Source organism: Pelmatolapia mariae, linkage group LG1, assembly GCF_036321145.2.
Source record: "Pelmatolapia mariae isolate MD_Pm_ZW linkage group LG1, Pm_UMD_F_2, whole genome shotgun sequence".
Lineage (NCBI taxonomy): Eukaryota > Metazoa > Chordata > Actinopteri > Cichliformes > Cichlidae > Pelmatolapia > Pelmatolapia mariae.
This window is the reverse complement of record NC_086227.1, coordinates 14717001-14789089: the sequence shown is the minus strand read 5'-3', so window position 1 is coordinate 14789089 and position 72089 is coordinate 14717001. Positions and strand designations below refer to the sequence as shown.

At 39.7% G+C, this 72089-nt stretch overlaps 3 protein-coding genes across 6 annotated transcripts in view; all 3 read right to left on the bottom strand.

Moving 5' to 3' along the window:
- ildr1a (immunoglobulin-like domain containing receptor 1a) overlaps positions 1-3997 on the bottom strand; it is a 5244-nt gene extending 1247 nt beyond the window's left edge. The window contains exons 1-7 of the mRNA XM_063488078.1: positions 3952-3997; positions 3165-3335; positions 2136-2285; positions 1647-1766; positions 1349-1495; positions 889-1011; positions 593-774 (exon numbers count right to left, since the gene is read on the bottom strand). Coding sequence (XP_063344148.1) covers positions 593-774; positions 889-1011; positions 1349-1495; positions 1647-1766; positions 2136-2285; positions 3165-3335; positions 3952-3997 — 939 coding nt within the window. The remainder of the gene's footprint in view (positions 1-592; positions 775-888; positions 1012-1348; positions 1496-1646; positions 1767-2135; positions 2286-3164; positions 3336-3951) is intronic.
- Positions 3998-35103: 31106 nt separating this feature from the next.
- LOC134637495 (coiled-coil domain-containing protein 42 homolog) lies at positions 35104-38370 on the bottom strand. Its single transcript, XM_063487977.1, has 7 exons — positions 38222-38370; positions 38010-38115; positions 36867-36959; positions 36597-36788; positions 35580-35801; positions 35319-35477; positions 35104-35223 (listed from the first exon to the last, which is right to left on the bottom strand). Exons 1-7 carry the CDS (start codon positions 38257-38259, stop codon positions 35104-35106), a joined length of 930 nt encoding a protein of 309 aa, XP_063344047.1. The 5' UTR covers positions 38260-38370.
- Positions 38371-38882: 512 nt separating this feature from the next.
- LOC134627386 (immunoglobulin-like domain-containing receptor 2) lies at positions 38883-60044 on the bottom strand. 4 transcript variants are annotated; one of them, XM_063473429.1, is made up of 11 exons: positions 59925-60044; positions 56346-56732; positions 51967-52086; positions 47995-48051; positions 45988-46134; positions 45706-45873; positions 45351-45479; positions 44641-44986; positions 43840-44563; positions 42831-42863; positions 38883-42496 (listed from the first exon to the last, which is right to left on the bottom strand). In XM_063473429.1, the coding sequence occupies exons 1-10, from the start codon at positions 59968-59970 to the stop codon at positions 42831-42833; spliced, it is 2157 nt and encodes a 718-aa protein (XP_063329499.1). In that variant the 5' UTR covers positions 59971-60044; the 3' UTR covers positions 38883-42496. The 4 variants fall into 4 exon arrangements, with proteins under 4 accessions (XP_063329499.1, XP_063329489.1, XP_063329514.1 ...); XM_063473419.1 differs by lacking the exon at positions 42831-42863; XM_063473444.1 differs by lacking the exons at positions 42831-42863; positions 45351-45479.
- Positions 60045-72089: the final 12045 nt, after the last annotated feature.

Below are 72089 nucleotides of genomic sequence, written 5' to 3'. Positions count from 1 at the left end.
GATGTGTTTAAAACTAAGCAAAAAGCTCTCTCTTCACTGTGGGTTTGATGAGCCCGTCTGAAACGGTCACACTTTAATTCTCTGATGACATCAGTCAGACATAAGTCATAAAAAGTAGTCGCAACTGACTTGTGTTAGCTCAAAAAACGATACAGAAAGCAAAAGTATTCAAACAAGTGTAACGCCCATGACGTAGTAGGCCATGAAGCATAGGAGCCATTACAATTCACAGATTGTTGCCTGTAAACCAACAAATAGGACCTTTGCCTCAAGCATATTTTAAGTAGAGGTCCACTATCTCAGGGTTGGGGAATTAATTCCCCCCCCTCCCACCCAAGGGGCCACATGAGTAACCGGGACTGCTGTGGAGGAATGTAACAATAAGCAATACAGTTATTTCAATATCAATTCTCCTTCCTCAACAGCTTATTAGTGCCACTTGGGGAAAATTAATTGCCCATCCCTGCATTAGATGATCACCATGTGTAGGCTTTAGAAATTGAAACTGGTAGCAGAGAATTTTCAGATGTTCACAAAATAAAGAATAGATTTGAATGTGTTTTTGTTTACATTAAAAGTCGTGAGAACATACCTGTAGAAGAGGACTGGTCATGTCCAACCCCCTCACTTGGTTCTCCAGGTAGTCGAGCATGTGATTGTTATTGGCTGGTGTGCGGTTACCTTGGACACTGGGAGGGGGCATGCTGTAAGCTGAAGACTGAGGAGGAGGGAGAGGCATAGTCTTTAAAGGGATGCTGCTCCCTGCAACAGACCCTGAAGACAAAAAAAGAAAAGAAAAAAAAAGTATTTAGAAAAGTCAGGAAACAGCCAATTAAAACCTATTTAAGTCTGTCACTTTAATATGTGAGGATTAATGTGTGCATGTACCAGCGTAGAGCATTGGGTTCATCTGGGTGGAGGCGTGGCTCAGTGGTGCATATATTGGTTGTCCTCCTAACCAAGGATTCATGGCCTTCTGAGCCTGCTTCACCATACGATGCTGCATCACAGCTAAAACGTGAGAACAACAATTTCTAGTATGTGCAGATTCAGTGAGGTTATCTCAAAGTATATGGGCTTTTTATTTGCAGCATGATAAGGTCACATGTTTGATTTCACTAAGGCTATTAGCATTAGGTACTTTCAAACACAAATGAAGGCCCGCAGAAAGGATCTGTTAATGACCAAACTGAGTGGAGCAATGGAAACAGCAATCAAACATTCAATAGATATACAGGCAATGAAATATTCTTCCTTCATGGGATCTGCTGGTTTTTTTTCCTCCTCAACTCCCAAGCTGCCTTATTCCATGACTGCTGTTGTTAAAGCACCCTTAAATGAAAGCTACCTTTCTCAGGACAGCAGCACCTCTGTGGGCAGCAGGGACAGCGGACATAGCAGCAGCATATCTGAGGGCAGCACTGGCAGCAGCAGATGCATAAGAGCAGGATGAGAAGGAGGGCACCGATGACGATGAGCAACACAGTTAACCAGTCTGTAGGAAGACGAAGAAAAAGGGAGACGCTCTGTGTTCTGTGTCTTAAGAAGCAGACTATATTACAGCACTAATGACATTAACAGAAGCTGCAGTGCACGCGATTACAGTATGTGTGTTTAATCGTATACAATCATATTCTCTTTCTTACTGTAGACAATGAGTTTGACTTCTTTGTAAGAGATCCCACTGGTGTCTCCAGGAGCATTAACATTGCAGACGTACACCCCGTTGTCCCACCACATCACCTCATTGATCACCAAGTCTGCCTCTGTCCAGACAATGCAAACATACATGATTAAGTTGAATTCAACTTCCTCTGTTGTGCCCTGTTTTCAGAAGCTCAAAGAACTGGACAGCATTCAGTCAATTCACTTCCATTCTAACAAATTAAAAGGCCATCAGGATAACATACAATTAATCTTTTATTTCTGCAAAAATTATCACATAATGAAAATGAAGGAAGAACAAAAAAAAAAAGTTCTCACAGTTGTTTTATCAAAACTACCAATTCACATTCTATCAAGCAACTATTTTAAAGATTTATACTGCAAGACCACAGATGAGGTGCTTCAGCTCAAAAAAAAAAAAAAAAAAAAAAAAAAAAATCACATTTAGGCTCATCTTGGGGTGAACTCACGGTTCTGGATGGTAATCTTTCGTTGCTGGTACTCTGCTCCCAGTATAGGCTGATTGCTTCCTGTCTTTTGGAGCACAGTGCGTATTGTCCGTTCACGGTCTGGACAATCGTTTGATGGATCTTGCCCTAACTGTAGTTGAGCCTGGTATGCTGCAAAACCAGATGTAAAAGCTTAATAATGCAAAGACTGACAACTGGCCACAACATGTTACTGGCTGTTTGGGATAAAACTGGTGGTTTACAAAAGACAAGATCATCAGGCACAACCCACAAATGATCATAGATGAAATTATTATTCTTGTTTTGGGCAGAAGACGCGTTGCAGCTTTGGGAAGAGCAATGTTGGTTAGTCGACCATTAATGTCAGTGCATCTCACAGATCTGCTTTACCAGCTTTTATGTTATTACTTTAAACTATAGCACAAGCACACACTCCAGTGCAGCAAATTTTTATTGTGATGAGAAATGTGTGCAGTAGGAAGCACCACGCCAACTGAGGTGAGAGTAAAAAAAATTTAAAAAAAATAAAGAACTGATTGGAAAAAACAAGAATTAGCTCAAATGAACACAGAGGGTAGAAATCCAAAGAAATGTATATGAATTTAAATCTACATGTAGGATTTCCATCTCTGTCACCAATATGGGCAGTTTTTTTGGTACTTCTATATAAAAGGGGTTTTTTTTAATATTAAAACAAAACAGCAAACTACTGTATAGGTCTGGAGAGCATTCATTATGGCTGTCTTCTTTTTCCCCACTCTCTAACTTGAAGCTGAAAACAGTATTTTATGCACTTTTTTTCTTTATTCACTTCCCCCCCTACTCTTCTCCGCTGTTCATAATTGGCATGGAGGCAGTTTTAGGCTGACCACATTTTGGAATTTATTGAAAAATAACCACGCTTTAGTTGCCTGCTCCATTTCATGTCAACAGCATAGTTCGGGGAGAGATATTTGTGTTACAATGCAAATGCAGCACCCTCTCTGTGACATTAAACAACTACACCTCAGGTGAGAGTTGCTTTTGTACCTGTGGAGTAATACTGCAGTACAGGGTCCATGCAGAAGGACTTGAAAGTCCATGTGAGAATAACGTTTTGGAGGTCCGCAGAGGTGGAGTAGTCGCAGCGGAGGACCACTTTGGCAAACATAAGCGTGCTGTACTGCGTGTAGGGAACGTTCACCTGAACGCATACTGACACTGCAGAAAGACAACAGACAGAGCGTTAACCATATATAGTACTATACAATGATCCATTAGGTTACATTATTTATCAGCAAAAGTCCAGGAAGAAAACAATGAGTGAGAGCTACTGTGAGCCAAGGAGTTAATGTCAAAGTAGCAGAACCAGAAAAACAGGTGGCACAGACAAAGACACAGGAAGTGGCCTACTGTGAAACTACCAAACAAACACAGAAAAGGTGGAATGAAACCCGATGAGTTCATCTAAGTGTGGGCATAGCGCAGTGACTCTTTCCAGAGTGGAAATAAAGAAAATCGTTGGTTTAACTTTAAAGAGTGAATCAATGGTCAGGGTCCCAAGTATCTCTAAAGTGACCCAAATATTAATAATCTCCGATAGACAAATGTTTTAATCGGTTATAAAGACGAGTAACACATAATTTGCTTAACCAACTATGAAACAAGACGGTCATGTTTGATTGCTTCATATAAACACCTGTGTCATGTGACCGATACTTAAACTTATGTTCATTTTTGTAAGTGTTTTTTTTTTTTTACATTTAATTGATAAACTGGTTTAGTCCACTTGTTTTTACACAAACATGAAGCTAACATGTAAAAAATTAAAAATTACCTTTCAGAAGCGACAGCAGTACGACTGCGACAGGAAGTCTCTGCATGATTACCGAAGGCTACAAAAAAACCCCAAAAAACCCCCCCAAACCTTCGGCTCCAAATACAAACAGAGAGGCAACACTCCCAAGATAAAAAAAAAAAAAAAAATAACCACAAAAAACTCTACAAAACACGAGTTTCTATCTTCACTTTGGCCTAACGAAAACTGCTCATTGTTTCCGCCTACGAGTGCCACTGAAGAGTAGCCAATGTTTGTAGCTGATCCCTGAGACTGAGCTCATCTGTGGCTCCACCCCGAAACAGGTGAGCTTTCCTGTGACGCAGGCAGGTGTAAAGCAGGAAAATGCCACGATCATTTGCAAGCGCATAAACAGATACTACCTGTAACATCTCACTGGTCTTATCTGATTTTCTCTGGCTGTAGGAGTATTTTGTTTGTATGACACTGTGACACGAAGAAAAGTCTAATCCCCGAGCCCTTGAAGAGGTCTAAAGTCTGGTTGCTAAAATTGGATTCCCTGGAATCATTTATTTGAAAGAAAGAAGTCAAAGTCTAGCATTTGAATTCCAAATGGAGGAATATTGTTCTGAAGAGGGGAAATCTAAGTTGTAGTATCTTCGCCGAGAGCAAAGCATCCCAGTTTATGAAAAAGAAAGCCCAAAGATGGTGTTCTTATATTAAAATGTTTTCTAGGTCAGGGGTGTCAAACTCAATTGCACAGGGGGCCAAAACTCAAGGCACACTTAAGGTCGCGGGCCAAACAATATCAACATTTATTGAACACACTAAAACAATGTTTTTTAAACATAAATATGAATAAAAACAGACAGGAATATTATTCCAGATTAAATAAATTTAAAAAAACAACAACTTTAACTTTAAATATTTTGCTCTTCATAAAAATATATCCTGTCAAAATTATGCAAGTTAGAAATATGAACATGCAGCCAAAAACCCCAGAAAAAATAAATGAAAACATATACAAGGTTCCAGCCGCACGTAGACGGAGCTGGGCATTGCTTCAGGAATGGAACTAATAAACTGTGCGGCCCATTCAGTGTCGTACTTTCCCTTGAGTGTATCATTACACTGCAGCTCCATCTGAATCTGCACAGGTGCAGTTCAGCAAAGTCCGCTGACTTGGTTCAACATTACTTGGCAACAGGGAAAGTGAGACAGGTTGCACTGGTGCATTTGTGACAGCTTCACTTGAAATGCCTTCACCGCATCATACCATGTCCATGAACTGACAGATTTCCTTGCTGAGCTCAAAAACTCTATTGAGAATTTTTATCCCAACTCAGCCAACGGACCTCTGTATGATAAGGAATGTCGGCAAACTCTGAATCTATTTCCCACATAAAAGACTGAAATTGACGGTGGTTTAAACTTTTAGCTCAGATAAAATTTACGGTTTGCGTTACGGTGATCATTACATGCTCCATTTTTAGGACTTTACCACACAGCCTTTCCTGGTGTATGATGCAGTGATATGCTGTTAACTCACCGGTACAGTTCTCCTGCATCTTTACTCGCATCCTGCTGACTAGTCCGCTTTTTTCACCGCACAACACCGGTGCTCCATCTGTTGTAAGTCCAACAAGTTTGTCCCAGGGCAGTTTCATGTCGGTTACACTTTGACATAAGTTTTAAAAAATGTCTTTTCCTGTCGTTGTCCCGTGCATCGATTTAATGTTCAATATTTCCTCTCCATGGATGAAGACGGCCAGCTGTGCACTGAAAAAAGGGGACTGGCCATCTCTTGGATTTATGCAAGCATCTTGCATGAATTTAACACAATTGCCTCATGTTTTAAGGTTAAATGTAACTATATAGTGTAAAAACTACATGATATGCAGAGAGGGTGTATTCAATTGTTCATATCATGTTCAGTTGAAGTAAGTCAATAATATAGCAACGTTAAATCTCGTGAAACCACGCGTGATTTCATCTCGCGGGCTTTGGATCGTGGTTTAAAAAAGGCATCCAGCTCTGTCAAGTCGAGCAGTCAACTCTACCTTTTTTGGTATGTCTTGATTTTTTGAATTAATATTTACCATATTTCAGCCAAATATAGTTAAACGTCTAGAGTGTCGCCATGTAACATGCTAAAAAAGAGCCGTTAGCTTATTTGCTGTTTTATCTGTTGTCAAAGAATTGGCGCTTTTTCATTTGAATTTGTCTTTGGCACAGGAGCCGTAATATCACATTAAACCTAATTACGAGGCGCTCACAACATAATTTGGTTTTCTTTGTGAATAGATTTGCCAACTTATTCTTCAGTTACATTGTGTATTTACTGCACCGCGGTCTTAGTGATCTTTAGCTAACATCATCAGCGGCATTATGCTAGCTTGCATCCCTACCCCTCCTCCTGCCCTCACTTGCTGTCCTTTTGTGTTTTTTTTTGCTGCACATTGAGAGACGACCTCTATTCTGCATTTCACCAGGAGTCAGCTGATGGATTGTGGGTTCAAGGTGTTAGGGTGAGAAAGTATATTCTATTTTTGCTTAAGGTTTCTGTAATTTAATTATAATATATTTTTTTTAATAATTGGGTGCATGCATACTCAAACAGACCACCCTATAAATACAACTGAGAAAACCAAAATCTGCCATAGGTTTAACTTATACCTCTATGTATTGTAAGAAAGGTGATTACTGGACTCACATTAATGCACACTTGAACTAAAATGAGGTTGGAACTTGTGGGTTGTTGGGTTGCAAATCAGAAACAAACAGCTTTGGATTTTTTTAATCGCATAAGAGCTAGAAACACAGGTTTTATTCAACAAAACATTACTGTTTAACCAAGCACAGTGCCTGCTGTTATTTCAAAAATAATTTTATGTCATTTCAGATAAAATGCAGCATTCCAGTGCATCCCAACCATGCCTTTACAGTCAAGGTTTCTGAGCTGAGTTTCTCTCTGACAGTCTGCTGAAAGTGTTTGCAAAGTGATCGGGGCAACAGGGCACAAAGCTAAAGGATGTAGCTGCCATGATGACAGTAAGAACTTTAAAATTCTTTAACTACAAAGTGTATATGTATTGCATTAGGTCAGTAAAAGATTTTTGTACTGCATCCATTGAAACAGTCAACTATTACCTGTGAGCACTGATTCCACTGAAAGGATGCCATAATTTTCATCATGCATTTACTGCCCCACTGAGAAAAAATTATCTTTTTTAAAAAATATATGTTCTGGAAACTATACATCCATAAAGTTGATGTCAAACAGGAACTTTTGATATTGCTTTGTAGATGCTGGTGTTGCATGTTGACTGGTTTAAAAAGTCAAGAGTTTTTGTCTGGCATCATTTTCTTCTGTGCTACTGAAAACTTTGAGTTCACAAATCTGTTTTCTTTGTTATAATAGTTAAGGATGACATTAATGCTCGAAGGGAGTCCCTCATCAAAGTGCTCCGCATCTGAGTGAAAGACAATTGCAACATCTTGGTGCAGGAGTTCATGGTGAGTGTTTTATAAGTAGATTGTGGCTTTGCAACATTTAAAAATGCATTTAGTTATCCACTTGATCCTCATTGGACTGGTTAGGACCAGTAGTCCTCTTTAATCATTTGAAGTTCACATGAGGCCTGGTAGTGAACTTGGCCGCCGCCCCTTGAGGGCCCCACCCCTGTATTAGGGGTCACATCAGTGTGAAAAAATGTAAATTTGTCATTCTAGTGAACAAAGGAAAATCCCACCAATATTTACATTAGCTTTTGTTTGGAAAAAAAAAAGACCAACTGACCAACACCTAACCAAATTGTGGGGCTGAAAGTCAAAATTCTAACATCTTCTGAGTGACATAACCTGGATTTCTGATGGGCCGGTGTCTTTCTAACAAAAACTAATGTAAAGCATTTGAAATTATTATGTTTTTCACTCTTTCTTAGAAACTCTGTTAGCCCATGAATGGCAGCATGGCGGCCACTCTTTGGCTATAGCTATTTACTATGTTGCTTGCATTGGTTTAAATTACTCTAACATTAGAACTGGTAGATTAAAAAAGAGATGAGTTTAAAAAGGAATCTTAAAGAAATGTTTTGTGTTTAACCAGGACTTGACTGAGGCCACTGCACAGATTGAGAAAACCACAGTGAACATCTATCTCCAGAGATGCGCCAGGCAATGACTTTTCTGATGTTGGCATCATCATCGAGGGTATAGTAGTTCTTCAAGATCTGGATAACGTGACCTTTGCAGTAGCCATGCTGTTTGGACCTTTTTTATTCCTTCAATATGAGTTACCCATCACAACTCTGCTACACTTTTGAGGTTATTCAAAGGATGGTAATGGAGTTGGATGCAACTCAGCTCTCAAGAAAAGCTCACAACTAAGACAAAACTGCTCCTGCAAGGAAAGCTCACTGTTATGCATGTGAGGTGATCAGCTCTAGGTGAGAGGACATTTAAATCTCACACTTGTTCTGCTGCATTTTGGAAGCTCAATTCCAGGATCAGATCGCAGGGTTTATTTTTATATACTCTGCAAATGCCATGAGGACAGGCCCTTTTTTTTGTTGTTGTTGTTTGTTTTTCCTTTTGCTCTGTACAAGTTCTCTGTTTGGCAGCATTTTTCAATTTCTGTTTGTATTTTTTCTTTCTTTTACTAGTGAACAGATGTAGCGTGAACAGTTATACAGTCTAAATATCCCATATGGGTCATGTGAAATGGTATTTTCAGTTTCATTCAGTTGAAGTAAAGAATGTTGAATATTTCTAAGTGTGCTGTGCTGTTTTGAACCAAGATGTCACAGTATGATCAGTGCTGTAATTTTTGACAGTCACTGTATCAATGTTATTTTTGCATCTCTTGAATAAAGGTTTTGACCTGCAAGTGCTAATTTCTTTAGTTATTGGGGTAAAATGGGTAATGTTAATAGGAAGGTGTTTGCCAATTCAGTAACCTAATTTAATGTTAATGGAAACTAACACTACCTGAAATTGTTTAGTTATAATTGTTGTTTAACTGAATCTTGACGTCAGAGGCCTTAAATAGAATGTTTTGTATTGTTCTTCCACAAGATGGTTACCTGTAACATTTTTCAAAAGAAACAGTCTAATTTCTTTGCTGTGATTGATTCCAGAGAACACGGAAAAACTGACATTATTTAACTGTTGATTTATATAGATTCAGTAGAGGAGTAATGTCAGTTTAATTCTTTACCTACTGTCAATGCAGTGAAATTAGGCATTTTGTTTTGAAAGGTTACTGGTGGATGCCAGCAACCATCTTGGAAGAGAACAATACAATCTGTTATAAGGCCTCCATTTGAAAATTGTGTATTTGATACTAGAATATAATAGCAAAATGTAATTTGAAGATAACATGTAGTATCTAAGTGACCAAGTAGTATTGGGTAAAAGTTACTGAATCGTGTTGGGATAAAGTGAGAAAATTTTGAAGGATTAAAATATTCCAAGAGCTCAAATTACTTCATCAAAACATGTTTAAGTCACATTTTATCAACACAAATTGCACAGGTTTATTGAACAGGAATAAATCGTGTTAATTTAACTCGATTGTTTAAGTTGTTGCCAAAGCAAAACATCTGTGTGCAACAAATGTCCACTATTGAATTAAGTAAATCCAACAACATATTTTTTTCAGTGTGCAATGTCCATCATGTCTATACTTTCATCCACAGCAAGAGAGTATGCAATAAAGTTTTTGCTTCTTTCACACAACTGTGTTCTTAAATCAGTGGCCATCTCACAATCCCGATCAGCAATCGTATTTCTCCTCAGGCTCACATTTGCCAAAATCTGCGTTTTGTCTGGACACAAGACGTCGCACACCTTCATGCAGCTCTTCAGAGTGGTAATGACTGGGCTGATTTGGCTATCTCCTCTGCTACAATAAAACATATATTCAGTCACCCACTGGCGCTGAAAGGCTCTGCTTTCAGAGTCAACTTTTTTCTCCACCATTGTGAGCAGCTAGCTTCGCAATAACAGAAGTTTAACTTGATTGATCCGGGAATGTTCCCAGTTAGCCTAGCGTTCAGCAAAGGGGCTGCAGCGCTGCATTATGGGATCTGTAGTTTGTATATTATTAGCGCCTCATATCGCCGGGCCATGCATAACAATACATATATATAAAATGATCTCGCGGGCCGGATATAAATGTACGCCGGGCCGGATGTGGCCCGCGGGCCTTGACTTTGACACATGTGTTCTAGGTGATTCAAATTGAATTAAAAATACATTTAACCAGAAATAAAAATTTAATTAGAAATGTTTTTTCAAGTAAGTGTTCTGAACTCTATCTGAAGTCCAGTTCACCTGACACTCGGACCGGCGGCCGCCTCGGGTCTCTGCTCCTCCTGCCTCACCCGCTGGCCTCCACCACTTGCTAATGTTACTGAATCTGTGGAAGCTTCGCAATAGCCACCACCAAACAACTGAGTTATTTTTACACATCTCCCAGCATCTGGCCAATCCACCAGCTTTCAGTGTTTATAACGTTACGAAAAAAACAAAAAACAAAAACAAAAAAAACATCGGCCCATAAAAACGAAAAATCACCATCGGCCCACCGGGCAAATGCCCGGTATGCCCGATGGCCAGTCCAGCTATGGTCTAAGGCAGCGGTCCCCAACCCCCGGGCCTCGGACTGGTACCGGTCCGTGAGTCGTTTGGTACCGGGCCGCGAGAGTTGAGGCTCAGGTGTGAAATGTATGGTTTTCAGGGTTTTTATCGGTTTTCAGCGTTATTTTGTTATCGTTTTTATCGTTATCTCGGTTTTCCTGGGTCTTTTCACGTGTGTTATGAATAAATCTTCTTTGTTTCGGTATCGGTACCAGTTTTATTTTGTTGTATTTATCCGCGACACCTTAAAGGCCGGTCCGTGAAAATATTGTCGGGCATAAACCGGTCTGTGGCGCAAAGAAGGTTGGGGACCGCTGGTCTAAGGAGTTCAACGAGATAGCTAGGCGCTGTATTGTTTATGATTTTAAAGGTAAGCAGCAACATTTTAAATTCAATATGGTATTTGACAGGGAGCCAGTGCAAATCATTAGTTAACTTGTAACTTGGAAATAATGACTTGTTTAGTCCCTGATTCCTACTAATAAACATGTCAGTGCACAACTCATGAACCCAGTGGATTTTTCCAGTTTCACTTACTTGGTTAATTAGACCTGTTTCCACTTGGAAGTTGGAATAGAAGAAATTATGATGCTGATCATTCAGAACAGTCAAGCTACAATATTTTTACACAAGCACAGTTGGTAAGTACACTTGAATATGAACATACCAAAGAGGTTGGATCTATGTGTGGTTATATGAGTGTAATTTGTTTTCACTAAAACAGATTATTATTGTTGTGGTTTTTATGAAAGACTTAGAGAAGACTTTGATTAGTCAAGGAAACAAAGGCATGAAAAGCAAAGCCCAACTTCAGTTTTTTCCTCTCCTGTATTATTCATTCATAAGTCACACAGCTGCTTTGAAGGGATTTCGAAAAACATTTCCTAACACCTTGAAGAACAAATACTTGCTTAACAGGAATAAGCTGAACATATTTTTTCTAATCCAGTGATGGTTTCTCTCCAGCCGAGTCAAAAGATTTAATCTATCCTTTTCTTTCCAAGCTCCCTAGACTTTGCTTCTAACACACACAGGCAGAGCAACAGAGAGAGAGACTGGCCACCCACCCTGAGAGTGGTCAGCCCTCTCAGTCAGAAGGAATGGGCACTGAGGGGGCTGAACACACATTTCAACTCCTAAAACTCTGGAAATTACTGCACTGTCTTATGTCCGGTGCGTGCTGACTGCTATCAGGCATCGGCACAGAAACAAAAATAAGTCTGTTTCTGTCAAGCTACTGGACTTATTTTTCTACAAAGACTTGAAGTTTGAGAGTGTTTAAACAAGAGAGAGAAAAGTGTATATAGTGTGTAGTGAGGGGTTTTACAGCCATAAAACATCTATAATAATTGTAAAAAATAAAGCTGGCTACTTCGCGGATTTCACCTATCGCGGGTTAATTTTAGAACGTATAACGCGATAAACGAGAGAAGACTGTACACACAATTTAGATAAGATTTCCTCCTCCGGGTAACAGTATTTTCAATAATAAAAAATTCTAGAAATTCAATAACAGAATAACAACAAAGAGCAATATTTAAAACGATTTTATTTGTTTGTTTGTTTGTTTATTTATTTACAAAGAAGTCAAACAGTTTTAAACAGGCGACTTATGTTGAGTTTAGCGCTATGGGTTTTCCAACATGTTGATCCTGCTCTTTTCTTTCACAGACCAGTGTGTTACGTTATCTATGAAGCAGATAAATACTGTAAACAAGAAATCATATTTAGAACCGCTACAGTGCAGAAGGTTGTGAAATTTTGTGACAACATTCAAAAACAATGAATGCAAACAAGCAGTTTTTGACGATAGAGGGGAAAAATTCTTTACTTCTTTAAACACACACAGAGAGACACTAGCTGTCTAGCCCCCTCAGTCAAATATAAAACAAGTTCAACTCAGACGTCGGCACAGAAACAGAAAGAAGTCTATTTCTGTGATGCTTTGGTCACAATTCGCAAATTATTCTTGTTCTTTGGTGTTTTTTAAATTATTTAGGTTAATTAAAAAAACATTAAGTGGACATAGCTTTAATAAAATAATAGTGCTTTGCAACAGAGAGTTAATTATTCTGAGAGCTGCACATTAACCTCCACTATTTTTTACCCCAAAATCTATATTAAAAGAAACTTTTATATTTGGACGTTTGTTTCAATCATCTTAGCACAGATGCATAAGTTGGAAAAGGTGACAAAAAAGAAAATTTTGTTACTGGCGACTTCTCCAGGGTCCAGAGTGAAAATGGGTACATTGATTAATAACAAGGAAAGATAACTGTGTGTTTTTTAACAATACTTATGTATTGATTTTATTTTGAAAAACAAACAAAAAACAAACAAATAAATAAATAAATAACAAAAAATAAACAGAAAAAAAATAAAACTGTGCAGGTTGTATTGACGCGAACCGGCTGCTCTCCCCAGGCAAGTACAGGTGCCGATGGTGTTGGTCACACACTGCTATCCCTGCAATCCCCATTCTGGATAACCGTCTGCATTACCCCCATCATAACTCTCCTAAAGAATATGACAGCAATCCTCTGTGTCCCAAAGAAGAGCATGCCAATTAGCCCGTCAATCTCGTCGTAGTAGAGATGCAAGTGAAAGGAGCTCAGACGCAGGACACACAGCTGTACCCGAGCGCCACGATCACTGTCTCCATCCATTACTTGAAACCCAGGAGAAGGAGAACAAATCAGAGATGAGTCAAAGATCACTGATATCTTTCATCGAATAAACATTAAAGGGAACTTGAAAAAAAAAAAACCACACACACAAAAACAGAAATGGCACAAGTTCACCAAAAGTATGAACAATGAACTAAAGTCGCTTACCTTTATTAAAAATGCTGAAGATAATGTTCCTCTTCTTATTTTTTCAGTTTCAGCTTTTATAAGAGCCACCGTGGTTAGTCACCTAAAACTGGAGGAAGGGAGGTGATATAAAAAGCCGTTTAAGGGAGCTGGCTCGCAGCCACTTCCAGCGCAATCCTTTGCAGGCCAGCAATCCTTGTAGGCCAGCAAGGATTGCTGGCCTGCAAGGATTGCGCTGGAAGTCAGGAACTAGGTGTAGTAAGATTTTAGTTTCAAATTTTATATATATTATTTTTGAAATAAAATGCAGTCTGTACTGCAACTGAGCTGATTTCTTTAAGTTTTAATTTTTGTTTTAATTTTTAAATCTGTTAACACAATCATTGTGAACAAGTTTTGTTTAAAATACAAATACTGCCTTCAAGTTTTTATATTTTAAATCCAAAGTCTGTACATCTTACCTTTGTTAACAATGCTGAAGATAATGATCCTTTTCTTATTTCTTCTGTTTTCAGCCTTAAGCGCCACCGAGGTTTGTCTCAGCTGGTGATATGTGCAAAAATGGGAGAGCAGCTGGAAGAGAACACCTGAAACTGGAGGAGGGGAGGAAATATGTAAGACCCGATAGGGTAAAAAAAAAGAAAAAGAAAGAAAGAAAAGCTAAAGCACAAGCCTTTCTTGACGGTGTAAGCATATCACCGCCGAGAAAGCTTCAGCATGTGACACAGAAGCCGCGGTAGGGTTTGTGAGGGGAGGACAGAGTGGAGCAGATGTACGGGAAATTCTGGGAGGGATGCGAGAGGAATGTGTCCTCTCACCAGCCAGCACGGTCCACACTCATGTCTTGTACATGGGGCTGCCAGCTCAAATTGTTGGGCTGAACTTCCAGAAAGTTTTTTCCCCCCATACCAGTACAGCAATGTAAAAATGTCTTAAAAATGGTGAGTAGGTCTCAAAAATTAAAAATTATCCACATATTTCACTAAAATATTTTAGTTATAATTCGAGTACCATCTGGAAACGCCAGAATTTTGTTCTATGTGAACAGGATAATCTACTGATAGTTTTGTTGTTGTGGTACAACTTGTCATATTTGCTCAATCCAGCATAAAAGTTGAATGAAAAGGGGACTTTCTTCATTTTTGTTATTAAGAATTTTAAGTTAAAAAGTATTCAACATGATTTATTGTGAAATTAAACTATATACCATTCAGAAATTGTCATTAGTTTTTATAGTTTGCAAAAAGTTGCTTCTATTCATCTGGACGTAGCCTTTTCAGTGGGGAAAAAAGTTTTGATGCTCATCCAAATGACTTCTTCAGGTTGAGTTATTCAAACCAGATGAACAAAATCTACATTCAAAAGCGCACACAGCCGATGATTCAATGCAACGAATACACAATAAAGGGAACTTGGAGAAAAAAAGAAAAAGAAAAAAGAAACGGCAGAAGTTAGCCAAAGGAACAATGAACTAAAGTCGCTTACCTTTATTAAGTTCCTTGTCTTATTTCTTCTATTTCAGCATTTAAAAGGGGGACCGAGGTCTGTGCAAGCCGATGTAGTGTAACAAGTGCGCTGCAGTGAATGGGGAACATGCTCTCATCCCGAGCTCATGCTTGGATTGGGAGGAGTTAGTGAGCCTTGGGCGATAAATGAAGAGAGAAAAAACCCCCCAGAAAAAAATTGTGTGCATGCACGAGGGAAGAGAGTGGAGACAGCCGTCTCTTGTACTCCTTCATGCACATGCTTGTGCACAACCTGGTCTCTCTGCAAGACGGAGAAATGAAGAGCGGCGGGCAGAGTTGAGAGCTATTTATAAGAGAAGTGACTGATGCTGTTCTCGGCCAACAGTAATAAACACAGTTTTATTTTTATGAAGTGCTCAGATTTTCAGGCTCAGCCGCATGGTGGTGCAATGGTTAGCAATGTGGCAAGAAGCAGATAAGTTCTCTCCTTGAAACCATAATCTGACCTTTCTGTGTGGAATTTGCATGTTCTCTCCGGCTTCCTTCCACAGTCCAAAGACGTCCAGTTAGTGGGGTGATGTTATTTGGTGATTCTGAATTGCCCATAGGTGGGAATGTGAGTAGGGGAGACCGGGGATAGTTGTAACATTTTTGACATTTTTGTCTGTAAATTGGAGCTCTTTTAAGGTAGTGGATTCAAAATGTAATGCAAAGTATTTACATGTCTCTGCTATTAAATAGTGCAGCTATTTTCTCTGCAGCACAATTACCCATTGCATGGTATGGTCTCAAACAAAAAGAGTGAAATGTTACAATTAACCCCATAGCCTGGGGTAGTTGTAACATATCCTGGGGTGAAATGTAACATAATGAAATAAGGGTACTGACAAAACATTACCATGTAATCTTTTTTATTCAACACATGAATGCACTTAGAGCCATCTATGTAGCTGTGTGTGTGTGACAGAATGCAGATATCTAGCTATTGAACATATTCCAACCCCCCAAAAAAGACAAATTATGGAATTTTCTGGAACTAAATACAGTGGCTTGCAAAAGTATTCGGCCCCCTTGAACTTTTCCACATTTTGTCACATTACAGCCACAAACATGAATCAATTTTATTGGAATTCCACGTGAAAGACCAATACAAAGTGGTGTACAAGTGAGAAGTGGAACGAAAATCATACATGATTCCAAACATTTTTTACAAATAAATGACTGAAAAGTGGGGTGTGCGTAATTATTCAGCCCCCTGAGTCAATACTTTGTAGAACCACCTTTTGCTGCAATTACAGCTGCCAGTCTTTTAGGGTATGTCTCTACCAGCTTTGCACATCTACAGACTGAAATCCTTGCCCATTCTTCTTTGCAAAACAGCTCCAGCTCAGTCAGATTAGATGGACAGCATTTGTGAACAGCAGTTTTCAGATCTTGACACAGATTCTTGATTGGATTTAGATCTGGACTTTGACTGGGCCATTCTAACACATGGATATGTTTTGTTTTAAACCATTCCATTGTTGCCCTGGCTTTATGTTTAGGGTCGTTGTCCTGCTGGAAGGTGAACCTCCGCCCCAGTCTCAAGTCCTTTGCAGACTCCAAGAGGTTTTCTTCCAAGATTGCCCTGTATTTGGCTCCATCCATCTTCCCATCAACTCTGACCAGCTTCCCTGTCCCTGCTGAAGAGGAGCACCCCCAGAGCATGATGCTGCCACCACCATATTTGACAGTGGGGATGGTGTGTTCAGAGTGATGTGCAGGGTTAGTTTTCCGCCACACATAGCGTTTTGCATTTTGGCCAAAAAGTTCCATTTTGGTCTCACCTGACCAGAGCACCTTCTTCCACATGCTTGCTGTGTCCCCCACATGGCTTGTGGCGAACTGCAAACGGGACTTCTTATGGTTTTCTGTTAACAATGGCTTTCTTCTTGCCACTCTTCCATAAAGGCCAACTTTGTGCAGTGCACGACTAATAGTTGTCCTATGGACAGATTCCCCCACCTGAGCTGTAGATCCCTGCAGCTCGTCCAGAGTCACCATGGGCCTCTTGGCTGCATTTCTGATCAGCGCTCTCCTTGTTCGGCCTGTGAGTTTAGGTGGACGGCCTTGTCTTGGTAGGTTTACAGTTGTGCCATACTCCTTCCATTTCTGAATGATCGCTTGAATAGTGCTCCGTGGGATGTTCAAGGCTTGGGAAATCTTTTTGCAGCCTAAGCCTGCTTTAAATTTCTCAATAACTTTATCCCTGACCTGTCTGGTGTCTAAATCCAATCGAGAATCTGTGGCAAGATCTGAAAACTGCTGTTCACAAACGCTGTCCATCTAATCTGACTGAGCTGGAGCTGTTTTGCAAAGAAGAATGGGCAAGGATTTCAGTCTCTAGATGTGCAAAGCTGGTAGAGACATACCCTAAAAGACTGGCAGCTGTAATTGCAGCAAAAGGTGGTTCTACAAAGTATTGACTCAGGGGGCTGAATAATTACGCACACCCCACTTTTCAGTTATTTATTTGTAAAAAATGTTTGGAATCATGTATGATTTTCGTTCCACTTCTCACGTGTACACCACTTTGTATTGGTCTTTCACGTGGAATTCTAATAAAATTGATTCATGTTTGTGGCTGTAATGTGACAAAATGTGGAAAAGTTCAAGGGGGCCGAATACTTTTGCAAGCCACTGTATTTGATTAATTTTGGTTGGTCTTCCTTGAGTTTGGCCTCATTGGCTCAGTGGGCATTATAACCTACAACTCTTGCAACAACTTTTGAACATAACAATGAAGCTAAAAAATTTTGTTGTGCACCAGCATCGCAATTCCATTACTTTTTGTCATGGCTTACCTTGGTGTGGTTTGCAAAGTGCTTCAGAAAGATGAGGAAATCTGTTTCTTGCACCCATTCTGATTTATTTCCACTACCAATACTTCCTACTGGTCCATCTCTGACACAGTGGTCTGCATAATGTATGCGTGGGAACACAAACAGTGGAGGAACTGTGTTGCCAATGGCATTAGCTGCATATACAAAGGCGACCAGTGAACCTCTCTCTGCTGATGTCGTTGCCCCAACTTAAACCTAACCTTATCCCTAAACCTAACCATAACCTTATTCCTAACCTTAACCAGCACTTTAATGAGGTGAAATAGTGTTTTCTAAAGCGATTTTAAGAGAAAAAGCGAAGATGTGTAGATTGAGTCCAAACGGTTCTCATGTGTCCGCAGTTTTCCGATTTCGTGACGTAGGAACGCCTTGGGTGCCCGAAAACGTAATATGTTGACGATTTGTCACCTAGCGTAAAATGTTACGATTTGGGAGTGAGAACGGGTTGAATAGTGTGGTAAGTTGTAACATCTGCATTATTGTTACAACTAACCCAGACTGTTGCTGTTACAACTAACCCAGACTCCTATAGCCATGAACTAGCTAAGATTACAGCCAACGGCTAAAACATTAGCACTAAAGACCTAAACAGAATATATCCGCATAGGCATACAAATAACATAATTTAAGTTTGATGAGTTTAACTGCAAAGCAGATAATGCTATTAGAAATTGAAATAAAGTAGAAAAACTTACTTTTTGGCATACAAATTACTTTTTTTTTTCGTGTTAAATTGTCTGTGTTTGACAAAATGTGCTGATTTTTCACATGTGATAGCAAAACTGAATTGGGCATGCACAGGATGAATCACATCATTTGAAACTTAGCCCTGATTGGAGAAATTGGAAGTGTTACAACTGACCCGTGTTACAACTATCCCCGGTCTCCCCTACGAATGGTTGTCTGTCTCTGCAAAGACTCGGATGAAAAATGGTGTAAATTGTTAATATTCTGATGTGGGTTAAGAGCAGGTTCTAATCTATGCAGTGCAAATGGAATATTTTACAACACATTTTCTCATCTGTACAAGTACAGCACCACACTCACACTCAAGTCAACACACAGGTCCATCTTTTTGTGATCAGTATAACGAAATTGTGTGTGAGTTTCCATACTAAGAGAGCTGTAGCGATAAAATAATTGGCATCATAGACACATATTTTTGTCCAAAAAATTAAAATGAAAGTAATGTGAAAGTAATATTACCCATTTGAGTTTATTATAAAATTCTATTCAGAAAAATAAGTTTATCCAATGTTTTTGCATTCAGTCTATTGCATTTTTTTGACACCATTTCCCCAGCTTTGGAAAACTCACAGGCACAGATGAAGCTGGGGTACACAGAAACTGGTCAAAAACAGTCTTCCTAGATGACACTGACTCACTGACAGAAGGCCTAGAGTGTGCAAAGCAGTGATCAAAGCAAAGGGTGGCTAATTTGAAGAATCTAAGATATAAAAAATAATTTTGGTTCTTTCATACTTTTTGGTTTATTATAACATCATTTGTGTTAGGGTTAGTGCTCCATATGTGTCCATTCATAGTTTTGATGCCTCGAGTTCTAATCAACAATGAATCTACAAAATAGACAAGGAAATTAAGAAACAACATTAAAATTAAGGTGTGTCCAAACTTTTTACTCTTAGTGTACATCAGATGTACAATATCAATCATGAACATTCTGGGTTACACAACAACAAAAGAAATATTCACAGTTTTGAAGGACTCACTTTTTCATTTGTGTAATTTTACACATGTGGCTTACATCCTTTTACAAGTTTTCTATAATGTTTTGCTCCATGAAGGTTTTTTTTAAAGCATTAACATGTTGTTGAATTTAAAGATTCTTTTAGGAAATATACCTAAAAAAATCTGGTTAAAGGTGTAAAATTTGCTTTGCCATGATCTACAGAGTACTGAAACAAACACTGTCATAGGAACAAAAGTCCTTTTTAAAAAATAAAAAAAATATTATACTTATTTACATTTCTCTGCAACAGGTTCAGTGTATCTTTGAGGTGGTGATACTGGAGGTGGTGCAGGGCTAGCTTGTGAGGCTGTTGCTGGGGCTGGTGTCACAAGTGGAACTGTTGCTTCTATGGTTTGTGCTGTAGATTGCTGGGCTGTAATCTGTGGAGCTGAGGCTTGTGTGGTTGTAGCATTTGGAGCTGTGGTCTGTGAGGCTGGGTCTGCTGTTGTGGTCTGTGAGGCTGGGTCTGCTGTTGTGGTCTGTGAGGCTGAGTCTGCTGTTGTGGTCTGTGAGGCTGAGTCTGCTGCCATTGTGGTCTGTGAGGCTGAGTCTGCTGCCATTGTGGTCTGTGAGGCTGGGTCTGCTGTTGTGGTCTGTGAGGCTGGGTCTGCTGTTGTGGTCTGTGAGGCTGAGTCTGCTGCCATTGTGGTCTGTGAGGCTGGGTCTGCTGTTGTGGTCTGTGAGGCTGGGTCTGCTGCTGTTTGGGATTTTGTTTGTAGAGCTGTAGCGTGTTCTGGTGCTGTAGCACTTGTGGCTGGTTCTGGTGGTTCGTTCTCTTTCTGCGCTGTTGCTCCTGACTCTGGATCTGATACCGTTGTTGCTATACCTTGTGGAACTGGAGATGGATGTTGTGTTTGAACTGGTAGTGATGCAAGTGATGCCATTGGTGCTGTAGCCTGTGTAGCTCTAGGAGGAGGTGGTGGTGGTGCTACCGCCACTGGTGCTGCTGTAGTCTTTGGAGCTAGAGCAGATGCTGGTGCTGCTGCAGCTTGTGGTGCTGCTGGACCTGGTTGTGATGTTAGTAATGTGGCTGCTGTTTTCTTTAAACCCCGGTGTGGCACTCTTGGCATGTTACTTTAGTTGGTCAATATTTACTTTTGGAATGATTGTCCCATTGGAATCCTGAAGATCTGCACTTTTACCTTGGATTGCTGTAATAATGTAAGGGCCTAAAAAGTTTGCTTCAAGTTTTCCCCCTTTCCTCTGCTGGCTTCTTATGTTAGCTCTTAAAAACTTTGTCACCAACTTTGAAGACGACATCTCTCTTCATCATTTTTATTTTGCCCTTTTTTTTTTCCTGAGCTTTGACCACATTGTCCTTCACCAGTTCCAACAGCTTTTGATGCTTTTGAATGTCTTCCGACAGCTCCTCCTGCCCCACAATGTCTTCCACACTCTCATCAACCTTTGAATCAAAAGACATGTCTATCATTACTATAATTTGTGTAAGATACACAGATAATACATAAAAGAACTGAGAAATACAGTGAAAATTTACATTAAGTGTCTTTGGTAAGGTTTTAAGACACAATGTATTTCTGGCAAAGCTTCAGTGTATCTTGGGATTGACTGGACATGAAGAAAACTGTTATTGAGGGTTGGAACAATCCATAAAAATATTCAGTGGTGTAGTGCTTTTATGGTGGTGACGTAGCATCCATTGAAACTGATCTGCCTGCGGCTCAAAAACTAAAAAAGTTTCGTTGTGTGGGATTTTCGTGTAGTTTGTCACAGAGAATGACATACCATGAACTCTTCTGGGATTTCGGAAGGATAGCGAGCCTCTCTGCCAAACATTAGGTAATAAGGTGAGTATTTGGTGGTCACATTACAGCATCCACATACTCATCCCACATTTCTGGATGGTCGCCAACAACTTTGCACAGGGCTCTGACAATGAAAGCACATAGAAGACATTCATATGAAAGATCATTTACATTTACATTTAGAAATAGTTTAATGTCATGTATTAATGTTTTGGTTGAAGGGAACCCCCATAAATGTATAACATGTACTCCAAGAATTTACCTCTGGATGGTGCCACTCATTCTCTCCACCAGGCCATTTGTTTGTGGGTGATAGGGGGAGCAGAGGCTTCTTTTAATTTTTAACAGTCCGCAAACCCTTTTGTTGAGCTGCAAAAGCAAGTAATATACACTGACTATAAGCACATTACAATAAGAATTTAAATAAACAGCTGTCATACTAATATCTCAAAAATAGATTTATAAAGACCAGAAATTGAACCATTTTCAAAAGATTATTCAAATATGAGTTCACATATTTTTGCCAAAGACTAAAGTACTTACAGAATTGACAAATTCTTTGCCTTGGTCAGTAAGAATCCTTTTTGGGGCTTCGAACTGGTGGACAAATTTTATGAGACAGTTTGTCACTTCCCCGGCTGATTTTGACTTTAAAGGGTATGCTTGTGGCCATTTTGTAAAATAATCAATAAAAACACATATGTATTGATGTCCGTTGTTGGTTTCAGTAAGTTTTCCAATAAGCTCCATCCCAACCAGTTCAAATGGCTGAAAGACCTTAAAAACAAAATCATAGTTAAGTTAATAATACTGAAATTACACAGAATGCTAGTCTACTGTTATAATTTTTTCAAGTATATAATCAGTAGGTTTCTAAGCAATGAAAACATTCTGTGACTAAATGTGATTATTTGCTATGGTCGATGACTAACCTTTAGAATAGAATAGAATAGAATAGAATTCAACTTTATTGTCATTGCACATGTCACAGGTACAAGGCAACGAAATGCAGTTATCGGAACGTATTCCGCTGGTTTTTTAATTGTTGCAGCACTTGCCTGGCAAAGTGCACACTGGGAAACCTAATCAAAAATAAAAGCAATTCAATAAGAAACACAAGAGTTGATGATCAAGGTTTACATAACTTATTTTGAGAGATACAGAAACATTGCTGTGTTCCTCTTAAAATAAGTTAGCTGTAGTAGAACTACATAGAGTTTGTTTTGGAGTACCCACCCAATTATTGATGTCCACTGACATCCCTGGCCAGTAGAACTGCTTTGAAATGGCTTCTCTTGTTGTTGTTTGCCCGCAATGGGCCCCAGTAGGACTGGCATGAAAATCTGAAAAAATTGTGTTTGCCTCATCAGCCCCACAGACTACCGTTGTCTTTAAGGTTCTGTCTGTGCCTTTGTAGCGCCAGTAAAACAGCTGCTCCCCTAAACATAAACAAGAAAATAGAAAAGTTTATCATAGCTGTTTAAACCATGACAGGTCTATATGTGGTAAAAGTCATGACAATACAGCTTGAATGTAATGAATCAATTATGTATGTGATATAATTTGGGGGTTACTATTGGACTGGTTCTCTATATTTATGACAGTATGACTACTTCAGAAGCCAAAAAGATTATGCCACACACAAGACTGTATTAGTGATACTAAAAAAAGTGATGGACGTGTAAAGTCATTATAACTAATGGCCTTCAGATATCATGAAGTTATTTTTCGTACAAATATCAATTCAAAGTAGTTTAATTCCGGAATTCGGCAGCAGCAGATTATCCAGTCTCGGGTTCACAAAAAAAACAAAGAACACAGAAACTGTACCTTTGCCTCCCGAGAAACGGGGCGTGAAGAACCAACGGGTTAGAAAAGAGCGATGCTCTCACATACGGCCAGCTGGAGCAGGGTGAACGACCAGAACGTCGTCTGAGTGGCAGGGTAAACACCGCCGACCCCCGAGGTCCTAAACGTCGGGTCCGCGGAATGTATCGAAGCTCCGGCAGTCCACGGGCAATGCGAAGCGAAGCTGTCCAACTCCGAGTTGGACAGCGAGTTTACCTGGTGATATCCTCCTGCGCGACGCGATCGCGAAAACAGCAAACAATTAACACCACGCCGATGTTGTTCACAGGACAGCAAGAGTAAACGATCGGGAGACTCTTGTCGTCGTTATCGTTCCCCTCGCACGTTTTATTTCTCCGGTTTCAGCGCTTTTGCTTCACAACTAAAGCGTGCAGTTTACTTTGTGTGCACTAACATGGACTCGAGTCAACCAGCGCCACCTCTGGCCAAGTGCCACAGCCTACAGCCAGATCAACTTGTGACACACATCTGCACCACGTTTGAATTCGTTTCATGCACAATACATTTGTACCTTTCAATTGTGCTCCAAACCAAAATGGTCTACTTTTTTAGTGCTACGTTTGTGCTGATTTGTGCAGGTAAAATTAGCGTTTGTGTTGCTACACTTTCTGAGATATAACAATTTTAATTCTTACGGCCTACGCTGTATAACACCAGTGTCTGTGGCAGTGAGTTTCAGCAGCTGTGGAGTTTTGCACTTTTATAGAAGACTGTCCACTTTTCTTAGGCTTGCTGCATATTAAGGTTTATTAGTTTACACTTTAGTAACACAATTTAATCAGCGGAAAGGTCGATATTTCTTTTGTTACCAGTGCAGAAACGTACAGAAGGTAGGCTAAAGTTTTTATTTTTTTCTGTGGAAAACTGAGTTTCATGTGAAGTTCTTCACGTATACCTAAATTATTATTATTTTTTACATACCCAGTTGGCCTCTATGATTTTGTTTTGAATTATATATGTTCATTATTATTAATGTAGCTGTCTCAGAAAAAATAAAGTGTTTGCTTTCATAGGTTGCTACCTACTTGTAGAAAACTGAATATTCCACAGCACCTAGGCCAGGGATCTTCAGCCTGCAGCTCTAAAGCACCATGTGGCTCTCCGGCCCCTCCACTGTGGCTCTTATAAGACCAAGTAAGTTATTTTTTTATTATAAAGACAACAAGAAAGGGTTCTGTTAACAGTTTGTTTTTTTAGGAAATATCTGCATTGACTATTCACAGAATGTACAAGGCTTTTAAAAGTGATTTAATGTTTCTTAGCTTCAAATCTGTTTACTGTAATTTTCAAATTGGTTGCCCATCTTTCCTAATTTTCAATTATTATGGAAAGGACTCACTTAGCTGGCTTCATTTTAACAAATACTTCTTTCCGTTATAAAGCTTTGATGATTCATTTTCTTATAAAATCTAAAAATAAACATTTTCATTTACATTTACATAGCTTACACGATACAACAAGTCATTTTCTAGATATTTATAGGCTCTTTCTTTTTTTAGGCTCTAGACAGGTTTTGTAGCAGCAGGGGAAAAAAGGGCCCTTTGAACTGAAAAGGATGCTGACCCCTGACTTAAGCCACAAGGTCAACACAAAACAAATACAGAAAAAATATTGACAGAAAAATGGAACGGTTACCTTCAAGGCTACAGGTGAAGGTGAATGGGTGTGTAAAAGCAAATATGCATCAGACTGACAAAGAAAAGAGTGTTAAAGTTCTAAATTAAAAATCTTTTAACTTTATATCCAAAACTGAATTTACTGATAACACACACTTGCCATATTGAACACATGTAACTGTAAAGAACCAAATAAAACTGAAAAATGCAGGCAGCACTCATTATACGGTGTATAACACAGCATGGGGTTGTATTTTTTTCTTTTCAGATGCTCCTGTCACTCCATTTCCCAGGTCATCATAGAACTCCCACACACATGGAGCTCTCCTGCAGTATGCAGTGTAATGGCCCAAACCATCAGTGGTCATCTTTCCATGGAAAGCAATTAATGCTCTCAAAGTGAACGACTTTCCTTGGAGAACCAGCTTGGAGGGAAATTCATTCAGTGGAAATTCTGTTTGGTTTGCAATGTCAGTATCAATCCACACGATATCTCCAATGTTGTAGCTGTGAGTAACTGTCCCTGCGCAGAGCTCATTTCCTGTGGTGCTGTCTTCTGTTTTGAATTCTGATGGACACAGAGATGGATTGGAGAGTGGCCTGAGGCAGGTAGACTCAGGTAGGCCAAGTCCTGCTTCCACAGCAGTGCCAAGATGAGCCATACCAGACTCTTTGAGGACAGAGATGGCAGGAGAAACAAATGGTACTTCCCTTGTCATCCCTTTGCTGAGGTAGCAGTGCTGTGAAGAACAGTGTTTGGTAAAATAAACACTTGAGATATTCCTCATTGTCTTAGCAATTACAGCGGAGATATTGCACTGAGCATCGATTTGGATCGCACCAGACCTCAACGAGACAGCTTCAAACATTATGCTAAGCAGCTCTGCTCTTCTTCTGTAGGTTTGTTGGGTCACACCATCTGTGGCAATGGCTTTAACCAGCTGCAGGACTGGGTTTTCACTGTCCTTCAGAACAGCAATTTGAAATGTGGAGCTGTCACAGAAGGCACAACATAAGCACTGAAAAAATGCATCAAATACACAGGTATTGAGCACAGAGATTGTTGATTCCCCTAATCTAATAGGCTGAAGAAGGTTTCCATTTTTAATAATCCCACCTTCACTCTTTTGGCCCCAAAAGATTCATCTGCATGGAGCCATTCGGTACATGGAGAGAGGTAGAAAGTCCTCTTCCTTTTTTTGGGTGGAACAGCTAGGCCCTTCCACTTCTCAACTGCATCTTCATCAGCCGGAGGAATGTTTGTGGCAGCATCAGATCCCACAAGCGGGTGAGCATCCATTTTTATTTTGCCTTCTGCACTATGAGTCGTCATGGATACAGAATTGGCATCTGTGACTTTCAGTGATCCCACTGTTGCCTCATCTTTGACCTTTTCTTTCGCAGAACAAATCCGCATATTTCCCTCGATGAAGGAAAGATGACGAGCAATGAAGCGATCGACTCGAACAGGCAAGTTTTCATGTTTGAAAAGGCCATGTTTTATGTTTTTGAACTCAGCTTCAACTGTGGCTGAACTTGCTGTGATGCTGGTGCTTTGGAAGAGAGGGACCATTATTCCTGTCCAGAGTGGCAAGTAACTTGCCAGTCTTATTATATGAGGAATAATCTCAGGGAGAAAGTGACTATTATCTCTATCCCCGTTTGCTGCAGCAAGTGACCTGCTCTCCTCACATATTTCTGTTACCCACTGTCGTAGGTCAGTCTGGATCTCATCAACTGAATCCACTCTCTCACTTTCCTCTGTCTGTTCATCTGGAATGATGATGGAGTCTTGAGCAATTTGGGCTTTCAGGTATTTCTTGCACCTTTCTGAAGGAAGAGGGGCTCCAGAACTGTCATCACCTTCTGCCTCACTGAGGGCCACAACAGTGATAGCATGTAGGAGCTGTTTTGCATGGTCCAAGCATTGTGACTGAAGAAGTTTTGCTAATGACCTGACAAAGAAATCTTTAACACGGTGTGTTTTCTTCTTCAGGCAGTCCCACTGGCATATCATCTTGATCCAGTGCGCAACATCAACCCTGATAAAACAAGGGGGGAGTTTGGCAGACTGGGTTACAAGAAGGACATGAAAGCATTCATTAAGGTAGGACTTCAGATCTGGATGAGGAGTGAAAGCCTTGACCAGAGCTCCCAGAATTGCCAGAGAAAAGTCACTCACAGCTTCCTTTGGCACAGGTGCACCTGCACGAATCCATTCTGTCAACCAGTTTGCGATGGCATTAACATCATGTTTCTCTGACAGCATTTGCACCACTGGGACACTGGGGCAATTTTCTGTCAGAATACCTTGATAAAGGAAGATATGGCCAGATTTTCCATTTGGTCTCAGCAGTTTTTTCACAGCTGAACCGGTTACATCAAAACACACAGTTGGGGGAGATTTTTTTGACAATGTCTTGTAAACATGCATCTGAGTTTGACTCCAGTAGTGACAGAAAAACCTGTCCAGTCCAATATCTCGGATGCTACCACTGTGAGGAACGCTATATTTTAACAATTGCAGAGATGCAATGGGGTCCTTATCTCCTAATTCCATGTCTTTTCTCTCTTGTTTGGCTTTTCGCAGAGTGGCCAAATTTGGAAGGTGGCTTGGCTCAGGATCTCCAACATCCATCAGATCTGCTGCCTTCGCTGACCTCCATACAGCCGGTTCCATTCTGCCCTCACACAGCTCTTTAGCAATCTGTTCACGCAGATTTCCAGACATGAACCGCTTGGAGTGGCCAGTGTCCAGGGAGAGATCTGTATTTCTCATTAAACACTGGAGCACCATTGGACTATTAATTGCTGGCTGTCTGTCACATGACATTTCTAACTGGCCATGACAGTCCTTACAGTCACCTCTAATGTCCAGATAATTATTGTTGACAGTTGGATGGACCTTTGCTCTTCGGAACACAAGTGTACATGTATTTTTGATCGTTGATGATATGAGTCCAAGTGCCAGGTTTCAAAATTGTATATTCCCTTTTTTGGGTAGGAGAAAACTTGTCATTGTATTCAACCTTTTCAGGAATAAATTTAACCCAGTCCTCAAAAGGGACTTCTAGTTCAAAAGCTTGACAGTTTTCTTGTCCAGGAGAAATGCAATGTGAATCTAACTCTCCTTCACTATTACTTTCCTGATCACTGATTTCCAAAGCTGACCAGATGTTGTGTCTATTTAGCTTCACAAAAGTGTACAGGGCCTTTGCTGACATCTTGTCTTCTAGCTGCTGACTCAGCTCTTTCCAGACTGGTGCAGCTGGAGTGGCTATTTTGCCATTTTGGACTATGGCCTCTTTTGAATTGCAAAGAATTGCAAAAATGGAAACCTTGTCTACAGATGGCTTTTGAGGCATCTAAATTAAAAAAAAAAAACACACACTATGATTATGATGGAGCAAAACATGATTTCTGACTTATATATACAGCCAGGAGTAACCCCTCCCCCAAGTTCTCCACCAGTCTACACTTTCATATTTTGTGGAATTATTGTTTTTAAGATGGAGCTATTGAATTTGTGAGTTTATTAAATTGAGTCTGAGTGTTTAACCCGTTAACATGTACTATACAGCATTTTAGTCCAGTGTACTAAATGTTTTTAAAGTGCTTTAGAAACTTTTTTCTTGGATTTGCAAATTTGCAATTGCTGTATTTTTGAAAATGTTTAACATTGAAAAAAATCCCTTTGATCCAGACAGCTATATCATGTATTAACTCAGTAACTAAAACCTCAGTATTTTAAAAGTAAGCTTACCTTGTTCAGAAATCAGATGTAACACGCTGTTCTAAGAATCCTTCAGAGACAGTAATGCCAAATAATACTTTTTTCTGCCAGAAAATGTGTATTTGATGCAAAAGACTGCTAGCTTGTTCGTTTCTCAAAAAGTGTTCATGGGAGTGTAAAATGTTCAAATATAGTTTTCAATAAAGTTTTTTTAATCCACTCTAAAAAAAATAAATACTCAAGCATTTGCATCGTGGTTTTATGAACGAAAAGTGATTGAAGTAAAGAAATTGTAGTTAAAAAAAAAAAACTACACTCTTTACAAATTTAGCTGATTAAATACAATAAGAGGTTTTTTTAACAGAACTTTATTGAACAAGTGAAGACACAAAGCGAAAGGTCATTTGAAAAAGACATTTTTCAGCAGTAACACCATAACAGAATATCTCATATCATAGCAGCACAAACGCTAATTGTACCTGCACAAATCAGCACAAACGTAGCACTAAAAAGTAGACCATTTTGGTTTGTTTTGGAGCAGTCTGGGGGGATGGTGACGTCATCAGCAAAAAATATAACTTTTAATATCTCGGAAACCGTATCAGCACAAATGCTAATTTTACCTGCACAAATAAGCACAAACGTAGCACTAAAAAAGTAGACCATTTTGGCCCGTTTTGGAGCAGTCTAGGGGGATGGTGACCTTTGAATGACCTATAAAATAAAGTTTAATATCTCAAAAACCGTAGCAGCACAAACGCTAATTTTACCTGCACAAACGTAGCACTAACCGCTCCGCCTATTTGCCTTTACGTTTCAAGTGGGTGGGGGGTCAGCTTCACTCTGCTTTCTAGTTAGCGCAGAGGCCCTCTGGTTTTCGGTTTGTGTCACAACGTGAACTAATTTGCATAATTGACGAGGAAAACCCACGTGAGCGGAGATTTTGGAAAAATTTGTCAATGTTGGAGTCGAGTAGGCCTACGAAAGGTTGGCCAAAACTAACTTGCAAAATTTTGAAAAGCTGTTACTTACAAAGACGTATATATTTAAATGTTGTTTTAAGTTTTATTTATTTACAAAGAAAAACTCTGCTAATGTGCATTATAGACAGTGTTGGGGAGTAACGGAATACATGTACCGCCGTTACGTATTTAAAATACAAAATATGAGTAACTGTATTCCGTTACAGTTACCGTTTAAAAAGGTGGTATTTAGAATACAGTTACTTTGTTGAACTAAATGGATTACACAGCGGTATTTTCCTGTTTCATATTGTGGCGGGTCAGGACTGTTTGGGTTTTGTTTGACAGCTATGTTCTGTTGTTCCAGGCGGCAGCGTTACGGTTGCCATGGTTACAGGGCGACGCACGCTCTCTCTGCGACTGTGTGTTTCCTGGGTGAGAGAGCGCCTTTTTGTTGTTGTTGTTGTGCTAAGCTAATAGGCAGAATGCTACAGGCATAGCCCTAAAGAATTTAGCCTCATGCGCAGTGTAGTCCGTGCTGCAGGGAGAATGGACTGCCATACCCGTTATGTGTCTGTGAGCGCGAGGAGGGAGAAAAAGGAGAGTGGAAAAGTACGAGATATCATCGAGCAGAAACGGGAGCTGGAAGCATGTAAATATAATAATAACCACTGCAGCCAAGAAGAGAGCCTGACGAGCGCAGTTGTAAGTAAGCTATTAAGACTTGACTGTACACCGTGTTCGTGTTTTCCTCCGAAACAATAAGTTCCGTTGGAGCAGCCTTTCAACGCCTCGCTCTGTCTCAAACTTGACCCAGACAACAAAGTAAAGCTATTTTTCGGCTACGAGCCCGACACAGAACCCGATGTATTAGCCAGAGGTCCCTTTACTACGGTTCGGAGCCGCGGACCTTCAGTAATAGTCAGTGTTGGGTAAGATACTTTAAATTAGTAACTTAGTTACATTACTAGTTACTTCTATCAAAAGTAACTCAGTTACTTCAAGTTACTCGTTACTTTCAAAGTAACTAGTTACTAAGGAAAGTAACTTTGGTTTTACTCAGAATTCTCTTGTTAATGTGTTGCTTCCATAACTTTGCCAGTCTTCTAGCTTGCTTACTTGCCACAAGTGCACTGTGCCACCTACCAATAGAAAAAAAAAAATGTGCATATTTCCATGAGAGAAATCCCACGCCTGGACCGTCATTGACCGCTGCCATGATTCTAGCCTACGTCACAGCGTCATGTGCGCTTTTTACATCCAACACAAAAACTGCAGTCGTGGTGCTTTCGATTGTACTCATAACTCGGAAATTCTGCCTTCCGAATAGGAAGATGTAGGTAATACCAGACTGCAGATGAGCTGCATACAGGGCTGGTTTGGGACAAAAAATCGGCCCGGGCATTTTGACTAGAGACCGGCCCGCCATTATAGGAAAAATCATAAAGCCTTTGAATGAAAACAAACGCTGTTGTGACAGTGATGTACACTGTTTTGATGGTATATATGTATCAATCTATCAATCGTTTGTTGTAAGATTCAGATAATTATTTTTTAAAAGCTAGACATTTTAAATGAGAATAAGAAAGTACTTCTTTGTGCCCCCCTCTCCCTGTTAATGCCCTACCTGGCCCCCCTGGCAAAACTTTGCTAGATCCGCCCCTGCACAGTTACCAGCTGTCAGCTACTTAGAAAAGGATCCTGGTGTTATTTGTCTCTCAGAAACAGTTACATGTCACCTAAAAGGTAAACCTGTTTCTCCATCACCTGTTCAGCTCTGGTGACTCAGTAAGGACATCTCCTAGTTTCATCTTCATGTTTCCCTCTTACCAGATAACCAAACCGATATCATGACCAGCAGCTTTCACAGCTGTGGCTCCAGCAAACATCAGCTGATACTAGAAAGTAATATTAAATAAATTCTAACAACAGCTGATCAAGCTTAAACGTACTGCTGTTGTTTAACGACGACATCCGCTGGTTTCCTCTTTCTGGCGCAAAGTGGGCGATAAGCAAACAAGAGAGAAAAGCTGATCAGCTGATCATTGATCAGTTTCATGATTGAAGTAGAAACAGGAGAGGGAGGGGGAGAGAATGAGAGAAGAAGAGGCAGCTGTGCAGCTCCAGCTTTGTGTCTTTTTCATTGTAGCTGAAATACCGGACGAATTGAGTTCCTTTTCACCTCAATACGAAACGCGTAATATTTTCTCTGAATACGAAACGATTCTGTTTTTTACGGGATGGTTGGCAACTCTAATAATTAACCTTACGAACAAAATAAAGTTCAACATCATTAACATCATAGCACCCGCCCAGCTGTATAGAAACTCTATCATGCTAGCTAGTACGCAGTACGGAAAAAGTCAGCATAACGAAAATAAACTCCACCTAAACTTGGTTTATATCTGACCCAGATAGACTGCAGGTCATAACTTCTTACCTGAAGTTCAGTTCACCTGACACTCAGACAAGCAGCCGATGCCACACGCCTGATAAAATCTGTATCCCTCCATAACTTTTGCTGTGAAGAAGAAATCCTCTCCAAAGTTACTGTAGTTATTGGTTATACTGTGATTGATTTTGCAAATAAACTCCTTCGTGATAGCTTCGCTACAAAGTGTAAACCGAGTGTAAATTCACCGGAGAGCGATGTGTTGCCATGATCGCGTCTGGTTTTACAGTATTATAGTATCAAAGTCTTTTTGTAGACAAAGTATTCCCAGCAGGTTATTTCAGTGCACAGTTTAAAGTAAATTGTGTTCCACACGGCACATTACAATGTCACGAAACTAATATTAAATTCATCGACTCTGCTGTTTTCCAGCTTTTACTCTTTATTGCGTCGACTGCAGATCAGTGACAAGTAGCGTACAGAACGGAGCTGGGCAAGTGGCTCCTCCTACTTTGCGCGCTCTCGTAGATTGGGAAACAATTTTTGCCGGGGGTAACTACTTTGGCACAACGAATCGTCTCGTATTCAGAGAAAATATTACGCGTTTCGTATTGAGCTGAAAAGGAACGCGATTTGTTCCGGACTTCAGCTACAATGAAAAAGACACAAAGCTGGAGTTATTCTGTGTCTTTATGCTGCACAGCTGTTTCTTCTTCTCTCATTATCTCCCCCTCCCTCCCCTGTTGTTATTTCAATCATGAAACTGATCAATGATCAGCTGATCGGCTTTTCTGTCCGCAAGTCCCGTCTCTCTTGTTTGTTTATCGCCCACTTTGCGCCAGAAAGAAGAAAGCAGCGGAGGTCACGTTAACAACAGCAGCACGTTTAAGCTTGATCAGCTGTTGTTAGAATTGATTTAATATTACTTTATAGTATCAGCAGATGTTTGCTGGAGCCACAGCTGTAAAAGCTGCTGGTCATGATATCGGTTTGTATATCTGGTGAGAGGGAAACATGAAGATGAAACCAGGAGATGTCCTTACTGAATCATCAGAGCTGAACAGGTGATGGAGAAACAGGTTTACCTTTTAGGTGACATGAATGAGTTGAAGGGAAGTTATGAACTGTTTCTGAGAGACAAATAACACCAGGATCCTTTTTTACGCAGCTGACAGCTGGTAACTGTGCAGGGGCGGGTCTAGCAAAGTGTTGCCAGGGGGCCAGGTAGGGCATTAACAGGGAAAGGGGGCACAAAGAAATACTTTTCTTTCTTATTCTCATTTAAAATGTCTCGCTTTTAACAAATGATTATCTGAATCTTACAACAAACGTTTTCATGTGATGTAAAATGTATAGAAATCCATTACTGTACATAGTAATTTTTTCTCAGGGTCCCATCATAATTTCTTCAGAAATAAGTACTGTATATGATGCCAGTATTTTCCCACATTTTCTAGATTCTGTACCAGTACTGTGCAAAATGCCATCAAAAAGTCAATTAAGTTTTATTCTTTCTCACCTGTCTTTCTGTCTCCTTTCACTTTTTAAAGGTTGACATGTTAGAAAAGATATTTTGCCCTGCCATGCTGTTTATTGATGTGGTAAATGAATAGTTTATGAAAATATCTCTAAATCTGTCATTTATTATTTTTAATATTCAGTAATGGTCATGTCTCACCTCTAGTCTTCTCTGTCTTAATTTCAGGTTTCCACCATGTGTTGTAGATAGTTCAGGAGGTTAACTCAACCAAGCAGTCTTTGGGTTTCTGTACTGTTTAGAATGCCAGCATAGGGAGGATGGTGTATATTAGGAGTGCAATGATACACAAAATTCACGGTTCGGTTCGATACTTTGGTGTCATGGTTCGATATTTTTTCGATACAAAAAAATGTTCATTCCTTTTTAATTTGTCATTTATTAAAATTATAAATATATATTTTAACTCAAAAGTACAGATTTTAAATGTAATGTTGCTGAAACAGCAAAATAATTAAAAAAAATAAATCTATCTGATCGAGAAATTACTCATCTTTGGAAAAGAGAGTTTATTACAGAGAAATGGCTCTTTCCAAAATAAAAGCTATACTATACACTTCTTCTGGGCTATATTCTCAGCAGCATATTAAACATATCAGGTCCCCATAACGAGAATCATGTGCTAACGGCTGTCTAAATGACTCGGGTAAAGTTTGTAGCATGCGTGCTTGTTGTTTTTGTCTGTTTCCACTTGTCTTTGCACTAGGATGATGTCGGCGTAAATGTGCAGTCATATTCATTGTGTTCCCACTAGTGCTGTCAGCGTTAATCTCGTTAAAATGACATTAACGCCATAACGCCGCAAATCTCCGTTAACGAGTTACCGCGGATCACCCCGTGTGTGGGGCTGGACGGCGTCAACATGTTAACGAGCAAACTGCGCTGACGCACTAGTTCCCACCAATGCAATTGAGCATTGTGTGGCACATCCGACATACTGTTTTACTTTTGTCCATGACGCGCTTACCATCAGGGTCATACTTCACATGAAAACCAAAATAGTTCCAAACACCAGATCTGAATGAGGGTGGGGGAGGTTCAATTTCGGCTAGCGTTGAGGCAATTGCCATGTTGCAACGAGCTTAACTTCTGTCTCGCTAGCTTGCGCTGCGCTCGACAGTGCAGCCTAGGCGGAGTAGTCAAACGCAGATCCACTGAGCTCTCAACACAGACAGCATCGTCAGAAGAAAAGTTGATAAAATAAATTAAAAATTTAGTATTTTTAGATACATATGCGTGCCGAACCGAAAGCACTGTATTGAACGGTTCAATACCGATACGAGTATCGTTGCACCCCTAGTTATATGTATCAATCTAGTTATTAGATTGATACATATATGCCAACAAGACAGTGTATATCACTGTGACAACAGCGTTTGTTTTCATTCAAAGGCTTTATGGTTTTTCCTATACCTGGTCAAAATGACCGGGCTGATTTTTTGTCCCAGTCCAGCCCTGCCTTAGATCATACACCCCTGGGAGAGCCCTCAGCTCATCAGCCCAATTACTCTTGGTACAGCTTAGATCTCGGCTTAAGACCAGAGGTGACCGTGCATTTGCCCTGGTTGCTCCTAATTTGTGGAACAACCTTCCCATTGCTATTCGTGCGTCCAACTCCACTTATATATACACACATTACAGTACTTATTTCATCTTCAGTTAATTCATTCAAATCATAAACACACAAATGAACTTTAGATAAAAATAGTAATAACAATATGTAAACAGATCCAGTGCACAAATAATTTCATAAGACAGTCTGTTCACATTTCTTTATTTGTGGGCTTTTTGCTTTTCTGTTTTCCCTGATCGTTGTTACGCCTTTGTGAGTGAGGCCGATATTGTTGCACTATGTCCGTCTGGTCCTCGAAGAACTGCTTGACCTAAGAAAAAGACAGTAGGGAGGGGTGTGTTACAATCTTCATTTTAATGTTTTACTGTCAGCTGCTCACTGTCTCTGCTCTGTGAAGGTACACACCTGCTCCAGCTGTTTCTCAGTGTCATTCACATCCACACCTTCCTCTCCTCCTACCTGGCCACCAGTCATTTCATACAGATTTAAAATTGACATCTTAATCTGTCCCAGCTTCAGTGTTTTCCTGGCAGCTGTTTCCTGTATGTTATTCCATTTCTTCTCCTGCATGAACACAGGACAACCAGAGTTCATTCAGAAGACGCCAACATCTAAGGCCGTCTTAGCACTGAAGCTGGGATTTTGATCCAGGATTATGTGTCATACCCATATTAGACCTTCAGAGCAAGTTTTCTCCAGCTCGGTCTGGAGCTGAGACAGCTGGTTGTTCCTCTGCAGCAACAGCAGGTTGTGCTGTTGCTCCAGTTTCAGCAGTGCTTTTCTCTGCTTGTCAGCCTGCTCCTGTGCCTTACTCTCCCTCTCAGAGAGCTGGCATCTGAAGTGGAGGAGACTCTCTAAATGATCCGTGAGCGCCGCCACATCTTCAAACTGTAACACAATTACACTCTCATTAAGGATGTAGCCCGAAAAGCAAATTACCATCTATTTCAAACATGCCAGAGTTTGCCTGGGATCTGAAACAAATCCACGGCTATCATCAGCAATCGTTACCCCAAATCCCAAAAAAGATGGGACGCTCTGTAAAATGCAAATACAAACTGAATACAGTGATTTGCAAATCCCATAAATCCATATTTTGTCTGTGTCTATTTTGTCTTAATCTATTTGGAAACAAGGAAGCTGCAGCAATTTCAGGAAAATGTTCCTCAAGGCTTGACTATATCATGGTCTACAGAACATATCAACAAAAGATTCAGCAAATAAAGAGAAATCTCTGTGTGCAAGGGACATGGCTGAAAATCATCATTGGGTGCCTGTGATCTGTTCCAACAACGTGGCTTTGTAGTAGAAGAGTCTGAGTGCTTAACCGGCCTGCCTGCTCAATGACCGAGGCCGGCTGGGCAACTAAAATCCTACATCAGACAAGAATGAGACATTCAATTCCCAAAATTTGAGGAAATGCTCTCCTCACTTCCCAGACATTCACTGATTGTTGTTAAAAGACAGGATGCTACACACTGGAAAAAGTGACTCTGCCCAAACTGTTTTGCCATGTATTCATGCCATCACATTCAAATTGAGCTGATATTTTTTATGAGACATTCAAATATCTCACTTTAACCATATATGTTAAAAACAGGCATTAAAGCATCAGATGATGTACCGAATTGAGATTAATATTTGTCACATTTATTGTAATATTGTATTCAAAAGCTACAGTACCTTAGTTATTTTGAGCAGCTGCTCCATGAGATCTCTGTACACAGAGTGTCTCTTCACCTGATGCTCGAGCTCCTGTTTCTCCTCAGTCAGTTTGGCAAACTGCTCCTTTAGCCTCTCTATCTCTGCCTCTTTTTGAAGCACCCTTTTTCTCTCCTGCTCTGCTTTCTCGATTACTCGATTAGCTTCCTCATCCTAGAAGCAGATTGAGGACCTTACTTTTTTTGTTCCTCCCATAACATTTATAGCATGTGACGTGATCTCCTGTCGTACCTTGTGATACATGTCAAAGCTTAAATGCAGGTCCTGTATTTCCTTTATCTTCTTGTGCAACTCCTCTTCACGCTGTTGCAAACTCTCCAACACCTACATAAACCCACATAATAGGGTAAAAAAAAATTAATTATCCCAAAATTTGTATGAGACTTTTGCTACAAGAAGACAAGCATGTCGCAGTTCTGGGCTGTAATGAAAGTACAGTTTAGAGATACTTATATTTTACTTGCAAATCTGAATTCTTATGCTCCTACTCTTCTTCTTCCCTCTGAAATTATGAGCATGGGTAGCAAAATTAAGATATTTGTATACAAAACAAATCAAGTGCTTATAAAATTAGTTGCTGTACATTAAGTTGCACTGTTTAAAACAATTAAGAGAAACATTTGATCATTACAGTAAAACACAAAGTCAGTTAAACTTAACGATCTCCATCTGTCCAGTTAGGAAGCATAAAGCAATGTGAATCAATTTCACCTGCTTTAGCGCAAATGAAAATGACAACAGGTGCACTGGAGAGGCGCACATACAGCTCCTCCAACATGTGTAATCCTGGAGGAGCTGCTCAACCAGTGAAACCTCAATGGGCTGAAGGAACCATCTCATGCAACCACTAGTGACAAGGACACTAGCAAAAACTAAATGTACAGAAAAATCTCTCAGGAGTAAAGAGAGAGCAATGGCCTGTGACCTCCACCTGCAAGCTGCATAGACGTTTAAATTCATTAGTGTTGTACTGCAATGAATGAGCCCTTAAGTCTTTTAAAGATTATGGCACTTATATGAAAAGTTCCTGATATATCATATAATATAGTCATACACTTTTACAGCAAATAGATTTTATTTATTATTTAGAGTTTATTGTTAACAATACTGAATGATGGGACAGCCCTGCCACTGCCTTTAAGTGGCAGATAACTGGCTGTTTAGATAATTGTTTAGGAATGAATAGATGCTCCCAATAAAGTGCTCTTAATTCGTTTGATTAAACTTAAATACATTTGTTCGTTTTTAAGATAAGAAATACTTAAACATTCAGTATTGTTACAGTGCGTTGGTAAAGTTCACGCTACCCTTCAGACTGATCGTTCAGCTATCGCGAGAAGTGACTGCCTCGCGTCTCGAGAAATAATTCCGCACCTGTTTGCTTTCCTCGTACTTAGCTTTGAGCTCTTCCTGCTCACGCTGTAATACTTGTAGCTCTACGAGGACATAGCTACTGTCGCGTCCCGCTGCTGTCCACATCCTGTTCACACACAAGCAGCGGCAGAAAGTTAGCAGCACTGACCGCTCAGATTGATGTTGGCTGGGCTTCACTCCCTCGGATGGCAAGAAGCAGCACACAAACTCACCGTGAAGCCGACTCCTCAGGCGTTAGCTGCGAGAACATGACTTTATGTTTTCTTTTCAAATTTCAGCCAGAGTAAGCCGTATGGTCTCCAAGTTTTACTCTCCTTCCTGCAGAAGACTACATTCGAAACTTTCTAACGACACACGCCTCTGTAGCGTTTCTATGGTAACAGTACTGGGAACCCTTAAAGGCGCAGGACTCCGCGGCAGCGGCTAAAGTTGGTCCGGGCCCAAAATGTCATGACCAGAAACACTTGGTAGCTAATTACTTCCATCCACACCAAACCTTTAAGATCCATCCATGGCGTATGTTGATGTCATATTCCTTTGCAGCCATGCTTCATTACAGATGAGAGTTGCTCAACAGCATTCCTGACATTTCACAAGCTGTGAGTGGTCACTGAACCCTCCCATCACAAGCATGCAGTGAAGGAGCTCACATAAACTCACAGAATAATAGCTCAAAAAGTGGATTATTCCCTTCCTATTAATATCTTAAGAATTACAAATTGTATCCAAATCTTTCACTTGGGTAAAAGTGCAACAGTAACGTAAACGTGCTACATCACGGCCACTTTTAAGTAAGTATTAAGTCTTTATCAGAAAAAATTAAGACATAAAGGGGAACATTTCATTCTTTGGCCCAGAGTAGTTCTACTGTTCAGTTCTTATTTATTTATTTGTACTGAACCTTTATGCAGCAATCAGTGTTATGGGAACATTATGGTTCAGAAGTGGCAGTCCGTGGGCAGAAAGTCAAACTGCATCAAAAATATGTGGTACAACCAGTCAGTGGGCTAATCTTGCTTGTGCTGTTGTTGGTCCATCAGCCACCCATGGTGAAAAATGAAGTTATACAACAAGTGAAAAGTGTCTACAGCAGCCGCTGCTTGTACCCTTCATGTTCTATTTTTTTGGTCTTTGATGGTCTTTTTGTGCTTCATCTTCATCAAAATGTAACATATCTGCAGTGGTTGAAAGCCCCTCTCTGTAGGCAAATACTAATGCAAACGGACACAAGTGTAATAGTGCAAACTAAGCATAATTCTACCTGTTTTGGATCTCCCAAGGCTGCCCCTCCTTAAAAGCCACCTTTGTTTTGACTGGCTGCCCCTCACCTGCTAAACCCTCCCTTTGGAGGTGTGGCCAGATAACAGAAATTGCAACAAACTGATGTCGGATTGGCACACAAACAAAAATAAACCCAAAAAAAGAAAGAAAAAGCTTCCAATTAAAGTATTTCTTATGCAGGATTATAGATTTTGATGATGTGTTGATTAGTATGGAAACAAATAAATGGCCATTATTGGTTTGTTTACACAGACATGTTTTTAGATGGACAACATTTTATAATCTCAACGTTCTGGTTAATGTTTAAAATATTTATCCACAAAAGTAAGTAGAAACTACAATTACACAGTAAAGGCAGTAAAGTCTGCATACCGATACAACTGAAATACTAAGCAGCATGAAAGAGAAACACCCTCATTCCACTGATGTCTCTGCAGTTTAAAACAAGTCATCTGAACTTTCAATAAACCCTGGAGTTTTATTTCTGCTGACTTTATTTTGCTGCGTAGTCAAACACTGCTGGCCTTAATGTTTGCCACCCTGCAAGTAGGCACTTTAGCAATCTATTGTCTGCAATTGTTGTAACAAATGTGGTATGTCGGCGACAAACGGGGACGATATCTGCAGCTTAGCTGGAAGACCCGATATGTGAGTGTCGAGCCAGCTGTGTAGTCAAGACGGGCAGTCTGTGATTAAAACAATGAACAAAGACATGAGTCATACGCAATCACACATTGTCTCCTTAACAGAAAAATAAAGAGTCATCTCTCTTGCTCCTGCTAACTCCCGCACACAGAGTTGTCTGTACCAAACACAAGAGAAAACAAAGGGAGAATTTTTCACCATCCATTAAAAAAATAATTACACAGGTGTCACCAACATGGGAGCGATGAATGACTGGACAGTGTAATATTAGAACAAAATATTTGATATGACCATTCCATAAAGCACGCTTAGTGTGTGGCTGCTGATAACACTGAGTTGGTTTAAGTGCTCACTCAACAGTGATAAGCAATGGCTGAATTATGGTGATGGAAATACAGACTTCATCTTATGTACGCACTTGAGTGCTTACACACACAAGATCATTTACAAATTTTAAAAACAAACACACCACGTGCACAAACAGTTCCGTACAAAAGTATAGTACAAAAATCTTTCAAAGGCAAATTGCAGTTCAATACCTTTAAATGTTTACAGACAATACAAAATGTAACTTTTAGTTATAAATTGTAACATGTTTTTATTAGAGGAGGGTAAACTCCACAAAGTAATGTTACTGTTGCATAATAATCTTGACCTATGATTAAATCTCTAACACTAATATGGGGGGAATTTCCAATGGGATTCATATAGTGAAAAAAAGTTGTTGTTGTCGTTTTTCTTTGCGGGGGGGGGGCATTAACGATTCCCTCATTTTTCACTAATTTCATACAGTTTCAGTTTGTCATGTACTGTTGTATATTAAAATATTTTGATGGGAATCATGTTTTAGCATGTATATTAAATCATGTAAATATATACCCGACATTAGTGATAATGTTACAAAACTGCACATTAGTGTTCTGGGGTTAACTGCATCACCGCTGCTAATGCTGCAGCAAATGTGGGTCATATTTGGGTCAGAGGTCAGTATAGGTTAGTCCACACCTTCATTACTTTAGTGCTGCGTCAGTGCAGCTTTATGAGTTATGACTGATTTTCAAAACCATTTCTTATTTCTCACCATCAAAATCTACTTTTGCTGTTTGGGAACAGATTATTAGGCCTCTTCTGGTGCTTCTACTTTTTTTCAGGGTGTTTCGTTCACACAGTGATGAAAAATCATTGTCTTTTTAATACAGTTTTTTATCCAGACTTAACAGGTATTTTAAAATGTTTAAAAATGCATAGATTTCTGTCATATTAGGTCATTTACAGATTATATACAGACAGCTTAATGCTCACATTTGTAACCATCTACAAAAGGCCCATTCTGAGGTATCCTGTTGCTATAAACTTTTAATAATAGACATACGAAACTAAATCAATTCAGACGTTTCTAGCTGATACATGTTGCTACATGGAATTAAACCTTATATTATAAACCTCATTTGTATAAGTGACTATATCAGTCGAAGTTACCACAAGTTACCATTCATTTGGAGTTGTTTTTACCCAAATAAGAAATTTATGTTAGATATTCTTCTCGTGTAGCTCTGCTTTGTTCTTCTCTGACTTCTGAGAACCTCCACTACGTCCACCATCTAATCACTAACTGTGCCTCTAAGTGATTTGGTGCTGAACAGTGTGTTTATCTCAGCTCTGATGAGAGGGAAGCTAAAGCGTTTAAAGAATTTGTTAGTCAGCATCACTTTTGCATTCGATCTACTACGGGGCAACTTATTGACAGTCTTTAATTGTTTGTGTTGTTTCAGATTGCTGGTGTCGTGTCACATCGTCAGCACTGTCTTATTTCTCCTATTTTTATCCTTATTTTAAGTAGAAAAAGCTTTACCTCCTTTGGTCATTTTAGTTGTATTCAGATGATGGATCCACAATAGCTGTTGAGCTCTGACACATAAACACTGTTGTTTCATGTCCACTGTCCCATAAAATAAATAAGCGTAAACATTTGGTAATACTGATTACTGCTGCAGAAGCTTTCTGACTAAGGTGCCTTAGTCCCTGAATATACTGCAGAATGACACAGAAGGTGACACAGCGGTCCTTTACAATAACTGTGCTGTCATACCGTTGTCATGCTACAGCAGTTCTTTTTCATTCACGTAACTCATCAGATGGAAATGAATGCATGCATTGTGCTGAAAGTGTAACGTAAATCTCTCTGCTTCAGAGCCTTTTCTGACAGGAACAAGGGGAGACCAACAGTGCACTGCTCGCAGGAACGGTCCAGGTCATACTCCCTGCACGCATTAGCTCAGTCTTAGTCCACATAACACACAGCCAGTGACTTCACCATGACATCACAAGCAGCTGAGTAACAATCTCGGGTGCCTCTGCTGTCCTTGTCTTCACTCATCAGTACTGATTCAGCTCTCCCACAGTCTGCTGTCCTTGACGTTATCTTTATGAATCCAAGTTTGTCATCTTTTATCAGCTGACAAGCAGTTCCTGTAGAGCATCAAGGCTGCACGACGCTTTCAGTCTGTACTGAAGACTGAAGTCCATCAGACGATAAGGGAGTCTCGGCTGAGGAGAGTGCTCTGATGAGGACAAAAAAAGTGTAAATGATCAAAGCAACAACACAGCATATCTTATTGAACAGTGTGAGGCAGTAAAGAGAGAGTGGACATTAGCCAAACATGGTTATTATGGTGAAGTGGAACCTGGGACAAAGTGCCTTCAACTCTTTTGTGAGATCACTTGAAGATTCGTTTCAAGACCTTACTTGAGGTCAAAACACTGACTCTTCTTAATCAATGTGTTTTGTAGAAGAAGTCTTTGACACTATATAACATTTTGACCCAGGTTTGTGAGTAAGGAGACAACCAGTTATTATTGTTATAGTGGAGTTGGAGATAGAACAGAGTCTTCTACCTAGTTTTCATTCTGGTAGCATCTGAACCTGACCTGCCAAAGGTACAACAACAACACTTACTACAGGCCTACAAACCTTTTTTCAACTCTTCCCCAGCCAGTTCCCTGAAGAAGACATTTTAATATGAGGCATTTTCAATTATAAAATACATTAGCTTTTGTGTATAATTCAACTAGAGCTTTCTTCAAGTTCAGGTCACACGAAAACTTTGAGGCCTAAAAAGTTGCAAGACCACATTAGCAATTTTTGCATATTTTAGACACTGTTGGCTTTATTTGAGGTGCAGAAATCGACCAGCCAGGGACCGGAGTCAGACAGTGTGTCTCATTTCAAGAATTTCTGCAAATGCAACAGGCGCACAGCAGCGTGAACAAATAGTTGGTAGCATACTCCCAGCCATATGCTACGAGCAGCCAAACTTTGCTAGCATGGGGTTGTGGCTATTAGCGAGTTCTTCATTGTGAGCGCAGACACAAAGTTTCCCAAAGTAAACCGTGGGGACAACCACCACGAAAACATTTGTAACAACACACCGAATGAGACCAAGCTGAAAATGTTAAAGATGCTAACCAAAGAAAAGCAGCTAAAGCTAAAGCTACAGAATGAAGCTCTGCTTAGCTCTGCCCACTTTTTCATGAAACTGAAAAGAACTTTAACCTAATCTGTAAAACCAGAATGATCAATTATTTCTTTATTTATAGAATGAAGTGGCTGCTGTGTTCGACTGCCCTTGTTAACGTGACACTTTGCCCTCAAACTATTGTACAGGATCTCTAAGCTCATGAGTTCCTCAACAGTTTTGTGGGCTCCTAGCCAAGTGCACTTTATTGGAAACACCCTCAAACAACGGGGAAATACAGCACTGGGTGTTTAGTGATTTGAAGCTAGCCTAGTGTTATCATTTTTCTAGTCTGTAACTTCATTAATTACACACCAGTACCAAGAAAATATACTGAATATATACTCTATACTTTAAATCCTTAAATTTGCATTCACAATGTTACTCACCACTTTCCTGGACTTGTTTCTGGGATCCTCTCTGTGACTCGCTAAGGAATGAACGGGTGGCTGAGGGGAGTGAGTGTTTCCTGGTGACGACCTGTCAGTTCTTACTCGCTCTGTCTCCGTGTGAGGAGGCAGCAAATCTGCGTCGGGCCTGTTACTAGGTGAGCGACTGCAGTGCCGACTGGATTCCCCGCTGCTCTTTTTCAGGCTGCTCTTCGAGGGTGTGTCTGAATCTTCATCACCCCGGGCCCCAGTCCTCCCCTGGGTAACCCCTCGCAACTTAGCTTTACGCTCCAGCAGGCTGTTGAGGAAGGTAGCATCATAGTCCTTCTCTTGAGAAGAAGTTGAAGGTGGACCTGCTGTGGGAGGAGGTGGGACGGCGCGCTCCCTGTCTGACGTGTCCCTCCTCTTTTTGGGTGAAGGTAGTGGGCTGATGTCATGTCTGTTTTTCTTGATCCGCCTGGGTTGCTCTTCGCGGTCGCTGATGTCCTCAACCTCATTTTCATTACTGTGATAATGCTGAGGTGGGGCATCTCGGTGAGAAGGGTATCGGCTGTACTCCAGATGCTCCATCTCATACTCTCGCTGTTCTTCATCCCTCCTCTCTGCCCCTCTGCCTCCTCTCTGCTTGTAACAAGTGGCAAACTCCTCCAGCTCGTCCAGTGAGCCGGTTCGCCCTGCAGTTCGGTATGTTTTTCTGTGAAGATGTTCAGAGCGAGGGTTCCACCTGTAAAATACGACATGAGTTAAGTGTATGCCTGTATCTCTGCATAAGGCATTCTGTGTATTCAGACAGGCCTCCACCTGTTGTGGTTTTCCTCATTGTTGTAGTTTTGTTGCCGCTGATTCCGTCCGGGCCTGCGTGACTGAGACGAGGATGGAGGGTCATCGCTGTATCGCCGAGGAGGAAGAGGCTCGTCCCGTACGTGGCGAGGCTCTGGGTCAGGGTCATCATGATAATGGTGGGGAGATGGAGGATTATCGCGGTAACTCTGTGGCTCTGGACTGCGGTTTTCACGGTAGCGCTGAGGTTCAGGCTGAGTGTCATGATCGGGGATGGCTGGCAGAGCGTTCTTCTGGATGTTGCGATATGTTTGGCGGAAGCCACTTTCTCCCTCATGGAGGGAGCTCAGTTCAGACAGGGCACAGGCTAGATAGGACAAAATAAATACAATTAATCAAATAAGTAACACCTGCCAAATATGAATTAAAAGAGCCCTTCTCCCAGAACAAGACCCTGCAGATGAAGAACATTTTAGTTTTAAAGTTTTAAAGAAGTTGCCTTAAGTGTGAAGTGAGAGTCATTAAAAAAAATACACTTTCAGGGAAGTAGGCATGCAAAACTGCAACTAGATCACATCCAAACTACAGGAAATCCAGAAGGCAGATTTGCTGAGTGCAGAGAGTCATGCCAAGAGAAGAGAAAACAAATACAAGACACTACCAAAGCTGCAGATAGCATCAGAACACTTTAGTAGTACAGTAAAGCCACAGAGTAGGTTTATGAGGCTTACACTGGTGGCTGGTGGACCTGGCAGGGTTGAAGTGAGCCAGCTGTTTCTCTACATACTGTAGCACCCTGAGAGAATCCTGATCCTGAGGTGAAGGCACGCGGTAGGGAACCCCTACAGTGTGCATGGGCACTGCAGATACACACTCGAGTCATCAGAAAGGGAACTTGGATGTGTGTTTTATTAGTTTGAGGACCATACTGGTGTTTTTCTACTTTACCATAAACTGAATAAATCACAAATAGTTTATCACAGGGAAATTCGGGCTGACTACATTTTTTTTACCTTTTTTTCTAGCTCAAATGACAAAAAATATAGTTAACACACGGCAATCAGATAATCAGGAGTAAGTCCCCACCTGCTGTGAGTAGGGTCCCATCTGAGCCGGGGACTGAAGATATCTTGTCCACCAGAGAGGGAGGAGCAATTGGGACCATGGTTGGGACACCAGAGACGAAATACGGTGGGTAGGGAGGTGTCTGAGGTGAGGAGGTGGTTGTCTTTATACCTTTTCCTGCCTCATACACTTAAAGAAAAAAAAGAAGAAGAAGAAAAAAAAAGCAAAATATAATCTCATTCAGACATGCGTCAGTTCTCCAAGCACAAACTTGTGCATCTCTGAGTGTATGTTCATACTCACAGTGTCTGGGGCAGCAGCACGTGTCGGGGCAGCACCAGCAGCTGACGTAGCAGCAGCAGGAGTGAGGGCAACACTGACACCAACAAACTCCAATCAAGAGCAGGAATAACACACTGCCAAGTGCCACTGCCACCACAAACACCCACTCTGCAATTACACACAGCACAAAATCCTGCACATAAATAAATACGTATGTCCTACTCAGCACACTGATACAGGATCAGGTTCATTTGATCATTCTGGAGCCATACTGTATTCTGAGAATGCCACGTGAAAAATAATGAGTAAAAACTAAACAACAAAAAAAACCTTAAAAAAATGAAAAAGTGGCGTAAAACAGTTCAAGCAACCTGCTCATAAACACAATGGCCGTAAAATGTAATGCTGAGAGAAACTGAAGGCTAAAAATGTTATTATCAGCAGCAACTTTTATTCTTCATCCGTGTTTATATAATCTCTAAAGCAGGGGTGTCAAACCTAAAGGTAGGGACTAAAATTGGCTCAGCACAGGCTCCAATCCAGCCCAAACAGTCCAACTGTTTTCTTAGCTCAGCTTTGGCTACATTCATACGTCACCAAAGTAACTAAGTAACAGAAAAACAATTAAATGACAGAAAGGGTTCTGTTTTTTTTTTAATATCTACTTACTTTGTATCTAGAAATGCCAGGGGAGGTTTGTTCAGTAAGACAAAAACATTTGTTGTGAATTAACAGAACTCTGTTTTATAATTACAGGACAGTCTGACCAGTGAGCTACCAGAAGATTCAGAACTTTTATTCTATTTAACACTTTTATTTATCACAACTGCAGCCCAAGGAGTCATGCTAACAGATTTATTTTAATCACAAAAGCAGCATTTCTCTATAAGGTAAAACACTGACATGTATGACTTTGTTTGGAGCCTGATTTAATTCTACCATTTTTTTAATGTGATGTATTTCCTGTCAAAGCAGGAAATAGGAAAAGTGAACTGGAGCACGCTGGGACATCACAAAGGAACAAAAGGCTGGAAAGCTGCAAGTTTATGTCCCCTTGTAGATTTCGTAGATTTTCTTGCACTTATTAACCTTGTCGGGGGTTTTTTGGATAGGAAAAAGGGAACAAATGACATCTTAGTTGGAATATGAGTTACAGGAAAAATGAATGATTGTACAAACTGTTATTAAATACCACAGCTTTGGAGAGAAGGATAAAGTGAGTACAAGAGATAACCTACATGTATCTGTCTGGGGGGAAGGCAAAGGAAAGGGAAGGCGAGCGCAGATAAGGAAGTCTTTAACAATATAAAACTAAAGATGTTTTCTCTCATACAAACAAACTAAAGGACACCAAAAGAAAACACACACTCATGTGCAGGAAACCTGTTTTTGCTACAGGAAGGAAAAGGACAGTTTACTGAACGCTTGGCTGTTACGACCAAATTGCTTGTTATGTGATATCGTTTGGAACCGTAATGACTCCTTAACACACGCACAGATACACACACGCACACTGTGGGAGTCATCGTGGACAGCAAGTCATGCTGGGAATTGCTTCCATACAATCTGCACATTTATACATTTATACAAAAGAATCCGATGCATCATAAAGCCCTCCTCTCCTTCAGATTACTGTGTTTTTGACTGGATATTATCCAAATGGTGTGGGAATACTTGCTGGCCACAACCACAAATAACTTTAATGACCATAATAGCTGTTTTCCAGAGCAGCTCATCTTAGTGGGAGCAACGACCAGCTCATTACTTGATGGGTGTGGATGAGTCTCTGAGTTAAAAGAAGGTGAATCACCAGCACTTGCTGTATTATTAGATGTTGTGGGTGAAGAACAGGTTAGACAATGTTACAGGCAGTATTAGCACAAGAACCACTGAACATGGTGTAAAAAGTGATCTTTTTTTATTCTTAAACCCATCTACATACTTCCTATATTCATAGTCTGAGCAGTAAGTAGTGTTAGTATGAATGAAAGAAAGCAGGTAAAGGGGGGAAATGCATTAAGCCCCTACCTGGCATTATCTTCAAATCAAAGTCTGGCAGGAGGTCTTCAGGAACACCTGAGAAACCTGGAGAGAGAGCACAGTGGACGAGAGGGGAGGAGATTGGAAAAGAGAGAGGAGAAGCAATGGAGTTGATATAAACTGAAATGACTGATTCGAAGAACGTTATTGCAGTAGCGGCATGCATGCATTAAAAGTGATTTAAGAGAAAGACAGAGCAAAATACGAAGAAGGAATGAAAAAAGACAGATAAACAGCATGCATGAGAGGACATTGTGGTTTTTCACTGGAACAGGGGTGTCAAACATAAGGCCTAGGGGTCTGAATTGGTCTGGCAAAGACAACAATCCAGTCCACGAGACAACTTTCGAAAATAGGAAGGAAGATACAAATCTTTTACTTTAAACTGTATTTTTAATGTTTTACAGCTTCTATTAGTGATAAAAACCTTCCCCATGGCTTTTCATATCACACCAAAGTAGCAAAGATAAACAATTAAATGACAGAAAAGAGCTACCAGAGCTTAAACTTTGTTACACATAACCAGCATTTATTGTTATGTTGAAAAGCTGAGATCTACTATTAAAATTACATGTCTTTTTCTTATATCTCAGGGATTAAATGTGTAGTTAAACATCTTTACACTGACAGAAATGGAAGTTTTACTGATCTGACACACTTAAGATCAAAGTGGGCTGTATGTGGCCCTCGGCGTACAGTTTATGGTCCCTGCTCTAGAAACATTTCAAATCAACTGATTAGAAGATTGACTGTCTGACAGCTGAAAAAAAACGAAAACAGACTGGAGTTTGAACGAGTCTCATCAATATAGCTGCCAAGTCAATGAGACTTTGTTTTTATAGAAGACGACAAATTTTCCTGAGAAAGTTCAAGTGTATCACGTAGCTTTTAGCTTCAAGAACTATAAATATCTTCATTCATAGTGCTGAAAGATGCACCTGAAATATTGAAGTATGTCCTGAAATGCCAAACTACTCCAACTATTCAGGAGTCGCCAAGTACTTGCTCATAAGGGGTCATTTGAGTTGGGTTTCTCTTCAATTTATTGTAGGGATCTTACAATGTAAAGCACCTTGTCATGTCTACTGTTGTGATTTGGTGCTATACAAATAAAATTGAATTGTACTAAACAGATTTTAGATAATACTTTTAGTTTAGGGTTAGACAGATTAAAGTCATATCAAGATAAAAAACAAATACTAGTTTACTAGTTGTTTTTTAAATTTCTCAAATGTTCCTTAACACATCTTTAAAGAAGAAGTCAAACAAATGTCTGAATAAAACATGTTACATGAGAGGAACTGTGTCACGAGCTGGTGCAGAAATGTGTGTGAATGTGTTTGGTTTGGGTGCGCAAGTGAAAAAGCCAGCATATGAGTGTGTGATACGAACAAACACTGGTATTTTGCTGCTGAGTGTGTCATTCTGGCAAAGAGAGGAAAGGAGTGGTAAGTATAAAAAAGAGTCTGGAAAGGGTGCAAGCTGGACTACCTTGGCCTGATTCTAGCTGACAGTGCACATACCTTATTTAATATCTTTCTAGGAGGCTATACATGTTCTTTGCTGGATTTGAAAACAGAAAAAAACTATTAAGGTTATTGCATTTAAAAAACTATGTCGAAATTTATATTGCTCTACTTCAGACCACTGCAATTTTGTTTTTATCTGCTGCTGTGTCTTCTGTGTTTCTCACGCTGTTGAAGGATAGCACTTGTCCAGTACTAAATCCTGAATTTGCCCGAAGGCTGGTGATAAACCAAGGTTTTCTTTCAAATATGCAGGGATTGCATACTTGACCCTACATGCGATCCTGATGGGTGCCGTTTAACAAAGCCATATATACATCTCCTTCAGAGATTAAAAGTATGGGGAAAGTGAGACTTTATGTTGGGGCTGTTTTCACACACTAAAACCAGACAATATTGAGCCCTTCCTTCCTGTTGGCTTATGGTCAGGGTTAAATCAAACTTGTCTAAACAGCTTCAAGAGATCAGTCTATCACACTAACCATGTATCTAGAATTTTCCATTAATATGTATAAACTAGATACAGTAAAATATATAAAATCTTTGAGTTTTAGGCCATTAAACATGTATGAATAAGTATTAGGACCAGATTAAGAAAAATAAATATATTACTGATCATCTTTTCAATGTCTTTATACTGATCATCACACTGTGTTTATGAGGTAAAAGAGAAATTCTTTCCTTCCTTTTACTAAAACCAATTCTGAAGTACGATTACTAACTAAGAGGGTATAGCAACCGCAGCAGTTTGTTTTGAAACAACAACTGTAATCTTCACATCTTGACTTTTTTCTCAAAGTAGATTTTCCTTTTTTTTTTTTTCTAATGTGACCTAATACTCCATCGTAAATGTGCACTGCGAATTTCTTAGATGCTATTTTTGTAAATATCCAAATAGACTGTATATCTATGTATATCTTGAAACAAGACCTTTCCCAACCCTCTCAGTTGCCTTTTATAGTCTATGGACTGATTTCTTTTTTAAGGATGGAGGCCGGACTTTGTGCAAAAATCCAACCATGTGACACTTATACTTTATAGCCAGTGTCTCACCTCGTTCCTTCTCTGCTGCTCTTAAGCTGACAGCAGTTTTAAAAATAGAGTTCACTTATCAGTGAAGTGGTTGATTCACAGTACAACACAAATTCTTTAGAAACAATGACAAAAGTAGTACTGGCATGGCTTTAGATAGTGGATTGCCAGCAACAACGTTAGTGAGCAAGCCGGCTGCGGGTATCACAGAATTTATCTGTGTTAGCAGGTAAGCCAACACTAGTCAGAAAAGCCTGTATTATCTAATGAAACCTGTCTGGTCAAAATTTATCTGAAGGGGGAAAACTACAAATATCAACACAATATTTGATTAATCAGATGTTAGCTAATGTTAGCTAACATGTCCTTGCCCAATGATAACATCAGGAACGGAAAACTGAAACCAATATCAAAGTCCCAAAAGAGACCACATGAGAAACTTGGACTGGCAGAGCTTGACCAAACGAGCGAAGTCTAGCTGACCCAGAAAAGCAGCAGAAAATTGTTGAATTATTTTCTCTATGTGCATTTTGTTTTTTAATGAAAATTTTGTATCAGAAGCATATCATTTCTGACTGTAAATTTAAAACCAGACTGTTCGGCTGCAGGATTGAGCTCTCAAAGGCCCACATTAGCATCACCCTCATCTATTGTCTATCACTGTGCTCTGCCGACCCTCCTCCACATCATTAAATCTTCCCTGTCTTCTTTGCTGTGAACCCATTTGCTCAAAAGACAAAAGATCCCCTCAGCCATTCACTGTGGCCTCAACTGTTGTTATGGAAACACAAGAAGCGTTTCACATGCCATATTAGCTACACTAAAACCAGAAAATATAGCATTTTAGCACCATAGTGGATTTAGGGTCTATCACATCAGGGTGAAAACTCACAGTTATGGAACCTGTAACACAACTATGGAGTGGAACCCACTCTGTCAAGAGGAAACTGTAAAGGCTTACTGTTGATTACCTCTGTGTATGTGTGAGTGTGTGAGACTGCGTTCTTTTGTGCATACACATAAGTCTTTGAGTGCCAGCCTAACAAAAGTTCAGCCTGAGAGTGTTTTAAGGCACCAAGAGCTACATAGCCTCTCAACAGTTTCTCTGGTAACATGTAAGTGAACAAAGACAAGTACACTGTTACTGTAACACAACACCCTACAGATACATTCCAAATACACACATGCACACTCACACACACAGTGACGCTGAAGGACTTAGTTTTCAAGTCTAACATTGTACAAATTTCTGTGAAATCAATGACTTTTAACACAGTGTTTCAGTTGATTTACAAGCTACATATATTTGCAGGTCACATCAATAATTATGACACTTCTTAGTTTTGACTGTAAGTTCTTATCCTTCATTTAAAAAATGCCATGTAAATTACAAGCAACTCACCAAGAACCAAAAGCTCCACAGACGCTTCGTTCTGTCCCTCCAGATCATCAGATATGACCACTTTGCAGATGTATACTCCACTGTCTCCCCACTGGACCTCTCCTATCCTCAGGTCAGCCTCTGAATTGGGGGAGTTAAAAGAAAAACAAGTGTCTTACAATTTTTGGCACTCTGGAATCAAAAATAATAATAATGAAAAGCATGTCTTTCAAAATCATGTGAATGATGCATTCTTGGAATTATTACCCTGAATAAATCTTCCCTGTTTGTTTGCATTTCTACAAAGTACTACACACATTACACTGCCAAACATCTCACTGAATACCACAAGCATTAATTAGGCTAACTGACATTGTGGAAAAGCTTTCAATAAGATCTCAGAGCCTGGAGCAGGTTTATTTCCATTCAGCCACTTAATGGTCCCTTAGTGAAGTGGCCACTAATGTTGGGCAATAAGGCCGGTCTCACAGTCTGCGTAGCAAAGTAGTTCAGGGATATGTGTAGGCTAGTTAGGTTTTTCAGTATATTGTCTGTGAGCTCAGGATAATGTATGAAGTTATTTGTTTTTATGTTTCCATGACTGTGAAAGGATTCAGAAAAATGTCATTTAGCATATTTGAAAATCCCTGACACATTAAAAGAGCAAAATACAGTTAGGATTTAGAGTTAAAGGTCCAAGCTAATCGTTTCCTACGTCTGCACTCACTAGCCACTTTATTTTGTAGGACTGTTAAACTTCTTCTTAACAAAACTAAGAAATCAGCCAATAACACGGCAGCAGCTCAGTGCATTTAGGTATGAAGACATCTCAGTGGGAAAGAAAGGTGATTTAATGTCTTGATGCATGCTCAATCATCCAGGTAAGGAAATCCCAAAAAGTTGATTCTGTTCATTTGGACGTAGCATTTTCAGTGGAGGAAACGTCTCGTCAATTGGAATTGGAAAAGTGATGAAACGTTTCTCCCACTGAAAACGCTACATCCAGCTGCTCTCTGGGCAGAAATGCTTTGGTGATGTCAGAGAACACTTTGAACCTTGATGCAGATGGGCCACAGCAGCAGAAGACCACACCAGGTGCCACTCCTGACAGAAAACTAAGGTTATAATCTGCATGGGCTCACCAAAACTGAACAGTAAGATTGATAATAAGCAATGTTTTTCCAATTTCTCTACCACATTCAGATGGTAGCAATCACAATTTGGCATAAACAACACTGCTGCATGGCTGTATCCTGCATTGCATCAACAGTAGAATAGATTAGGATAGAATAGAATAGAATAGAATAGAATAGAATTCAACTTTATTGTCATTGCACATGTCACAGGTACAAGGCAACGAAATGCAGTTTGCATCCATCCAGAAGCTTTAGCCATACTATAGATATATTACAAATATATATTAGCCATAATATAGATATATAGATATCTATAATACTGTATATATAGATATATTACAGTACAGGTTGGTGGTAGAGCTGTGGCGATATAAGATTTTTTCATATCACGATATGTTTTTTTCATTTCAGGCGATAACGATATATATCACGATATAAGCCAAATAACTATATTTGTAAGATTTAAATGTGCCATTGCTCACAAGTAAAATGTGAAATAATCTGCAGCTTGTTTTGATTTAAATATTTATTTCCCATAATAAGTTCAACAGGGTAGATGTACTTGAGGAACATGAGACTTCAGTATCAGATAAATAAAGGCAAATATTGCAAACTACACAAAAGGCAGCCGCTAAAGCGTTTAAGTTTCAAAATAGAACAAACAAAACAAACTACTAAATTGTCAATTCCACTTAGAAACAAAATTTTAATTCTAAAAATAAATCTTAGTTCGTTTTACAGAAGAACAGACAAAATTGACTAACTTTTGTCAATATCAAATAATAAACTGAGAACTAAAAGGAAATTGTCAATCTCTCCTTGTTGTATAGCTTAGCTTTTCAAACAGTTTTAACAGTGACTTTAGTCTGACAAAAGCTGAATGACAAATTAGTGCTTTCAGTCAGAGATTGAGCATGCACCGGTTTATTGTATTTCCAGACTTGCTTTCAGCACAATTTACAGTGCGCGCTACTCTGTTTTTTGTCAGACTTGAAATAACCGAAATACCTTCACACTACGGAATTTCTATGGCTCTTCCGTTCGACAATCTCTCCGGCATTGGAACCATCATCGGTTTTTTCTTCGGTAACCTTCGCTCACGCTCTCGGTTGATTTTTCTCTAGTCGGCAAACTCATTTCCTTCATTACCTGGGCAGCCCGGCTGCAAAAACAAATACACATGTGCGCCTTGGCACTTGTGCTGTACGTAACAAGTCACGTTACGTGACGCTGCGGCTGTGATTGGTTCGGCTCTGCGCTACTTAATTTGGATTGGCTGTTCTTTTTTTTTTTTTTTTTTTAAGAGGACAAGAGAGATGAGGCCTATCGCAATAGTTTAATTTTTCTATCGAGAAAAAGTTATTTCGCAATACATATCGTTATCGTTCTATCGCCCAGCTCTAGTTGGTGGTAATGGTATAATGATATGGGGGTGTTTTCTTGGCACACTTTGGGCCCCTTAGTACCACCCAAGCATTATTTAAACCCCACAGCCAACATGAGTATTGCTGCTGACCATTTATGACTACAATGTACCCATCTTCTGATGGCTGTTTCCCGCAGGATGATGTACCATGTCAACAAGCTCAAATATATAATAAGTGGTTTCTTAAACATGACAATGGCCTCCACAGTCACCAGATCTCAATTCAGTGGAATGGGAGATGTTTCTAGAAACCTGCTGAATCTATGCCACAAAGAATTAAGGCAAAGTGGGTCCAACCCAGCACAGCGAGGTGTACCTAATAAAAAGACCAGTGATTGTATGTTACATATAGAAATGTAGTGATAAAAGTATTATGTCATTGTCACAGTTGAGGAAAATCACGGAGCTTAGCTAGAACACCAAATAAGAGGGTGGGTTTGGTGTAAGATGTAATATGATGGTGATATGATGTAAAAAGGGAGAGCCATGTGCATAAATATGATTAGATTGCAGACTTTGCTCCATTTGGCTCAGGAGTCAAAATAAAAGACAATGTTGGTCCAATGATTCTATTGTGAGGAGGTTGACATATAAATACAGACAGGAAATAGGTTGTATAATTCACTTCCTTTTCCTGCTAACTGAGGAAGGGGAGGGGAGACTAGCTGCCACCAGTCTGGAATACAATCTACTTTTACTACTTAATACTACTTTTTTCATTTAAAACTACATCTCCTTTTGTTTTCTTTTAATTCTTGCTGTCTTCAGAGTATGTTATAATCTCCTTTAAACTGTGTGCGTACCATGTACGCCATGTAATTAACAGAACACCCCCTACCCAGTGCATGCTGGCACAGACTCCAACCTCTCTGGGACCCTGAATAGGATTACATGGGAATGGATGACTGGGCGTCTCCAAAGGCAACAAGGTTGAAATTTTTCACTTTTTTTTGCCCATTTACAACACTGACCTGTTTCGTGATAGGAGGTGGAGTGGGGACAGAAAGAGGCAAGAAGAGAAGGAGAAAATAGGAACTCAAAGAGCCTTACACTGAGAGAAGTGACTGTTGGTAGGGTGGGATGTCCAGTGATCAAGAGAGTGAAACTAAAAGCGGGACATTGAGGTACATCAGAGGGAGGAGTAAGAGGTCAGAGTGAATAAGTGAACAGCGTGAAAACCATTTCTTTTGTCTGCAGCCCTGGCTGGTGAAGAGAAGGCCAATTCTTCAAGAAGCTTCATAAATCTGAGGCTGGCACACAAGACTACCTCTCTGTATTCAACAAGAACACACACATACAGGCACACACAACTACACACAATCCTGTATACACAGGGTTCAGATATTTATATACATATTTTACGTCTCTGTTGATCTCTGAAAAGATGGTTTTGAAAAAGTATTCACACTCAGAACAGCTGAAAGTGTTAAAAAGTATGCCGATTTTAGCAACAGGTTAACAGACTCCACATGTTGCAGCATCTGACTTGTTCCTTTTGGATACTTAAGTATTAAGGAATCTGGAAGAAAGGTGAGCCTGTGCCCAAGCTGTGGGTTTCATGAACCTCCCCAGGCTTGGCAAAACAAGAAAGAAGAACATAAGACTGAATCAGTGCACTGAGGGAAATCTGTGATGCCAAAAATATTGTTCAGACATCATATGTCCACATTATTTTACCTTTGCAGCCCTTGCCAATTGCAAGCAAGCATGCTGTAATTCCTTTTGTAAGGCTGGTGAGCTCAAATTCAGCCTGTTATGCCACAAAAAAGTGCTGCTGTGTGACCTCAATGTAGCTTAGAAAATAAAACACAACCAGAGGTAGTGCCACAGATGCTTACTGTTGATGATGGAGATGTCTCTGTTCTTGTAGTACTCTGACAATGTGACCGAGGAACCAGAGATGGAAGCAACAGTTCGGACGGTCCGACTGTTGTCAGAGCAGTCAAGGTAGCTGGCTGTCATCCCCTTCTCGTATCCTCCGCTGATTCCTCCCGTTCCGCTTGTCAGCCCTCCCCCACCGAGGCCTCCGCCCAAGTTGTCGGGAAAGCTAAATGAATCCCTGGTGCGGTCACGACAGTACGACTTGTAGACCCACTGCACCACGGCGGTCTGGTAGGACACGGTGGTGTACTGGCACGGCAGAACCACTGACTGGAACAGCACAGCATACTTCTTCTCGTCTCTCACAAGCACATGGACGCCGGAGCTGGATGGAGGGAAGACACCTGTGGGAGAAGATGATGAAGAAGGCTTAGTAAAGTGTGAGAGATGTTCTTAAAAACAATGCAGTGATAGCTCTCTGCAGAGTAGCTCCTGGTTTGAATTCAGAAGGAAGACACTCCCTCTGCTTTTAAGATTAGACTGAAACCTTTCCTTTGTGGTTAAGCTTACAGTTGGGCTGTAATGTGGGAATTCACGTGAGACTACTAAGCACTTCTTCTCCACTCACCTCGTTTCACTCCCCCAGTGTGTTACTACAATGTTGTTACATTTTGTCCAATTTACTCTGTCAGCCATGGCAAATGGAACCCTGAGTCTGGGTCTGCTAGATGATTCTTCTGTTAAAAGATAGTTTTTCCTCCTCACCATTTTAGGAATACCACTGCGGACAGCAACACAATGATTCAGATACTGAATCGAGGCCTGAAGAGACACCTGCTCCTGTTTGCAGAGTTTAAAAATATCTGAAAAACATGCTACCAGAGGATGGTGAATGACGTCATCTAGATATACCAGCAGACTTAAAAGAATTCCCAAGAATTCTTTCCTCCTTTAGCTGTAATGAAATGAAGCAGCGTGTGTGTTGGTTTGAGTTGCTTCTGCTCGGTGAAATCTGACTCTGAGCTGACCTGATGTTGCTGTGGGGCATCTGAAACTGTGCTACTCAGGGTCACATGAAGAAGGTGGGCCTGGGATCGACAGTCCACTACACAGGAGAGGTAGTCACGTGAAATAAAACACACACACACACGCCCAGGAACATCTGTGCTCATTTGTGTATATGCCTCAAGCCAAGCTGTGGGAGGACTGGAGCAGCGAAGAAGGGCAGAGGTAGGAGTGAAGAGGGAGGGGACTTGGCTTAATCAAGACCAGACCCTTTTATTTTCATTCTGTTACTGAGAATGAAGCACGCCCGCTCCTGAGGGAGAGAGCTGAGTGAATTTATCCAAAATGCAACTGTTGCAATAACAACTGCAACAGAAACACAACACAAATGTTCATATTATACCAGAGTTCCCAGATACCCAGATATATCTTTTGAAGCTCAATTAAAGCATACCACCCTTGTGAAAGCTGTTGTGTGTAAAGATCGCTCAGTTTGGAAGAGAATACAACAGAATAATCTATTAGTACTGTGCAAAGTTTTACGCAGGTGTGAAAAAATGCTGTAAACAAAGAATGCTTTCAGAAATATACATTTTTGTTCATTGGCCCCAAATGTATTCTGCAGCAGGACAACGACCTCAAACATTCAGCCAAAGTCATTAAGAACTAGCTTCAGCATCAAGAAGAACAAGAAGTGCTGGAAATGATGGTATGGCCCCCGCAGAGCCCTGATCTCAACCTCATCGAGTGTGTCTGGGATTACATGAAGAGACAGAAGGATGTCTCTTCATGTATCTGCATCCACAGAAGATCTGTGGTTAGTTCTCTAAAATGTTTGGAACAACCTACCAGCCAAGTTCCTTCAAAAACTGTGTGCAAGTGTACCCAGAAGAACTGATGCTGTTTTAAAGGCAAAGGGTGGTCACACCAAATATTGACTTGATTTATCTACTGTGGTTTTGAACTTTTAGATTACTAATGTTAAACAATGGCTTAGTACAATTTATTTACATTATTTTCATCACTTTACATTATTTAGTACAAAAGGAACAATTAGTCAGCTGATTGATAAGCTCAGTAGTGTCAAATAGTGGGGCAAGCAGCAGGATATTTGTAAATTTCTTTGTCTAACACAAGAAAAGACTGACTTTTATTTAAATACAATTAGACTTTGTTATTGATTGATATAACTGGTGGTTTGGGGGGTATGGACTTTTTTGGATTCAGAAGTTCAGCATGCTGCAAAATGCTTGGGGACCACTTGGTTAGCTAATCAACAAAAAATCAAATGACACATTATTTACATGTATTTACCATTAATTCAATTATGCGAAAGATATTCTGGTTTATCGGATTTAAAATGATTATTTTCTTTGTTTTAAATACCTGTACGCTGAATATTTGAAGTTGTCCTCTAATTTATTTTTATTATTAGTATCATCAGCTCATATTTTCAGGTAAAAGTCTTAGGTTTTTAAATAAATGAAGCAATGAATTGACTCAAACTGAAGTCTGCTGAAACATAAATTCCTCAGGTGGGAACCTCACTCTGATTTCTAAGAACTGGAGCCCAAAAAACAAACAAACCCACAAGTCAGCTCTTTCCGGGATCACAGGCTGTGGGGTCATCCTGGCTTTATTAAGTTTTCAGAGCCGCTCTTGTTCCAGATGAGAAAATAAAAGTCAGAGGAGGGGCTCTGTGTTTTGGATATTAGTACTGAGGAGATGGGAGTGGCTAGCAAATGTTTTTTCCTGCTATCGGTCAAATGTGTTACCTTCATGTGAAAAGAATCGGATGAAAACATGTGGCACTTAAAAATCTGGAAATCTGCTTCTTAAATGATTTGCCATTAGTCTTTCAGAGCTGTTCTCCAGTCAATAATGTTGGTACCCCTAATTAATATATATGTCGGTTTGATTAAAGATAGCACTTTAAAAAACAACTTTAAAGCACATAACATTTACTTATAGCTGGCAGCTCCAGTGTGTCTATATAGTACTATAAATTTCATAAACATGTTACATAAACTGTAACAAAGAATGTAGGTGTTTTATGTAATATTTCACATATATATCACTCCTGATTACAGTCACTTTGCATGGATCAGGACATAAATAAAAATGATGAACTGCAGTTTTCTAGTTTTACTTGTCATTTGTAAACATTTTTACTTGTTTGTTTTTTTAAGTATTGTAGGGATTTCTCTCTCTCTAATTTAGACCCAGTAAACGTGTCTGATGTTAGACCTCCTAATCCACAGCCTCCTTTAAAGCTTCTGGTCGGATCATTCACACATGACTAAAGCCAACAAACAGTCGACTGCAGCTCGGCTAGCTCAGCGGACTTACAAGCATTAAAACCCAAGTTAAAGGTTAACTGATGTGACTATTAACGTGAGGGGAAATGTTTGCATCTAAATGCTTAATTCTCCCCCACTACATCCAGTCATTATCTCACAAAGTAGGCAGGACACCTTACTTATCCACAAAGACTACGTTACCGTTACTCCAATCTCAGTTTAACAACCTGTTGCAGCGCTGTACACACACGGGAATCACATTGGAATTTTTTTAATGCTCCTCTTTCTTACCTGCCAGAAAAACAGTAACAATCCAGCACTTATGGGAGGACAACATATTCCAAATCCTGGAGTTGAATTTCGTAACTGTTTTCTGACCAGTGCTGCCTTCTCTTCGCCTCCTTCTCGCCCCTGAACCGTATCCAGGCTCCAGTTAACTGGCACTTAACGGGACGGCGTCTCCACAAAAGCGGGACCTCCGGCAAGTTTATCAAAATAAGACCACTTCCGGCAACTGCTTTCGAAAAATAAAAGCCCAGATAAACCAACATTTTTCGGTAGTGTATTTATTTTAGTTTACTCAGGGTGTCATGGAGAGCATTCTATAAGACTATATAAATACAATTTTACATTACATTAACTAAATGATAACTTTAGACAAGATTTTCAGTTCATTATACATTTATTCACCGATTGCAGACGAAGTTCCAAACTCCACTCAGTATTTAGGTTATATAAAAATAATAATAAATATTCAAAATATTCAGTAGTAACCAGCTTTTTCAAAATGTATTATTCTGGTGTTGTATTGTAATCACTCAATATTTTTAATATCTAATATCCTTTAACAGTTTTATATTGTGACATTTTGAAGTAAAACGTGTTGAGAAAAAAAAAAGCAGATCACCTCTATGGCTTCTCAGATGTTACTGAGGGAAGATTTTCACCATTGACCGACTGTAATTTTATTCTGAAGTTCAAATGTTGCCATATTCACTATCAGTTGTGCAGCTTTACACAGGCTCCCAGTTGTGCCTTCCAGCGTCTGCAACAATGGATGGAAAATAAAATTAAAGTTGCTGTTGAAAATAAGTCACCCTTTCTCACCCTTAGTTAAAAGCTCAGTAATCATTTTTAAGATAACAACGGAAGTGGAGCTTATTTTGGTTATCAGCTGATAGACAGTTTTTTGGGAGGTTCTATGTTGCCATCTAGTGTTTAGAAATCAAAGATAGTGTTTTATTCATTAACGTATTCATCCTACTACAGCGCTCCATGTGTGTTTCTCTCGCCCATGATTCCTTAATCAACCCCTTTCACCCTTCAAACTCCCCAACTTTGCTATCGCTGATATATTTTAATGATTGTTAACACTACATTGAGAGATAAACTACTCAGCTGGTTTATATTGTACTTTTAAATCCTTTAATTAATTAACAGATTCATTAAAATTCATTTACACCTCCCTTGGTACAGGTGTGTCCTGTCATTTTTTAAGTAGGCTATATTTCTCTTCTTAAAAACACAGCCTGGACCCAACTGTTCTGGCTAATTACAGGCCAGTTTCGAAACCCCCCTTTCTCTCAAAAGTTCTGCAGAAAGTGATCTATTTACAGTTGCAGGCCTTGATCACCTTGATCTCTGAAAAGCTTCAGTCTGGTTTTAAATCACTACACAGCACTGAGACAGCACTTTTAAGTGTTTTTAATTATTTTCTCTTAACTCTGGATTCTGGCAGCTCTGCTACCCTCTTGTTGTTGGACCTGACAGCAGCCTCTGACACGGTCGACCATGATATCCTGCTATCATGGCTGGAGTATGCTAGACTAAAAGGGTCTGCTGTCCAGGGTTTTCGGCCCTACTTATCTGGAAGGACTTTTTATGACAACATGGGCCTCCACAGCTCAAAAATAGCCCCTCTTAATCATGGTCCTGCCCTGTTTGCACTGTATATGTTGCCTCTGGGCTCTATTTTTTCATGGTACAACCTTTTATTTCACTGTTTTGCAGATGACTTGCAGATCTATCTGACTTTAAAAGCAAGGACAGACCCACTTCAGCTGTTATTACGTTGCCTTGATGACTTTAAACATTGGATATCTTTACATTTTTTTAAATGAATTAAAAACAAAACAGAAGTTGTCATTTTTGGCAACCTTGTTAATAAACACAGTGACAGTGCTCTGGACCTCTTATCTTCCTACTGTAAGTCAAATGTAAAAAACCTCAGTGCGTACCTCGAAGGTTTCTTTAAACTGTGTAGGCAGCTGAATGTAGTAATCCAATCCAGCTTTGTTCATGTGAGACAGCTAGCCAAGGTTAAGCCATACCTTCCAGCTAATGTCTTTGAACACGTTATTCATCTGTTTATTACTTGCAGACTGGACTACTGCAATTCTCTATATTTTTGGTTTGGACCAGGCTTCTATCTATCGTCTCCAGTTGGTCCAAAATGCAACTGTTCATCTGTTAGCTGGTACAAAACAGAAGGAGCATATTATCTCAGTTTTGGCCTGTCTACACTGGCTGCCTGTTTCTTACAGGATCCAATTTAAAAATTTTCATTTTGTTTTTAAATCACTAAACAGTCTGAGCTCCTTTTTATTTACGCTCCAGATAGAACCACGAGGTTCTGGTTAAAACTAACCTTATCTATTCCACAGACTAAACTTAAATCTCGTGGCGACAGAGCCTTCTCTGTGGCAAGTCCCAGATTCTGGAATAGTCTGCCTCTTAATATTAGATCTGCACAAATGCTCGAACATTTTAAATTGTTACTAAAGACACATTTTTATGGTGTGCCTTTTAGCACACATCAACCTAAATATTTTGGTTTTAACAACCTTAGTTTTTGTTGCTGTTTTAATACTTGTTTATTGACTTGTTTATTGACTATATTTTACTGCAACATTGTTGTGCATTTTATTTGTTAGGCACATCACTCCATGTGCTCACAGTGGGATGTCTTCATGTCAAACACAGGATCACCAACAGATTGCGCTACGAGTGCACCAGGCATAGGTCACTGCTCTGTCACCAAGGGAAAGTTAGCTTAATGTATTTATAAGTGATCAGTAGATGGTGAAGTGCATGCTTATCTTTTATGAGTCTGTATATAGTTTTATATAAGATACAGCCATGTGTTTGTATTCATGTGTGATTAGAAATGTATTTCAGTTCAGTTTCAGTTTTATTTGTCATATGCAAGTTAGAGTCAACACTGCAATGAAATGTACTTGACGAGCAGAAAACAGTTACTCAGCAGTATAGTGCAGTAAAAAACATAGTAAAGAGCAAAATATTTATAAAATATAGTAAAAGGAAAAAAAACCCAAAGCAAAACAAAAAACATACAGTAACAGTAACATACAGATTAAGCATAACTGTAAAACAGGATTTTGATGCCTTAGTGCTGACCATAATCAGATTCTTAAATCAATGCGATTGCACAAATTTACACGGACTTACAGATAACGTGCAACTGTGTGTTAGAAAAGCATAATTAGAAACCCAGGAACTCTGGACAGACAGGAGGAAAAAGAGGAGACTCTATCAGGGACTTCAACAGCCATTGGCTGCTGCAACATGTCTATCCAGCAGCTACACAGCTGCAGATGTGAACACCTGCATATAGAAGGTGGGTGCCGCTAACAGGAAAACAAGTGGTTAGATATGTGCTAAAATACACACAGCCAACACACCACAGAGTACGTAAGACTGTCACTTCTTACAGTGCAAAGCAGAGTACTATAACAAGAAAAATCACACTCCAGAGTAAAAATGTCACACAGGAGATCTCAATCACTTGATTTTACATTTTTAAGCCATATTAGTTCCACTTGTGAGGTATTAAAGCAGTAAACAAGTAAGTAAAAGAATAAATGTAAATAAAAAAGCTAGCTCAGCATCAGCAAGTCGGCCAGCTTCTCATCAGCATGCAAACACACCGATTTGAAATGCATAAGTCTAGGTGAGCTCCATCTGTCGATCCATCTTCCTTTTGAACATCCACCCTCACACTTTCCGCTTCTTTAAATTTATTTCATAAAAAACGAAAAATACATAGATGTTTCAAACACTTCATTGGAAAGTCTAATGTAATTGCACAGTCAGACAGTTGTTTTACTACTATACACTGCTTCCCCAACTTGTGCATAAGCACATGCAAATATAATTCAGGGGATAAATTGTTGGTGAGAGTACTTTGGCTGACAGTAATAACCATTTTGTGTATCTGGTCACTCTCCTGATGCTCTTGGGATTAAGTAATCGGAAAACGAAATCCATGCAGTTAGCAACAGCTAACCGCGACTGAGTCCTGAAATTCATACAGTCAAAAAAAAGTGGAAGTTCTAATTTTTGTTTCCCTAATTCTGTGGTTATAAAAACAAATACAGAAACAGAAAGCACTTGATAGAAAACTGAAGGTAGTCAATGTTTCTGCCTTTACGCAATCGAGCAATGACTCACATCAGAATGTGACCAACCCAGAGTGAACGGCAGCGAAGTCACACTTGTACACAGTTCACAGATTAATCTAATGCATGTACAGAAAGATCACACAGAAAGAATTAAACGGGCTAGATAAATTCCTTAATTACAAGAAAAGAACAAACCTCATTTATAGAGAAATGACACAGTATTGGCCACATTGTCCTCTTTCTATACAGAAATATTCATCAAATATGTGTGTAGACTCTGGTCTGGTTGCAGTAAAGGCATCATAAGACAAATATGTGACTTTTTAAAATATTTTTTGGGGGGGGAGGGGGATGAGGAGGTAGAAAGAACAGGGGGGAGAAATGCACCGAATGTCCGTGCTCCTCTGAAAAGGATCCTGAAGTGTCTTCTTTCTCCCAGTCATCTCATAAAAAATGATTTAAAAAGATGCTTGAATCTTCCAGAATGAGGAACATTACCCTGCGGTGTAATTCTTCTCATTGCTATTTATTTTGGCAAAAGAAGAAGAAGATGATGATGATGATGATGATAATGAGAAAGACCAGGTAAGCAAGAAATCTGCCTATTATTCCTCCAGTGGTAATATCATTCATGGATGCTGCAGGGTTGAAGACAGACAAGTTAACAGGGGGAAAAATGGGGGTATGTATCATAATAATTTTCTGTAGGAGTTTCTCAATAAAAAAAACATGTTTCTTACCCTCTCTCTCACCCTCTCGCTCGTGCCAGAGCGAGAGGGTGAGGTTGCAGGCAGCAGCGCTGAGCTTGTTCTGTGAGGTGCAGATGTAGAATCCTGATGTATCTTTGGAGATGTTGTACAGCGACAGGATGCCGCCTTCTGAAACACAAAAAATGTGGTTTGATATTCAACAAACTTTATACAATAAATGAATAGAGGCTTTGACAGAGAAGAGTGACATTGCACATCTGACTGCTCACATTTATCATGTTTAATATCCTTCAATATTAAATACCAAACAGTGGCTGCGAAACAAAAGATAAGCTCACTTGTACACCAAGCATAGCATCACTCTGATCATGTCCACATTTGTTCTTGTTAGCAAAGATTTTAAGTATCAAAGTGTCACTTACTGTCAGTGGTTTGGGGGTCTTGAGGAACTGGCTGATTATGCTCACAATAACGTTTCCAGCTATAAGTGGGCGTTGGAGATCCTTCTGCAGACGTACAGGTTAAGGTGATATTCTGGCCATACTGTGCTGTTCCCTGGATCATACAGACGGGTGTAGAGGGAGCCACTAAAAGAAGACAAATATAAATGTAGTGTGATTACTTTAGTAATGGAATGCAAAGCTTACAGGAGATGGACTCAGCAACAGTCATATCTCTGAACAGCAGGAGGAAGCCCACAATCATTATGACCAATAAAAACATACATATAAAGGAAACAGTAAGTGTTGAAACATGCACAGACACTCTCTTTAATAATTCATTGCATTAGGAATAACCAACGTATCAGAACATATAAAGGTTAAACATCAGAGTGCAACATCTTACAATATATAACGGTAGAAACGACAGCCGACACATTACCTAGAACCACCAAGTGTGTGATGGCAGTTTGTTTGCCCCTCCTGCCACCTGGGATCTGCACACGACACTCAAAATTTCTATTGTCAGCTAGTGAGATGGAGGAAAGCTTCAGGTTAACTTTTCCCTGAGTGACATCTACATCCAGGGACACCCGACCTTTATAGTCAGTGTCTATGTCAGTGACGGGGGCAGGGCCATGATAGTAGGTGGCGATCGGGGTCTGTTAGAAAATGACTGGATTAGAAGAAGAATAAAAAAAGCAAGGACATGTTTGCATCCCATGTTTTTAATATTTATTTAGAGAGACTCATAAAAATAGGTAGATGCCAACCTGTTCAATGGGTGTTTGCTGACTAAAAACAGACCAGGTGATGACGACTAATGTCTGGGAGTTTATGGGAGTTGTAGTTGTAAAGGAGAAGGGCAGTGTGATGTTGTCCCCTCTGGCGTACTCATACTGACTTTGGGGGATGGTAACAGTAACGGCATCGACACCTGACAGCACTGTGATGGACATAAAAACAAATCAGACAGATCAATATAAAGCACTCTCAGCTATCCTGTATCTGTAAAAACACTACGTTCTGATATTGAATCATTTGTCTTCATGGATTCTTTACTAATAATGGTTCAGCAGCAGAAAATCAAACTTGAAAAACTACTACTCCACCCTCACACCCACCTACTAAATACAATAATTATCTGCAGTTTATAAACCAAGCCTGAAAAGTTGTGATGCTCTAAAATAATTATTGTTTTTTAGTTTCAGAATAAACTTTATTTATTTTTGATTTGGGGGAACAAAACCATTAAAATCTCCTCTGCTGAATCATAATGAGAATTTATTTTTGATTTTACTATTTTCTTTACCAAATGACACAGAGAAAAATGTTCATTAATAAAGATAACGGTCTGTTGAAACCCTCTTCTGTGTGCTAGCTAAATTTTAAAGCAAGGCAAAAGATAAACGAAAAATGATAACAAGAAGTCTAGCAAAATTGGTTTAAAGGCGTCTTATTTCTACTTTGTTGGTTTTTGACTATTAAAAAAATACTATAAAGCGCACCAGTAAGCGTGATCACTTCTAAGCAGGGTTTTTAGGCCAGTTTCCTTTTTTACACAGTGATCTCGGTGAGGTTCTGAGGAAAGAATTGAAAGATTATTAGAAGGATACTCACACAGACACAGAAGCGTACATGGAAAAATTCTCTCCTCCATGGCAAGCAATTTTTTAAAGCTGAACCCCACTAACTCTTCCTTGTTTTCTGTAAAATAAAAGGGAAACGAAATTGCCCTGTGAGCGATGATGTGCCCACTGGGCACGCCAGCCTTCTCTCGGGGATCGGTGGTGCCCTCTGCTGTTCGGGTAACATTTGTTTGTCTCACTTGAGTGTGACTTTTCCTTTAATGTAGTACACTGTACTGTCCAGGGCTATTCTTTGATTGAAACTTGTGTCCTTAACAATGAAGTGAGATACATTTCGCTTGATTAGTTAACACAGACATCTACCCGTACAATGTTGTTGTTTTTTATGGTCAAGCTCAGGGCTCGATAAAATAGTATTTACAGGTAGTTTTCTTAAACATCGCCTCTGAATGTGTTCCACCCCGTTAGGGACGTTTACATATAGACCAGAAATAGTTAAACATGTAAATATTGATCAATAGTGATTTTTTCTTAGACAGAGTATGTCCCGTTTGTTAATATAATGTTTTATTCATGAAACTGTAACAGGTAATTTAATTACAAATACTATAGGTCTGTGTTATCCAAAAAACAAATTATTTTTAGCCCATTTTTTCCAACAGCATGGAAAATACTTGCAGTTTTAAAAACATATACATAATTGTTCCTTTTAAGGTTCTTGACTTCTCAACATGGCACAACAATTTTCACAAGACTTAATGATTCTGTTCAATTATTTTTAAAAACATTTTTCCAAACAAGGTCAAATGAAACATAACAGGATGGAACAGACAACAACAGGGTGGAAAATCAATGTTTCTAATTTTAAAATCTGAGTAAACATCTGAGATTAATCTTTGCTTGTTATATATTTGTTCATTAAAAAGTACATCAGAATATAAACATTATGAAACACACCACAGAACCACATGCAAATTCCCCTCTTGCCTCTGCAGGGGGGTCTATCCTTCGAGCTCATGTCCTCTACTGTTCCTAGGACAGCGCTCTTCTGGACAGAGCTCTCCGATGTTGTTCCTGGGATCTGCTGGAGCCACTGCACCTAGTGCTCTGATTACCACTGGGACCACTGTTACCTTCACCCTCCACATCTTCTCTTCAAGGGTTGCCAGCAGTTGATTTTTCCCGACAGCCACCATGCTGGTATCAGGGTCTGGCCTGAGGTCTATCAGCTGACAGAGTTCTTCTTTCAGTTTGAGCAGGTCTGAGTGCAGGGTGGGGTCCAGGCCGAGAGACAAGGCTGTCTCTGCTTGATTCTTCATTCATGCTGACCCTAGGTATGAGCCAGGACAGGAACGGGGCAGCTTCACCCTCTGTGGGAAAAACAAACAAACAAACAAACAAACAAACAAACAAACAAACAAACAAACAAACAAACAAACAAACAAACAACGCAAGATGCAGAAGATAAAAGACTTGAAGTCTAAAAAAGATCATTTTGAAAGTCACACTTTATATGCCACCTATTTCTAACAAGAGAAGCAATTTCCAGATATTTTAGTGACAACGGAAGGAAAAAGAAGAAGCATAGCTTTGCGAATGTTGGTAAATCTGAGGAACACAACAGAACCAAATCTAAAAGCTGTGATTTCACTGTAATAAGAGCCTCGACTATGTATTCTGCTATGTTACGAGTTACCACTCTTTCTAGAACTAAAGGAAAATGTGTCAATATCATAGGACAAATGCACTGCAGTGATCTATTTATGTGATCACCTGTTTTCAGGTTTGGTCCAGGACTGTGGGGCTTGTCGTGGAGGATGTCCAGCTTCAGTCCAATGAGTCCTATCAGACTCCCTCTGCAGACCATGCCAGGCTGGCATGCACTTACACATATACTTCATTAGTTAAAACAAAGCAAAAAACAGGCCTGGATCCTGATACACATTTTAAAACAGTAATAATACATGTTATTTGAGGTGCAAATAACAAAACACTCAAACTCACCTTACATGTACTTTATTATTAGATTAGATTAGATAAAACTTTATTAATCCATCGGGTGGGTTACTCCGGGAAATTCGGTAATTGTTACTTGTGTAGAGGTACTTACTAATCCCTTGACCCCTGGGGGACCCTGGACATTGGAGCCTACATCACCTTTCTCCCCAGGCACACCTTTCCTTCCTGCAGAGAGGGAAGAGAAAAAAATCAACATGATAACTCAAAAGGGATGGTAAAAGCTGAACAGTCAAATTTACACATTAACTTCACTTTGATATTGACAATGTACTTTTACACACAGGAATGGTTTAATTGTTATCATAGCTGGACTGGCCATCGGCGTACAGGTGCCCGATGGCACATGAATGAGTTGAAGGGAAGTTTTGAACTGTTTCTGAGAGACAAATAACACCAGGATCCTTTTTTACGTAGCTGACAGCTGCTAACTGTGCAGGGTCAGGTCTAGCAAAGTTTTGCCAGGGGGGCAGGTAGGGCATTAACAGGGAAAGGGGGGCACAAAGAAATACTTTTCTTCCTAATTCTCATTTAAAATGTCTTGTTTTTAACAAATAATTATCTAAATCTTACAACAAATGTTTTCATGTGATGTAAAATGTATAGAAATCCATTATTGTACATAGTAATTTTTTTCAGGGTCCCATCATAATTTCTTCAGAAATAAGTACTGTATATGATGCCAGTATTTTCCCACATTTTCTAGATTCTGTACCAGTACTGTGTGTAAAATGCCATCAAAAAGTCAATTAAGTTTTATTCTTTCTCACCTGTCTAAATATTTTGTCCTGCCATGCTGTTTATTGATGTGGTAAATGAATAGTTTATGAAACTATCTCTAAATCTGTCATTTATTATTTTTAATATTCAGTAATGGTCATGTCTCACCTCTAGTCTTCTCTGTCTTAATTTCAGGTTTCCACCATGTGTTGTAGATAGTTCAGGAGGTTAACTCGACCAAGCAGTCTTTGGGTTTTGGCTAAGTACTGTTTAGAATACCAGAAAAGGGTGGATGGTGTAGGTTTAAGTTTATTAGATTGATACATATGTACCAACAAGACAGTGTACATCACTGTGACAACAGCGTTTGTTTTCATTCAAAGGCTTTATGGTTTTTCCTATAATACCTGGTGGGCCGGTCTCTAGTCAAAATGCCCGGGCCGATTTTTTTGTCCCAGTCCAGCCCTGATTGTTATCATCTCTTAAAAAGCAGGAAGCACACTGGCAGCTTTCTCCAGGTATGGCCAATATTTACAAGCCTCATCAATGGCAAAAAACTGAGCCTTGGCTGGCATAAGCTCTTTTTGAAGATACATAGGGCAAGCAAATATCTTTCCCCTGTACATATTGAGGGCTTTTAGTAGGAATCTATGTCGACACACCTCTTTATCCAGTCTGGAGGCCTTCTGTGAAGTCTCCCTTGCGGCTGTCCACTGGTAATGCCCACATGTGCCTCTTCCCTGTGTCTATGACATGTAACAAATAGAACAAAATAGCAAGGACAAAATTTTCTATTTACTTTAATTTAACAGTAGTCATTTTGCCGAAGACATTCGTTTGGTTACTATAAACAAATAACCTCAACAATGAGCACCTTTCGTTTTGCTGAATGCGATATAGCTTTCTCTCACCATTAACTGAAACCTCCAACATTTCAGGTGTGCATGCTGGGCAGCTGGTCTTCCTCATAGAATGTATAAGAATATTCAAGAAAGCTGTGCTGCAGTCTGTATGTACATAAATGTAACAGAGGAATAAATATTTGCATCTGCTTATGGAAAAACAATATCAAAGAAATACTACACTCACCCTTCGCTCACACTTAGTACGATGTTCCAACAGTTTTGCAAAAGCTTGACTGGAGAATCCTGGAGAAATTACTTTTAATTCCTGGAAGGAGCTCGAGAGGTCTAAAGTGTAAAGAGTAGACATTGATAGATGCTGACCAATATACACTCCTTCAAATCAGGGCTCCACTGGTGCTGGCATGTTTGACATCTGTATATCGGCTGGTGCGCATCATAACGTTCTTGGTCCAAAAAGGCGAATAAAGAACATAACTAATACACTATTGCCTTCTCAAATGACTTCTGTTAGTGCAATACCATGTTCTGATTGTACAGCAAGGGTTGAAGACATGCTCAATCACACTATGTTCAAATCCTTCACAGAAACCTAAATATCAGGTTGCTCTTTACCATTAATGTTGATTAAAATCACTGTGTTTCCTGCTGACACTGTGAAGTTTATGCATCTACAGGAGCACTTTCGAAGCTTCACTGTTGGCAGAATGCAAGCTGCCAAAAAAGAGAAAACCACTTATATAGATTATTTCTCACTGGTTGTAGATGCATATGAAAAGCAAAATTGAGTATCTCATTAGGAAATACCTTGAATATGGGTGCAATCTTGACCATCCACTCTGATAATGCATGTGGCTGGAGGAATGGCTTTAAAAAAACATAAATAACACTTTCTCTGTTGTGGAGTGGCTGATGTTTATGATGTAGAACATCACAATCCCCACAGAACCATTCCTCTGGAAGACACTCTCTGCACATAGAAAGCACATTTTTTTTACCAAATTAAGCAAAAATGTAATTAACAGTAGTATGCACTCAAATTTAGCCATTCTTGACAAATGTAGCAGGTTCTATTTTGATATTATATGAGCTCGGGTGGCTCAGTGTACTTCACTATGAGCTGACAGTTCAAAGGACATTTGTCAAATTTACGTGGTTTTAGAATTATTAAAGTTCTCACACGCTCAAAGACATAAATGTCAGCCAACAAGACATCGCTCACCAAGCTTAGCTATATAGAAATGTATGTTATTCAGATGAGACATAACAACAGCAGGCTGAAGACAGTGGCAACACAGAGGATGACCAACAGTTTCTGTGTCAGTGAGACATTTCAGCTGGTATGGCCGTGCTTCTTTCTCCAGCACTCAGCAGCTTTCTGCTGCCGAAAGGACAGTGACAATGCCCAGTTAACTGACACATTACAGGACAGCGTCTCCACAAAATTGGGAGTTTACCAAAATAAGACGAATTCCAGCAACTGCTTTAATAAAAATAAAAGTCCAGATGAACCAGATTTCTTTTGGTAGTGTATTTTTTATTCTACATTTCATTCAGGGTGCCATGAATAGCTTTATATAAGACTGTGTAATTATCATATTACATTACATTAAATAAATGATAACTTTAGACAAGATTTATATGCCGTTTATTATACATTTATTCACTGGCTACAGACAAAGTTCCAAACTCCATTC

Excerpts from the sequence above, each read along its gene's own strand:
- LOC134627386 (XM_063473419.1), bottom strand. The coding sequence starts at position 59,970 with ATGTTGTCCTCCCATAAGTGCTGGATTGTTACTGTTTTTCTGGCAG. Across the intron at positions 56,733-59,924 it reads TGTTACTGTTTTTCTGGCAG|GTGTCTTCCCTCCATCCAGC; the intron begins GTAAGAAAGAGG and ends CTTCTCCCACAG. Across the intron at positions 44,987-45,350 it reads CAGGTCCACCAGCCACCAGT|CCTGTGCCCTGTCTGAACTG; the intron begins GTAAGCCTCATA and ends TGTCCTATCTAG.
- LOC134637495 (XM_063487977.1), bottom strand. The coding sequence starts at position 38,259 with ATGTTCTCGCAGCTAACGCCTGAGGAGTCGGCTTCACG. Across the intron at positions 35,802-36,596 it reads AGCTGCTCAAAATAACTAAG|TTTGAAGATGTGGCGGCGCT; the intron begins GTACTGTAGCTT and ends ATTGTGTTACAG. Across the intron at positions 35,478-35,579 it reads GCTCTGAAGGTCTAATATGG|GAGAAGAAATGGAATAACAT; the intron begins GTATGACACATA and ends GTGTTCATGCAG.